This window comes from Pseudonaja textilis, chromosome 1 (genome assembly GCF_049901715.1).
Source record: "Pseudonaja textilis isolate UNSWEBS1 chromosome 1, rPseTex1.2, whole genome shotgun sequence".
Classification (NCBI taxonomy): domain Eukaryota; kingdom Metazoa; phylum Chordata; class Lepidosauria; order Squamata; family Elapidae; genus Pseudonaja; species Pseudonaja textilis.
In genome coordinates this window covers 113,026,748-113,098,836 of record NC_141990.1, presented here as the reverse complement: position 1 = coordinate 113,098,836, position 72,089 = coordinate 113,026,748, and the positions used below count along the sequence as shown (strand labels likewise).

Below are 72,089 nucleotides of genomic sequence, written 5' to 3'. Positions count from 1 at the left end.
TCAGAAACTGCCTTAAAACTCAAGTTTTAACTCAACATTATTTTATCTGGCCAACCCAGTTTATTCCTCATCACATAATGCATTTTCTGAATTCATGGGCCAGTACTTCAGGATTCCTCTCCAGACAAGGAGAGGACTTGAGACCATGCACAAGTGCTCCAGATGAGGAGACCATAAGACAGTGGTCTCTAGTAGGTTTAGTGCAAATTCCAATAAATGGTTAAAAGGTTAAAGGTTAAACAAATAACAAACCAAATTTCTTCTATTGGATTTATAAAGCAGACTTGTTCAAATTTTAAATAATTTTCATATATGATGAACAGGGAAATCATTTCTTAATATATTTCTTTTATTTTTCTCTGTAGATTCTTATTTTTCCTTTTTTATTTTTCTATTTTTTCATGTCCTTCACTCTATTTTTTCTTTTCATTATTTTGTTTTTCTTTGTATTTTTTGCCTTTTTAATTTAATGTTTACTAACATTACTATGAAAAAGATGGCAAACGTTCTAAGGCATTACAGAAATCAGAATAAATCTTTGTCATTTATTTTTATAAAATGGGGTAGGAACTCTCAGCTAAATCATTAAAACATATTGCCTAATTCAGTGTCATCTGGAAGTGTTGAACAGTACTGCCCCTATTCTTAGTATTGTGGGAGTAGTAGTCAAAAGAGCACCTGCCTAGGGTAAACTGAATTAATTGGATATCCTAATTAATGGGGCTTCTGAATGTCAAGTTAGACTAGGATTAGTTAAATAGGAAAACAAACCAAAAAAGAATACCTTGAGGAATTATATTGTAGAAAAGCGAATAAGCTATTACCAAAAATTCCAGCTGTTGAGCATTAAATATGAGTTCTGTTTATAATAATGTTCACATTCTTGACTCTTTCTTGATAGAGATCCAAATCCAGTGTCAGCATCTCATGATTTATTCAATACAAGGGGAAAGAAAGGTGTAGATAGAAAGCTCAAGATTGACTCTGTCTCGTTCCCTCTGCCCCTCCTTTTGTCTAAGACAGTTGCTCAAACATTTTGATCTTAGGACCCCTTCACATTTAAAAAAAATGTTGAAAACCTCAGAGAGCTTTGGTTTGGGGGATTATATCTATCAATATTTACTGTATTAGAAATTAAAACTTTTCTTTAAATTTAAGTTTATTGAAATTTAAATTTATTTCTCAAATAACCATTTATTGCAATTTGCAGGCCCTCTGAGAATCCCTGGAGTCTCCAGACAACGCTAAGAGATGGTTAAACTGTGGACACTTCCTTCTGGCTTTCTTTCCAGATGTGCATGTTCAGAACACACTCTCCTCCAAGTAGGATATATCCAACTAGGGGCTACCTTTTCTTATTCCTAGAATGTAATTCCTGCAGATTATTATCCTATACATACAGGTGAAACTCAAAAAATTAGAATATCGTGCAAAAGTTCATTTATTTCAGTAATGCAACTTAAAAGGTGAAACTAATATAAGAGATAGACTCATTACATGCAAAGCAAGATAGTTCAAGCCGTGATTTGTCTTAATTGTGATGATTATGGCTTACAGCTCATGAAAACCCCAAATCCACAATCTCAGAAAATTAGAATATTACATGCAATCAATAAAACAAGGATTGTACATAGAACAATATCAGACCTCTGAAAAGTATAAGCATACATATGTACTCAGTACTTGGTTTGGGCCCCTTTTGCAGCAATTATTGCCTCAATGCAGCGTGGCATGGAAGCTATCGGTCTGTGGCACAGCCGAGGTGTTATGGAAGACCAGGATGCTTCAATAGCGGACTTCAGCTCTTCTGCATTGTTCAGTCTCATGTCTCTCATCTTTCTCTTGGCAATGCCCCATAGATTCTCTATGGGGTTCAGGTCAGGCGAGTTTGCTGGCCAATCAAGCACAGTAATCCCACGGTCATTGAACCAGGTTTTGGTGCTTTTGGTAGTGTGGGCAGGTGCCAAGTCCTGCTGGAAAATGAAGTCAGCATCCCCATAAAGCTCATCTGCAGAAGAAGCATAAAGTGCTCCAAAATCTCCTGGTAGACGGCTGTGTTGACCATGGACTTAATGAATCAGTGGACCAACGCCAGCAGATGACATGGCTCCCGAAAACAACACAGACTGTGGAAACTTCACACTGGACTTCAAGCATCTTTCAGTATTTGCCTCTCCATTCTTCCTCCAGACTCTGGGTCCTTGGTTTCCAAATGAGATGCAAAAGTTGCTCTCATCAGAAAAGAGGACTGTGGACCACTGAGCAACAGACCAGGTCTTTTTTTTTAGCCCAGGTAAGATGCTTCTGACATTGTTTGTTGTTCAGGAGCAGTTTGACAAGAGGAATATGACATTTGAAGCCCATGTCCAGGATCCGTCTGTGTGTGGTGGCTCTTGATGCACTGACTCCAGCCTCACTCCACTCCTTGTGGAAGTCCCCAACACTTTTGAATGGCCTTTTCCTGACAATCCTCTCCAGGCTGCTGTCATCTGTTCTGCTTGTGCACCTTTTTCTTCCACACTTTTCCCTTCCATATAACTTTCCATTAATGTGCTTTGATACAGCACTTTGGGAACATCTAACTTCCTTGGCAATTGTCTTTTGAGCCTTTCCCTCCTTATGGAGGGTGCCTGTGATGGTTTTCTGCACAACTGTCAGGTCAGCAGTCTTTCCCATGATTGTGATTCCTACTGAACCTGACTGTGAGACCATTTAAAGGCTCAGGAACCCCTTGCAGGTGTTATGCCTTAATTAGCTGATTAGAGTGGGAAACTTTGAGCCTAGAATATTGAACCTTTTCACAATATTCTAATTTTCTGAGATTGTCGATTTGGGGTTTTCATGAGCTTATGGTTGTAAGCCATAACCATCTCAATTATGACAAATCACGGCTTGAACTATCTTGCTTTGCATGTAATGAGTCTATCTCATGTATTAGTTTCACCTTTTAAATTGCATTACTGAAATAAATGAACTTTTGCACGATATTCTAATTTTTTGAGTTTCACCTGTATAATTAATGAACAAGGACTCCTTCAACTGAAAATCAGTAAATAAAATTATATTTCTTTAGAAATCATTACTTTAGAAATAATGAGGAGGGAATAAACGAAAAACTTACTAGATTTTATTTCATTGCTAACTTTCATAACTTTGGGGGAGGGGGGGGTTACATCCCCTGCGTATATCCAGTTGAAAATGAGGCATTTCCATGTGCATAATTTAAGGCTGCCTTAATGGCTGCACCAGTACAGCAAATCTGAATAAAAGCAGTAACCAAAAATACATTTCAGAAAAAACTAAGAAAAATAAATGAATTTTCTCAGACCTTCTATGACCTACATTGTAGGATTGCGATGAAAGCTCAGTCCAGGGAAATAAGGTTATTATTGAAAATATTCTCTCCCTTATAATCTCCCAACTCATAGACTGTGGTGATGAGTAAATAAAAAGAGCCTCTATGCAAGCAGGCTGGTGCAAACAAAGGCAGTCTGTCATGTAACTTGGGTTCAAACTGTTTACCGTTTAGGATTAAATCCAGCAATTTAAACTGAATTGAAGAACCTACTGGCAACAAGCTTGCTCACGATACAATATTGAGATCGCACTTACCAACTGTGCCTAATTTTAAATGATTTAGTGGGGCCAAAAAAAGAGAGATATCTATAGGATTGTATTTTGAGGATTTGGGAGAATAGTGTCATATCTGGAATTTTATTTACAGTCAAGCAAGCTGTAAGTTTATTCAGCCAAATTCGGATTCAGGATTTTTCAAAGAAAGATGGGTCTCAATAGCGTAGCGTAGCATAGCATAGCATAGCATAGCATAGCATAGCATAGCATAGCATAGCATAGCATAGCATAGCATAGCATAGAATAGAATAGAATAGAATAGAATAGAATAGAATAGAATAGAATAGAATTCTTTAGTGGCCAAGTGTGATTGGATACACAAGGAATTTATCTTTGGTGTGTACGCTCTCAGTGTACATAAAAGAAAAGATACATTCATCAAGAGTCAAGAATCAATAGGTACAACACTTAATAATAGTCATAGGATAAAATAAGCAATCAAATCATACTAGGAAGCAGTCAATAAAATTCATTAGGATACAAGCAACAAGGTTACAGTCATATAGTCATAAGTGGGAGGAGATGGGTGAAAGGAAGGATGGGAGGATTAATAGTAATAGTAATAGTGATAGTAATACAGACTTAATAAATAATCTGACAGTGTTGGGGAAATTATTTGTTAAGCAGAGTGATGTCGTTTGGGAAAAAACTATTCTTGTGTCTGGTTGTTCTGCTGTGTAATGCTCTATAGCATCGTTTTGAGGGTAGGAATTGAAACAGTTTATGTCCGGAATGTGAGGGGTCTGTAAATATTTTCACAGCCCTTTTTTTGACACATGCAGTATACAGGTCCTCAATTGAAGGCAGGTTGGTAGTAATTGTTTTTCAGCAGTCCTAATTATTCTCTGAAGTCTGTGTCTATCTTGTTGGGTTGCAGAACCAAACCAGACAGTTATAGAGGGGTTGATGACAGACTCAGTAATTCCTCTGTAGAACTGGATCAGCAGCTCCTTGGGCATTATTCATGCAGTGTGACACTGGGTTTGTCAACCGAAAGGTTGTCAGTTCGAGTCCCAAATATTATGTGATGGGATAAGCTCCCATTCCTTGGCCCAGCTCCTGCCCACCTAGCAGTTCAAAAGCATGAACATGCAAATAGATAAATAGGTATCACTTTGATGGGAAATAACAAAGTTCCATACACGTCGGTGTATAGTCATGATGCCCACATGATCATGGAAGCATCTTCAGACAGTGATGGCTTCCTCAGCTAGGAAATGGAGATGAGCACCACCCCCTAAAGTGAGACACAACTAGACAGGGGAAATCTTTTATTTTACCTTTTACCTCAATTCATTGCATAGAAACAGCATTCATGCCTACCAAGAAGTTTTCAGAGTGGGATCATGTACAACAAAGAAGGTGAGATTGTGGCCATTTATCCAATGTTTTTGGAATCTGAGCTGATGGAATCAATGAGCCTCTGGAACTGGGAATGCCTAAACTGAACCTCCACAAAGATTGAATGCCCTTCCCTACTCTGTTTCAAGTGCTCTTCTTGCTTCTGGTGTGTGTGTGGTTGTAGGTGAATGGGTGTTAATAAACTGGATTTTGTACAATGCATCTGCTCAAAGCAACTCCCTCCCTTATTCACTGAGCCTGTGGGCTTAATCAAAGAACCAATATCTCATTACAAGGATGATCCCGCCAAGTATTCAATCTTAGATCAAACCTTTTGCTTGGGGCAATTTTCAAACTCTCAGCAAAGATCTGAGATTTTAAGGTTTCTAAGATTTTTTTTTAATGATAACCCCTTAGATGTAACCCAGATTTCTTGTTAGTTTACTTCTCCTCCTAGGAGTAAGGAATACGGGGTTATTCGCCATGGAACAATTGTGTCCACATTCATATTGCTTTACAATAAACATCCAGTCTATAACTGGCATTACCTGCAAATAATTATTTCCAAGATTTTGTTTCTTCAAATGCAAAGCTAGAAAGCTACAAAGGCTTTTGGCTTCATTTGCTTTCTCAGTTCTCAGTTGGCTAAATGTGTTGACAAGCTCAGCTTTGTTTTTGCTTTCTGAATCCTTTTGCCTGGGACAAAAGTTTGAACTTCTTCATGGTGAATACATGGGTTCCAGCAAACACTTACCAGCAAGGTTCAAACATGTATTATTTTTAATAAGAGGCAGAAAATCTTTAAATGCCATTTTCTCTGTGCCAACCTCTGCCAGACAGCCCATCACAAGCCTATAGTTATATCTGCTTTGCTCAAAGTTTTAACTGGCATTTTACTTTACCACTAAACTATTTCTGCCTTTTCTGCCTGGCTATTTGCTAATTTTATCACTAGACATGGATTCTCAGATGGTTGACTAGCACAGTCTCTATGCTAAGCTACCTCTGCCAGCAACATCACTTACCTTCTCACTATCCAAAGCCCATTTTCACTCCCACCAGATTCCATTTCTCATTTCTGATTTATCTCTTTGCCAGCACTTTGCCAGGAATTCTATCACTTATATGTGATATTGGAATGGAACAGAATAGAGTGGAGTAGAGTAGAACAGAGCAGAGCAGAATTGAATTGAATTGAATTGAATTGAATTGAGTTCTTTATTGCCCAAGTATGATTGGACATACAAGGAATTTCTCTCTGGTGCATAAGCTTACAGTATACATATAAACAATAAGTAATAGGCCATAGATCATAAATCGTAGTTACAATCATTAATCATATGATAAGAACAACCAATGATAAATAATAAGAAACCAATAGGAGAATAGAGTAGGAAAGATGATAAAAAATGAGAAAAGATGAGAAATGAGGGAGTGCTGTGGGAATTAAGTATTCAGCAGAGAGATAGCATGGGGTGGGGGTGGGGGTGGGGGGCGAGGAACTATCTTTGTATCTAGTTGTTTTGGCATGCAATGCTCTCTAGCAGCATCCCAAGGGGAGAAGTTGAAATAGATTATGCCCAAGGATGTGAAGGATCTGCAGATATTTTCTCAGCTCTCTTTCTGGATTGTGCAGTATACAGGTCCTCAGTGGAAGGCAGGCTGGTTGTGACAGAGCAAAGTCCTATCTAATCCCTTCAACCTCTGTAATTTGGCATTCAGTAATCATGATGGGGGGGGGATGTCCTTCCCAGGAAAGGAGGAGTTTGCCATTCAGCTATGTTAAAATGTATTACTCCTACACTGCAATTATCTATCCAGGTTTCACAGTATCTTAAATGTAAAGGCTATCTCTCCTAGAACAACTTGAGTAGTTTACACCTAGTACCTTATTTTGTAAAATGTGTTGCCGTTAAACTAACACTGAACTAATAATGATCTTTTGCATTATTCATTCCATTCAGTTTCCAAGATGGTTTCATCAAAATATGTTTCTATAAAGCATTTTTCTACAGTCTTCCCTTTTCTTCTCTGGGTCATGAAGCTGCAGTTTCTAACACTGCCAAGTAAGAGAGCTCATTCATACATGGGCAGAGTGAAGTCATCACTGCCTCCTATGCAAATTCTAATTATTTACTACATTGAACTTAAAAGCCGTCAGAACAATCAGTATCTAAAGACAGCTTAAGGTTTGTATCTAGAGATGGTTTGATATTTATTCTTCCCAAACCGAAGCAAGACTGAAAATATGTTTGAGGCAAATAGGTTTAGGATTCTATCTATTTTCCCCTTGTTTATCAGCACAGTAACTTTCTAAAAAGAGAACTTGACCAAATTAGATGTTGCAGGAGAAGCCCACAATGGAAAGATTAGAGTCAGAAGTGGTCTGGATTCAGCTGGGAGCTGCAGAGGGGGGGAGATCTAGAAAAAATCTTTCAATTCATTCCTCTGGGACTGCTGGTTGTTGGGTAGTGGCTCAGAATCTTTCCATCCAAGTCAGATAATTTTAACAAACCTTGACAAAAATAATCATGCTGACTACAGTGAGATGACATTCTCTAGACAAATCACACACCACGTATTTGCAGCCAACTTCAGGTATGTTTGTTGCTAAACTATAAGTTAGGCTATCTATGTCATTTCATTGCACCATTGTTACCTTTGTAGCATCCCTCCAATCAGTGGTTAATCGAATTAAAATAAAAATGAGGACCTTGACTAGATTCAGCAGGGGAAAGAAAAGTGTTTTCCATACCGGAATACCATCTTGCTGTACAATAACAAAATTGCAGAAGGCTGTCGCAAGTTGGCTTTCCTTAGGGATAAATCAATTTGTCTATTTTGTCCGCCCCCAGATCTAATTAAAGGGAGCGGGGGAGGAGGATTTTTCTATTCCATTCAAAGAAGAAAGCTAGACATTTAATTATTTCTTATTTTTAAATTGGAAACAATTAACAATTTTCTCACAATGCAACATCTGTTGCAACATCTGCCACAGAGTTCTTAACCATTGTAATTTGGCTGGGGGGGGAGGCAAAGGGGGTGGAGAAGAGGGGCACCCTAAACTTAGTTCCATAGAGATCGTAAAATACAGGGCATAGAGATGAATAGATGGATCTCCCAGCTGTATTATTTTATATCCTTTTCATCCTCTTATAAGGTGAAAAGAAAGTTTCTATCACTGTAAATTAGTGTAAATTCACATGTGACTTGGAGTGACTAAACCATGAGATTCATCCGCAACATAGGATGAGATATTAACCAGAGGACAAAAAGTACTGAAAGAAAATAAGGCATTAATGGTATGTCCTAAAAGGAAGATTTTGTAGACATAATTTATATTTATATTCTTGAATTGTCTTCTAATTGATATGCATATGTTGATGCAATAAACATTAATTTCTCAGGATTTGATCACAATAGAATAATACTTCCTTCTTAACAAAGGTCAAAGATTAAATGTCTAAAATATGTAATGAAGTTGATGTTTTCTGTGATAGTAAATATATTTATCTAAAAAGGAGATTTTTAAGAGCCTGTAATTTTTGGATAAAGTTCAGCTGACTTTTCCACAGACTTGAAAAATTTCTTTTAACTGTTTGTTTTTACTTTGCTTTCATGCATATGTTAAATGCTTTTAAAACTATTTCAATTTTCCCTTTTAAGTTCCTTGAAAAGAAAGATTGCTTCTCATAGTGACCCTGGAACAGAGGTCAGAAATTATTACATGCATTTGTTGTTCTATGCATAAACTTGAAAGAACCATTGAAAGTAACACACAATTACTCTGGCATCAGTTGCATAAATACGCAGAGCTTGAAATCTAAACTGGAATTTATTACTATTGTGAAAACAGTATATTATTTTCCCATTGATATTGGGTATGTATCTCATTGGCCCCACTAGAATTGGCCTTTTTAGCCACACTAGATGCTGTTTTAGGACCTATTTTCAAAGCATGATACCATAGTCTTTTGAGACTGAAGGATGCGAAACGTCTCATTGGCCCCAGTTGTAGCATTTAATTTTCAAAATTGTTGATGCAATTGTTGATGCAAAACTATATATAAAAATGCTCTTCCATACTGTATTTTAAAAAATGGAGATACAGATAGTCCTCAAATTACAACCATTCATTTAGTAATAATTTGAAATTACCATGGCACTGAAAAAAGTAACTTGTCACTGTTTTTCACACTTACCATCCTTGATCATGAGCAAAATGCTTGGCAACTGGTTCATATTTACTATGGTTGCAGTGTTCTGGGATCATGGAATCACATTTTGTGACCTTCTGATAAGCAAAGTGAATGGAGAAATTGTTAAAATTGTGAAGATTCACTAAAAATCCATATTATTAATTTAACAATTGCAGTGACAACTGTGGCAAGAAAGGTCTTAAAATGGGGCAAAACTCAATTAACATCTATCTCACTTGGCAACAGAAATTTTGGGCTAAATTGTGGTCATCGTAAGTCAAGGATTACTTGTAAAAGAACCAACAGGTTCTAGCCATTTTCTACAATTACATCCTCGCTGCTTTCTGTGACATTTAAATCAGTCTAAATATAATTGTAGTTATGGTTGTATCAATATTGTCAGAGGAATGGTTGATAGTTTCTGCTTTGAAGGATGTTGTAAAGATCCTGAAGAAGTCATATCTCATTGTCCAAACTCCAACCTTCCCTTCTTAAGAAGATGTTGCTCATTGAGGTATGTTACAGATTGTCCAGGATGAAACAGATTATCTGGATAGCCCTGGACAGGATCAAACTATTGTAGTTTGCTCTAGTGGATAATCTTGATGGAGGGGTTCAGACCTTCTGAACCTACTGGACTTCTCAACAGTTTTTGATATCATTGACCGTGGGATGTTTCTTGATTTCTTTAGGGAGAAGGATATTATTTTACAAGAGTTGCATTCCTTCCTGACTGGAAAATTAAAATTAGTAACATAGGGATATCAGCAACTGAGTCTTAGAGGACCACAGATCTGGCTGTCTACCCCATGCTATTTAACTTCTGTATGAAACTGATGGTAATCAATATGATGATAGACAGATAGATAGACAGATAGATGATGGATGGATGGATGGATGGATGGATGGATAGATAGATAGATAGATAGATAGATAGATAGATAGATAGATGATAGATAGATAGATAGATAGATAGATAGATAGATAGATAGATAGATGACTTCAAATCAGGACTGACATCCATGTCAGTCCTGATTTTCCTAGGACTGAAAGAGAGTGAGTGGGCCAAGGTCACTCAACTGGGTTCATGCCTAAAGCAGGACTACAACTCACCCTCTGTGTCTCATATATTGAGTTATTCATACACATATTCTCTCTCTCTCTCTCTCTCTCTCTCTCTCTCTCTCTCTCTCTCTCACACACACACACACACACACACACACACATGCACGTCACACACATACATACACACACAAACTATATGTGTGTATGGGTGTTCATGTCAACATGTTGCAATATTTTATGTATAAATCCACATAATAATCTTTTGAAGTCTTAATATATAAACTTCTGCGAGTTACTAGAATGCAGAAAGAAATAGAAGATAAAATAAAAATCCAGGGAACAGAATAATTACATAACTGAATTGAACTCATCTCAGTCAAAACCTAAGATCAAAAGCCTTGATCTTAGTCCTCTGAAAGGAGAACTAACAAGATAAATCAATGTTGTCTGCTCAGTGGGATAACCTAACATTAATACCAACTGCTGGAGATAAGATTCTCTACAGCAGATCTTACATAACACTTGTTTACTCTGCTAGGTAAGGCATTCAATTGTTTAGCCATTTCCTACCTCCCACAAAGCATGGACATGCTTTGATCCAAGTTTTCTTTTAACTTCCCAGATGGATTTTAGTTGTATTTATGAAATCAGCTGCTTTACTACAATACATTTACTACTAATGCATATTTTAATCAAGCACTAAGGCCCCTACTGGGTTGCATTCATTTTGCAATTTTTGCAGAGGGCATGTTTAATCGGACAATTTTCATTATAACTAAAATGTTGTTTCTTCTTATTTAACATAGCCCTGCAGGTTAGAGACAGATTATTATGCGTAAGTAAATAATGTAGTTGGGTTGACAATATATAAACTACAAATATATGTACATATACATATACATATACATATACATATACACATACACACACACACACACACACACACACACACACACACACACACACACACACACACACACATATATATATATATATATATATATATATATATATATATATATATATATATATATATATATATATTTGTTTTCTGAGGTTCTTGCAGGTATTTGTATGTGGATCTTTGGTTATTCAGGTTTTCTCCCGCGTAAGATTGGAAGTATATAGGCAACGTTTCGATGAAGTCTCATTCATCATCTTCAGGCTTGTGTCTTCGGCTCTGTGCTTCTCAGAGTAATGTGAGCTTGCAGCTGCTTCTTCCTTTTAACTGCTAGTGGGGGTGTTACTTGATTGGATGGGGGCTTGGCTGTGTTCTGATTGGGTGGGGGTAACGTTGCCTAGATACCTCCAAACTTACTCAGGAGAAAACCCGAATAATAAATATATATATATATTTGTAGCTTTAAGGAAAAATATTGTAATGTATTATGCTGTGTTCTGGTTGGTTGATTATGCTACAAGTTGCCATAAGAGGGAGTTATAGATCATGGTTTAATTCTCTTTCTTTTTCTCTTTTTCACTGATGATCTCTCTTGATACTGATACTGACTGACTGCGGACCGATACTGACTAACCCTGTTTATTTTGATATTCTGTTGATATTGAAGATTATTTGTTGTATTATGGTTTGATATTGGTCTGCTGTAAAAGACATGGAACTGATAAGAAGACTTTATAACTAGATGTAAGAAGACTTTATAACTGGATATTTCTGGACTGTTAAAAATGTGTATGACATGGACTGTTTATTGGACTATACTATTTCTTCAAGTAAACATTAATACAACTTGTTCAACTCTGTGTGGCTGCATATTTCTTTATAACTGTTCTCATAAACCGTTTTCTGTGTGCATATCCTTTTTATACTAGGGTTACTCTGCACATATCCTAACACAGATAAGACATGTTTTATCCAAATATGCTAGAAAGCTTTGGTCTTCAGTGCAAAGCATCACAAACCTACTGCAAATAGACAGAACATAAAACTCCTCACCCCACCCCACCTGTGTGTCTTAAAGATGCCAAATTCAGAATGCTTCATGGTGTGTGCCATAATTATAAACCAGGCAACATGAAAGCAAAATAGTGGCTGGCGAACTTGTGTGTTGTTTATAATCTTAAAACTGTTGAAACTTTCAGTGCTGACTACAGATAGCTATATTTCAACCGCAATCGTGATACAGCAAATATCCAAGGTTTAGTTATTTTTCTCAGCTGGAGACAATATTGCCTGGTCATGGCTAAAATTATGCACTAAAGCCAATGCTTTGGGGGCACATGTCTGCACTCATTTAAATTAAACTCTGTTCAGTTCAAGTAAGCTGATGCTGTGAAAATGGATTCCATTTTTGTCAATGTGTATAATGTCAAAAAAACAGTGGTGGATATCATTTATCATGCTGAATTATCCTGTGTGGCATTGTCTATGGTGAGTTGTCATGCGGCAATTTGACCATGGCAAACTCTCCCATGGTGAGTTGGACACAGTGAGATGGCTGTGATGGGTTGGCTGTGGCAAAAAGGCCATAGTAAGTTGCCCGTGGTGAGATGGCCATGATGAGCCGCAACAAGTTGTCCCATTCCAACCAATTTGGCCTTGTATTCCTCTTTTCTCAGAAAGAAAAGATATCTTAAAAGAACCTACATACTGAAACTTAATGCAAACAGTGATATAGTAATTATACTCTGCATACTATGCTGACTCTGTAAAACCACTTAGAGAGGGCTGTAAAGCACTGTAAAGCGGTATATAAGTCTAAGTGCTATTGCCATTGCCATATGTTTAAAATGTTATCAAAAGAATTAAAGCACAACAATTTACCTGTTTTGAAAAAAAAATAATTAAGTTACTTTAGAAGATGTATACAAAGTCTCAACATATTAGGAACAACTGAAACTATATTTGATGGTTTTATGTATTTTTATTTATTTACTCATCAGATTTATATACCCATTCATCTCACAGGAAGTTACTCTGTGCAGAATACAAAAATCAAATAAAAACAATTGTATAAATGCAAACATTATAAAATATATAAAAAACAATCATTATTAAATGAATCATTATTAAAATTAAAATATATCAAAAGTTATTTATTTTATTTGCTTACCCATGATCTTGGAGATATGGAAGGTCTATACAACTAAAAGGTAATGCAAGCCACCAGGCAAAATGTCTATGGAGATTCTCAATCCTCCAGGTCATGGTCGCCCCAAAGATGCTTTTTCTAAAAAGCAACTGGCGTTTCTTGACATTTTTGTTTGAAAATGTCTCTTCAGTTCTGAAAAAGCTTCTTGGATAAGAAACAAAATGTTTTCAAAGAAAAAAAATCAAGAAAGTCCAGTTCCCTTTTGGAAAAAGCAGCTTTGGGAAAAAAATTCATAGGCACTGAGTCCAAATTAGAAGAATGTCTTAACAAAGAAAGTCTCCAACTAGTTTATAGGGACTATGAGCAAGGCAGGAAGGGAACTGCCTTGCTCTTCATAATGGCAGAGAAAGTGGATGAACTATTGCTTTTACGAGACAAGACAATACTCATATATTGGCATCCATGTTTAATGGCAGAGTTGAATGATTAACAGCAAGAATGACAAAAGAGATTGACGCTAAGACCATTTCACTTGAGTGCAATGGTTTTAAAAATCCATGGATACTGCCCTACTCTGTGAGATGTGGGGGCACAGTGGTTAAAGTGCAGTTGTCAGGATTCTGGCAGTTACTCCAATTAAATCATGAGCCTCGAGCCACACTCCCAAAACTAAAAAAGGATTTATTTGAAGTTAACATTCTACGTCCGGCATTTACCTGGGCGTAGCCAACTCTGAGATACTTATAATTGCAGGCTAATTCTGCCCACAGCCTGGTGTGACTCAAGGTTAACTCAACCTTCCATCCTTCCAAGGTTAGTAAAATGAGGGTCTATTCTAGATTGTTGGGGCAATATAGAGAGGGCTGTAAAGCACTGTGGGGCAGTATATAAGTGCTATTGCTATTCCTATTGCTAATTTTCTCAGTGGATCAATAGATAAGTATCATATTGTTGACCCTTTGGTTTAGTTGGGTTCCCTTTATTGAGTCTTTAGAACATATGGGAAACAAATGCTTTAGTTCATATTTATTTATAAATTTTGAAAATTCAGGTTTCACAAACTTTTAAACATCCCTGTGTAACTTACTTACTTATTTTATGTATTTATTTATTTAGTACTCTATAAACTTCTCCTTCAGAATTGTATATTTTTCTCTCTGCATCCTACTTGACTATAATAAATTACAAAGTTACCTTAAAGTGTTTTAAAACACGCACAAAATCTACAGAAAAAAAATAATAAGAAGGGAGCATGGAAATAGGAATCCCATAAATAAATTAGCAAAACTCATACCTGTGAGGAAATCCCATTTTTCCAGACACCTTTGCAGAATGTTAGAAACAGCTGGTAACTGATTTATAGAGATCTAATAGATTGTTCCATCACTGAATTTCTGGAGATGAATTTAAAAATTTGCTCCCAGCAAAACATATGTGAAGCAAATTATATTCACAAAACGCAGAAACATTTTTGAGAAGAAAGGCCCTAGGTGCCTGCTTTAGATGTACCATTCTTGAATGAGAAATTGTACCTCAAATAACTTTATACCAGTATATTACTTTAGGCTTTTTTTTCCATTAAAGGAATGTTGTCAACTTACTATAAGTGTATTCCAGATCAGCCCATCATAAATCACACTAGGAAGCTAGAGGAAAATTCTGTTTTATACATAAGGACAACTTAGCTTAAATACCTGAGATCAACTTTGATTACTAAGATTATTAGATCTTTTTCATTGGAAAACTGGTATTTTAGTTGGCTCTTGCCAACTGCAAATCAGTCTACTGGAAAAAAATATCAAACCATAAAATAAGAAAGGATGCCTTTTACTGTAATTAGAAAGTAAATATGAAAAGGACGTTAGATAGTGACACAAATTGAACTGAAGCCTGATATCTTTACCATGGGATTAATCTGAAAAAGAAAAAGAAAGAAAATACTGCCATTATGGATTAAAAAAGTATTTATAAGAGTAGATTTTACTAAAGGTGTTTAGAATGTACATCTTTAACTGTCTAACTTAATAACAGTACAGAGGTGTAAAATGTATGTGATTTGATTGCTTATTGTACCCTAGGACTATCATTAAGTGTTGTACCTTATGATTCTTGATGAATGTATCTCTTTTTATGTACACTGAGAGCATTTGCACCAAGACAAATTCCTTGTGTGTCCAATCACACTTGGCCAATAAAGAATTCTATTCTATTCTATTCTATTCTATTCTATTCTATTCTATTCTATTCTATTTTTAGTATTTTTTTTAGTATTTATTTGATTTGTCAATCGCTTACAAGATACAGGTATAAAAAAAATATAGTTTTGAATACATGAGACAGATACTTATAAGAAAAATAAAAAACAATAGGACAGGGATGGTAGGCATGATTGGTGCGCTTATGCGCACCCCCTACAGGCCTCTTAGGAAGGGGGTAAGGTCAATAGTAGACAGTCTAAGGTTAAAGTCTAATCTATTAAGATTAAAATCTAATCTATTGTTGAAAGATGATAAAGGCAGTGATGGGATTCAGCCAGTTCACTGGGATTCAGGCAAACCGGTTGTTAAATTACTCTCCAACCCCGCTATCAAAGTGGATCCTGGGCACTGAACTATGCTGCAATGGAGAAATGGATACAGAGGGAACGGCACAAAGGAAGGAGGAGGCCGCTTTCCCTCTTTCTCCCTGCTCCCCCTCCTTCCCTCGTGCTGTTTCCTGTTTCTCCATTGCAGCCCAGCGCACAGGATCTATTTTGAAAGAGGGGTGGTGGTGGTAATTTAAGAACTGGTTCGCCCAGGGTTCAAGGAACAAAGCATGAGCTTCTAGGATAGTTCACTGTTTTAAGGGCCATCACTGGATCAATGACAATATTATGTTTTGTCTTTTGATTCTTTCTCTTTCTCTCTTTTTTTTTTTTTGAAGCAACTGCTAACCAGTGGAAAAGATAGCTGTCTAGGGCATTCACTGAAGGGGATGGGGAATACAGGCATCACAATCGAACCAACCTGACACTAGCATTAAACTGCAATAAGCCAATATACTAGAGATTATGTGGGTGTGGGTGGGTTCCTTCATTCAGATCAAGCGTTGATCCATTGTTGTGACAGGAATTGACTGAACAGTTACTTATTCAAACCTGACATCATGGACTGACAAAGAACAAATGGCTTTCATGCCTTAGGGAAGGTTTATAACTGGTTTCTAGCCTTAATCACAAGACCAACCTGTCTCTCGACTTATAGTATTACATGTGTTACACATTGGTAGGAATCAAAAAAAATTACTGCTGGTTCTGTGGGCGTGGCTTGGTGGATGTGGCTTGGTGGCAGTGCTTTTTCAAAGCTTTTCAGTATTTGAAAGGAACACTTCAGTACTAGCTTGCTTTCTAAAATTTCTCATTTTCCTGTTAGACAACTAATTAAATCAGGAATAAAATACCAGGGTTGAAAACGGGACTTTCATATGTATTTGCCATAGGAGTTGATTTGCAAAACATGGACCCTAATCAACAGAACAGAATAGCACTTGTACTTAGCAATAGCACTTAAACTTACATACCACTTCATGGTGCTTTCCAGAACTCTCTGGACAGTTTACAATGTCAGCATATTGCCCCAAACAAGTTGGGTCCTCATTTTATTAACATCATGAAGGCTGAGTCAACCTTGAGCCCATCAGGATCAAACTCCAGACTGTGGGCAGAGTTAGCCTGCAATACTGCATTCTAAGGATTGCATCACCACATGAATTCATTTCTAATATTTCCCTAGAAAATACAGCTTGACTGCATCTATCATCCTTTAAATGGTTTTCAATCAACCACTTAAGCCAGAAACATTATTAGCCAGGAGTGATTTAAAAAATATATTCAACAGCATTGGAAAACTGCATCAGGCCAATCCTGATACAGCAGAACCAATCTCTTCCCATTAATGGTTTCAAACGTAATAAAACTGTTTAAATCATGATAAAGTTATCTCACAGAGGTACAGCTAAACATTTCAAATTTTCTGAAATTCTAGACATTAATCCCAGAAATGCATATTTTGTGTGCATTTTTAGTTATTAAACTCTGTGTCTATCTGTATTACAATCTTCATTAACTCACTTATTTTGTTTAAACTCTGATTTTTAACTCATTCTTTTCTCTTTTGCTCCAGCAAAAGCCAGTCTGTGGCTATTCACAAATATATGACCTCTGAATAGAAGTCAGATTTATTGATATAGGTCATTGGAATAAGTCAGAGAGTATCAATGAAAGATTGCCCAGGATTTACAAAATTCATCAAATGTAAAGTGAACTAGATACTGTAATTATGTATAGTACTCTTATCAACCCTTTGGTTTTCTTTTCCTTCAACTTCTTCCTACAGAAAAGGATTAAGGATCTGCAATCCCCTCTTTAACAACATGATTTACAATGGAGCAGGTTATTTTAACCTTCTGGGTTCAGAATAAATCCTTCTTACAGTATTGAAAGAGCCAGCAGCATTATGCAAATCAGATGGAAGTACGTTAATTCACCGAGGAAGTACATATTTTATAGCATTTGAACAAATTCCTCATACAGGACAATTTGAAGGAAACATTACTAACCTTTATGTTTGGTTACCTGGAAAGAGATGAACAGTGTTATGTTAAGATGGTTGCTTTTGCAGGTTTGGATTTTGTAGCTCCCCCTGGGTAAATCATAGCAGATGGTTCCCAAGTGAATTTGGAGGGAAGTGTTTGCTTTCTAATTTTCAGCTGAGGAAGGGTTCTGTATTCTTTTAAAGCTTCAATTCATCATTCCCTCTCTTGCTCCTGACAAATATGGCTCTTTTTTTTCTCCCCTGCCCTTTTGGAGAACCGTTATTTTGAAACTGTGATATCTCTCTCTCATGAAGTGAGGAAATAATTCAGGCTTGAATCACTGCAGACATAGTCAGAGAAAGAAAGACTGCTTTTTTCCCCCTTAAAAAAATGAGTCATTTGTGTGCCAAATTAAGCCCCATTCATACCAATCTCTTTGAATGAGGAGTATTTATCCATCATTTCAGGTAGAGTTTGCTGATGACAGAATTGCCAGGAACCCACATTTAAGAAATATGACTAACTCCAAGTATAAAGTAGCTTTGGGTAAACCTAAATGGGTTCCCTCTCTGGATGGAGATCTTGGTCACATTATCAGACTGAAATACCCTTCCTCCAAATAGCTGTGACTAGCACTCTTTAAACTTTCTCCGATTGAGTTTGATAATACTAGATTGAAGGCATCATGATGGCTGAGATCAGCTATCAGGTGCTGCTTTTAGAAAGAAAAGCTGGGGAGAAAAAGGTGATGGGTAAGCCATTTCCTGAGATGCCACTAGTTCAGGGGTGTCAAACGTGGCCCACGAACTGGATGCATCATGCGCTGGTCACACCCACTCCCGGTTTAGTGAAGGGGGGGAAAGTTGTAATACATCACATGATGACAACGTGTCATCATGAGTTCGACACCCCATGACTAGTTAATTAAGGTTGTGCTATCTTGATGATGACCTAATCAATCAATTGGAGGGGGGAAGAAATGAATGAAAAACTTCTGAGAACTTTGCATGATTAACTATGGCCACTGCAATGAAGGCCCAACAGCGCCTGCACTTTCTGAGGTTGCTGAAAAAGGGTGAGAAGGGTGAGAAGTTGCTGGTTACTTTTTACCGATCTACCATTGAGAGCATTTTGGCATACTGTGTAATGGTGTGGTATGCTGGATGCTCTGCAGTGGATAAGAAGATGCTCCAGAGAGTTATAAACACAGCACAAAAAATCATTGGTTGCTCTTTCCTCTTTGGAAGAGATTGCAAAGACCAGACTCCTCTCTGGAGCGCTAAAAATCTCCACAGATCGTTCTCATCCTGGACATTCATATTTCGATCTGTACCATCAGGGAGGCATTATAGGTGCCTTAAAATGAGGACTAATATATTGAGAAACAGTTTCTTTTCCAAGGCAGTAATTGTCTTGAATCAAACAGTGCATTTGTGATTTATTATAATTATTTTAATTTTTAAACTCTGTAGTGTGATTGTGATGTGGTGTTTGGGACACGGTGCTGGAGTAGCTTTCAAATTTCATTGTATTTGTGGAATGCAATGACAATAAAGGTATTCTAGTCTATCTAGTCTAGTCTAGTCTAGTCTAGTCTCCAAACTATTCCAAAAGAATCAATAATGACCTGCTAGCTGTCTCTAAAATGCCTGAAATACTTCTCTGCCCTTAGTTTTTAGCAAGGATAAAGGAGAGGAAATCTGTTTCAATAGGAAATTAAGCAAATCTGGGCAATATATCTATATATGAAGCCCTTCACTAAAAACTGTTGAATAAATCTTAAAGTATGTTTATTTTATTTCATGTGACGTTACGGTAATTATGTTTTGAATTGATTTTAGAGGGGCAAAGGTAGATATGACTGAATAATTTTACGTGCAATTATATTTTTTTGTCAGGAAATCTGTACACTGTTAGAGTTGTCCATATGCCTTTAAGCAACATTTTGACATTTGTATGGAAATGGAAGCAAATTACAAAAAGAAATATTCCATCACAAATAGTTGTTTATATATCCAACAGACTCTACTAGTTACATTACTCTACTAGTAATAAAGATAATTCCAGAAATCCAAGTGGTTCTTTCCTGAATTTGCCAGCCTCAAAAGCCTTGTCAATATCTAAAAACAAAGAAATATGTATAGATTTTATTTAACTACAATTAAAGAATATTATGTAATTTCATGACTGCCAGTTAAGTGCCACTTCTCATTCAGTTATGGATAGATTATTTTTAATGCAAATGCATTAAATCCTCACAGATGGTATAGGAGGGTTGGCAAGAATTTTTCCAGAGTACAAGCTGTGTTTTTAATCTCCATATGTAGCATGCATTATCATTCGTCATTGCGTGCTTTCTTGCTTAGTGACCAAATACTTTACAATTATCTTAAGAATCTGTTGGATTTTTTTTTCATACAACATCCCTTTTCATAAATATGACAAGTTCATTTTCTTCTCCTGCTTCTTTCTTAGTAGCTCCTAATGGCCCAGTTATCTTCCAGGGGATATCACTTAACTCTAGTATGAGAGATAAATAGTGTTCTGTACAGAAATCTGCATACTCGAAATCCGGCAACCCGGATTGGCTAAAACGCACAGCCACCGGATTGGCTGAGTGCGCGGCACTGATTGGTCGCTCGGAATCGACGCGATTGGCTGAGCGATCGCGGGCGATTCAAAAACGACCCGATTAGCGCAGCACTCAGCAGAAAGCTCCCCAAGCCGCGCTTCTTCCCCACTTGCCCCACTTGTGTTTTGACCCCAATAAGCGAGGCTGAACCAAGTCACTGACTCGCGTCATTTGTTCGTATGAGATATACGACACTGGCGACGAAGGTGGGATCCTAGCAAATCCCACACCGCACGTGGCCCACGGAACCGCAACCGGCAACATGGCCAGCGGCAGCGTGCCACCCGCTCCTTTCAACGCTGCTACTGAAGAATGGGAATCTTACATCGACCGATTCCTCATGTTCTTAGAGAGCAACAATCTCAAGGGCGTGAACGGACAGAGGAAGCGGGCCGTCTTTCTCACACACTGCGGCCCCTTGATTTTCAAAATGGCAAAAGCCCTTGCCAAGCCGCTCGATGTGAAGATCATGGACTGGGACGATCTCGAACCCCTGCTGAGGAGCCACTACGCACCCGCTGTGCCCACCCTCATTCGTCGGCACGAATTCTATCGCCGCGACCAGAAGCAGGGTGAGGCGTCAGTAAGTTTGTGGCAGAGCTCAGGGACCTCGGAGGGCTATGCGGGTTTACCGATCTAGACGAGGCCCTGAGGGACCGCGTGCGTCCTCGGCCTCCGGGATCCCGTCCTGCAAAGCCGGATCATGGCAAAGGCGACATCTCCTCGCTGATGCCCTCGCAGGCGCCCACGGCGGCGGAGCGACCCGGAGATCCGCAGCCCAACTGAAGCAAGCCGGCACCGCAGAACGGACCACCGCAGCCGCGACCGGTGACAACTACCGAACAGCCACCTCCACGCACCACGGCGACCTCGAGTCCTCCTCAGGCTCGGAGGCGGCGAGGAAGATGTCCATCGCATGCAGACGGGCGCGAGCCGGCGCGACCCACGGAACCGAAGATCAAAGTTCCAGTGTGCCGGCTGCGGGGAGAGCATCAAGGTCAGAATGCCGTTTTTAGGCGCGATCTGCCGCCATTGCGACAAACGGGGACACATCGCAAAGGTCTGCCGCCTAAAGAGGAACCACAGCCCCGCCACCGAGACACAACCCCCGAAGGCAGCGACACCACCAGGCGCAACAACACTCCACCAAGAAACCGCGATCGGGACAGCGAGAGCCGCTGGAGCCGGGAAGCGAGGAACCGCCGTTTACGAAGGCCGCCAGCGTGAGGAAACCCACCAAGCGGTCATCATCGGCCATTCCTCCAACTGGGACAGCCGGAAGGTCCACGTGGAGGTCGAGATCGAGACCGCCCTGCAAAATGGAAGTCGACTCCGGGTCGTACCTGTCCATGGTCGCGTGGCGGGAAATTAAGCGACTAGTACCTTCCATGAAGCGGCACGAGCTGGAGAGCCAAACGCTCGTCCTTAAAGATTACCAGGGGAATCGCATCCCGTGGTGGGGACCGGGCACTTCAAGGTCACCTTTAAAGGCGCACCGAGATACTCCCGCTAACAGTCGTCGAGCGAGACCGCCCCAGCCTATTGGGACTACAATGGTTCGCGCCGCTGGGACTAGAAGTGACCGGCACCAACCACGTCGCCGAGGCGGACTGGGAGGAACAGCTCGTCGCGACTTCCAGGAGGTCTTCGACGGGAATCTAGAAAGTACCGGGGCCCCCAATATCGTTCAGCCTAGACCCCACCATTGCACCCATCCGCCTCAAACCCAGGCGAGTACCTTTCGCCCTCCGACCCAAAATTGATGAGCAATTAAACAAGCTCATCGAACAGGGAGTCCTCGAGGCCACAGACCATGCCCGATGGGGAGACCCCCATAGTCACCCGATAAAGCCAGACGGGTCGGTGAGAATCTGCGGGGACTATAAGGCCACCTAAACCTGGCGCTACAACAAAGCGCCTACCCCGTCCCAGTAGTACAACACCTCTTGCACTCACTGGGAGGGGCAGGAGTCTTCGCCAAACTCGACCTGGCACAAGCCTATCAGCAATTGCCGGTAGACAAGGAAACGCGGAAGCACAGACAATAGTCACACACCGGGGGCCTTCCGCTGCAAGAGGCTGCAATTGGTCAGCGTAGCCCGGCGTATTTCAAAGCCTAATGGAAAGACTCCTCCGGGGCATAAAGGGTGGTGCCGTACTTTGCGATGTGTTGGTAGCGGGGCTGATCAGAAACAATTAGAGGACCGCCTACGGGAAGTACTGAGGAGATTCCAAAAGCGGGGCTCAAGGTTAAGAGAGAGAAGTGCCAACTGCACACAACACGGGTCGAGTTCCTAGGGTATTTACTAGATCAGCATGGAATCCACCCCACCGAGGGCAAAATAAAAGCCATTAAAGAAGCCCGAAGCCCCGAAACAAAGCGGAATTACAAGCGTTCCTGGGGTTAATAAATTTCTACAATGTTTTCCTGCCCCAAAAGGCGACCGCGGCGGAGCCATTGCATAAGCTGCTCGACAAGGCAGCCACCTGGACGTGGGGAGAGGCGAGAAGAGGGACGCCTTCAACAGAACCAAGGACCTTCTCACATCAGACGCTGTCCTCATCCAGTACAGCGAGACACTCCCCATCACGGTAGCGTGCGGCGCATCCCCTTCGGAGTAGGAGCCATCCTCAGCCACACCCTCGCCGACGGAAAAGAGCGCCCATCGCTTTTTCTGAGGACCCTCTCAAAACCCGAGCGAAACTACAGCCAATTGGATAAGGAGGCTCTGGCCATCGTCGCGGCCGTAAAGAAATTCCACGAATACCTTTACGGCGGGACCTTCACCATAATCACGGACCACAAACCACTGCTGGGAATACTGGCAGGAGACCGGGCCACACCAATCATCCTCTCCCCAAGAATGACAAGGTGGTCCGAATTTCTTGCCGCCTATAATTACCGGCTAATCCACCGCCCGGCAAAACAATTCCGCACGCAGACGCCCTCAGCCGCACACCGTTGCCAACCCTGGACGACGACCCAGCACCAACCACGTCTACCCTGAGCATCGAGACCTTACCCAACCTACCCTGACCGCGTCAGACATTGCCCTAGCAACCAATAAAGACAGACGTCTGGCGCAGGTCCTGAGATGGGTGGGGAAAGGCTGGCAGGAAAAAGAGGAAGACAGCGAGTTCAAAAGCTTACCGGGCCGACAAACAGAGCTGTCAACACAAAAAGGTTGTTTATTGTGGGGGACAGGGTCGTAATCCCGGAAAAATTACAAAAAAAGTCCTAAGCATGCTGCGAAGGGCACCCGGCATCGTTAGGACAAAAGCCCTGGCCAGAAGCCACGCCTGGTGGCCAGGGATGGACAAGGAGATCGAAGCCTGGGTAGCCTCCTGCAAGCAGTGCCAGGAATCAAGACCAAACCCCCCGCCGCCCCAAGCCGAGAATGGGAAACCCCCAGGGGGCCATGGTCCCGAATCCACGTGAGATTTCGCGGGACCAACCAGAGGACACACCTTCCTGGTAACCGTGAGACGCTTACTCAAACTGGCTGAGGTAAGCAACATGAAGGCGACCACCACAGACTCCGTCATCAGAGAACTCAGCAAACTCTTCGCAACCCACGGCCTCCCAGATGTCATCGTATCGGACAACGGCCCCCAGTTCACCGCACTACCGTTCGAGAAATTCCTAGCAGAGCGAGGAATCCGACACGCATTAACAGCACCGGCGCACCCTGCGGCGAATGGTAGAAGCGGAGAAAATGGTCAATTTACAAAAAGACCATCCAAAAGATCAAAACCGGCGACATACAGGACAAGATAAATCGAATGCTCCTAATTCAACACATAACCCGAGTACCACAACGAACAAGAGCCCAGCGGAGCTACTAATGGGAAGAAAACTGCGATCCCGCTCGACCGCCTGCACCCACATACAACCCGGAAAGACCCCCTGATTCTACCAGCAAACACAGAACATTCTCACCGGAGACAAGGTCTACGCAAAAAACCTCACCGGAGACCCCCTCTGGGTGCCGGCAGCGATCACCAAGCAACAGGGCCACTCTCGTACCGCCTCCAAACAGCTGACGGACGAGCGTGGAAGCGCCACATCGACCAACTGAGATCAAGAACCACCGCGGGAAACACAACCGACACGCAGACACCAGGTACAGTAGGGAACCGGCAAGACACCAACCAAGAGGGGAGGGAAGCCCACAAAGAACAAACCCACCGAAAAGGAACCAGCAGTACTCACCATCTGAAGAACCGGAGAGCGACCCACTCGAAGCCTCACCTGGAAGGAGCAGCCGAGCCAGCTCAACCGACCCGGAAGCCCGAGCGGGAGCAGCCAAGCCAGCTCAACCAGCCCGGAAAAGCCGGCGGGAGCAAGCGAAGCCAGCAGCTCGACCGACCTGGGAAGACCAGGAGGGAGCCGCGGCGAGAGGCCTGACTCACCCTTCCAGGCGGTTCCATCAACGAGGCGGAGAGCGACAGGAGTCCCACCGAACCGGCCGACAACCAGAAGACAACTGACCAACGCAAGTCAAGTCGGGAAAATACGGAGCCCGCCTACTTACGGGACTACGTCACGTAGGACCAAACCAAGAGGAGGGTGTTCTGTACAGAAATCTGCATACTCGAAATCCGGCAACCGGATTGGCTAAAACGCACAGCCACCGGATTGGCTGAGTGCGCGGCACTGATTGGTCGCTCGGAATCGACGCGATTGGCTGAGCGATCGCGGGCGATTCAAAACGACCGATTAGCGCAGCACTCAGCAGAAAGCTTTTAAGCCGCGCTTCTTCCCCTTGCCCCACTTGTGTTTTGACCCCAATAAGCGAGCTGAACCAAGTCACTGACTCGCGTCATTTGTTCGTATGAGATATACGACAAATAGGGCACTCACACTTTGTGTTACATTTTTGGTAACTGAAAAATAACAATGCTAACATTCAAATAATTTAGATAGTGTTATCTCCTAGCATTGTACAATACAGAGGCAGGGACGAGAAGTTTCCGCATTTTCTTTCTCCCTTTGGGATGCTTTCAGAGGCACATCACTGAAATCAAATTTCACTGTTTCAAAAAGACAATGTGTAAAACGAACAAATTCTTTAAAAATAAATGAAATACAAGCATTCAATGTGGAAGGAGATAATTACAAAACTGCTCAGATAACAGTAATAGGATAACTTGTACATGTCCAGGAAGAAAATGCAGTGCTCTTAACTGACCACTAATAAGGAACCCAGAGAACATTAAGACTATAAAGATTAGATCTTCATAGTTCATAGGTTGAAATATGAATAAAGGCTGAAAATAAACACCCAGCTCCTTACTTGTATGGAAAGAGAAAGAAAATGAGACCAAAAAACAAAAGTCAAAAACACTCCAATTATTTCCAATGGGATGCATACTAAAGAATATCAAAAAGGAGTCAGTGTGTATTTCATTGATTATTTTAAAAAAGCATTTGATTGTGTTGATAACATCACTTTGTAGAATGTACTTATACAAATGGAAATACAAAAAATACTCATAATTATCATGCAAAACCTATATACAGGTCATGAAGCCATAGTCCACATGGAACACGAGACGAAAGAATTTAACTCCAGGTTGGCAAATGAGATAGACAAGGCTGTATACTCTTCCCTTATTTATTCATCTATATGTTGAATTATAGGTACAAATTGGTTTAAAACTGGAGAAAGAGATATCACTAACCTATGCTATGCTGATGGCACTAATAACAGTTGATCTGCAAGCCTCTAGTAATGAAAGTCAAAAAACATGGTGGAAAAAAATAAAATTATGGTAAATATAAAGAAGACCACATTAGTCACAAGAGATGCAACAACCAGCTTTAGAACTGACAGTGAAAATTTTGAAGCAGTGGAATACCTTCTACCTTTTAGAAATGATAAGCTATTATTTAAAAAAAAAAACAGCAATCAAGAGATAAGCCAAATATCACACTTGGAATAGTAGCAAAACCTTGTAACAGGTATACATACTCTGAGGTGTGTCTATACCTATAAAGATCAGAAGTATACAGGTAATGGTTTTCCCTTGTGACAATCTATGGAAGTGAAAGTGGGATTTTGGAAAGCAGGATATAAGGAGTATTTATACTTTTAATGTTGGAGAAAAGTCCTGAGAATGTCATAAATAATGAAGTAAACAAAGAAATGGATCATTGAATGACTCAATCCCAGAGTTCTCATGTGAGGCACAAATGACCAGGCTCAATTTTTCATATCTTGGACACCTTATGCAAAAAAAAAAATGTAGTTCCCTTGAGCAGTCTACCCAGGTAATCCTCAATTTATGATACCAAATGGGCCTAGAATTTCTGGCACTAACTGATACAACTGTTATATGAGCTATGCCTGGTTTTATGACCTTTTTGCCATGGTCATTAAGTGAATCATGTGGCCATTAAACAAATCCAGCTTTCCCCACAAAACTTTGCTTATCGGAAGCCCCCTGTCCCAAATGATGATCATGTGACCCAGGGGTGTTACAACCCATCATAAATCTAGGCTGGTTGTGCCTGAATTTTGATCATATGACTGTAAGGATACTATGAAGACAGGTCACAAATCACTTTTTTCCGTGCCCTTGTAACTTCAAACTTCAAGTTGTTAAACAAACAGTTGAAGTTGAAGACTACTTTTAATGAATGAAGGTGAATATATGTGTCCCAGGATAATGTTTCAGGGCCCGATCTGGGTTGGTCACTGGGCTCAGAGATTTAGTCTTCTGAGCTTTTGTACTCATGCTGGAGCCCATCCTCGGGGACTTTCTTCCAGTCTGCTAGAAAGAAGTTCTGTGAAATCCAAAAGCTCAGAAGACTATACCTCTTGTCCCAGTGGCAGACCCAGATTGGACCCTGCAATACTGGGAAAAGTGGAAGGAAAGAAAAAGAGAGAATGATCAGCAGTCAAATGAATGAGCTCAGTTATAGAAACAATGAGTGCATCCTTGGAAAAGATGAATGACCAGTTGGTTTAGATTATCCTGGAGGAAAAATAAAATGCATCTGTATGGTTGCTAAGAGATTACATTATTTTGATGGCATACAATGAATCAATCAAATAGTATACTACTCACCAGTTAGATTATTTGATCAACTTTAAAAGGTTTTGGGGGTTTTTTTTGGAATTGTGGAAGAATTCAACTCAGAATGTAGAGGAAGCTGAGCAAAGAGGTTATTGGCTATCGCCCATCATGTATCCATCACATCTGGAATGGATACTGAAATAGACTGATGATTGCTCAGGGAAATACTTTTATAGCTTCGAGATATGTTTTTCTTAAACTCGGTGACCACTTTTGCAGACAAATTAATTACTACTCTTTGCAAGTTCTTAAATTTCTCATTTTACTGCAGTTTTTGTGAGAGAGCAAGGATCCAATTTCTATAAGTGCAAAGACTCTGTGTCCTTAAATGGTGTCATTAAGTTTCATAAAAAGATTTCACCTTTTTTAAACAGAAGATTTCACACACAGTACTGCAGCACAATGTTTTCCACAACCCATTAGCCCAAAGAGCACAGAGAGAGAGAACGCAGTTCCACAGCGTTGACTATGTTGTCTTTTGTGAATGTAAACCACAGACAAATAATAAAGTAATGGAAATCTTAGACCAAATAATAATATCATAAAGAATTTTGTTTATGATGGAAACAGAAACCCACAAGAGCAATGCAAAACAGCTCTTGTGGGTGCCCAACTTTATAAAGTTTTTGATGAGTTTTACATTATTCTGTTCAATTACCAATAAGGGTATTATTAGAACACCACTGAGCCTGATGCTTGCAGTAAGTAACTCTGAACTATATTTTGTGATGTTTCCCTACAAAGAGCTTGACTAGTAGAAACACTCTGCAATTGAATCTATGGTAATAGATCAGACCAATGGCATCAATCTATGTCTGAGCATAATAGTTTCCCATTCCCACTGTAATGCTGAGAGATGGAATTTGCAACACTGGCTTCAGTTTTTTGCTTTTGTTTTGTTTTGTTTTGCATTGCTTTGCTTTGTTTAAACTAAAATGCTACTTGTGGGCACAATGGTCTTCCATTTCTCATTACCATAATTAGTAATTTCTACAACCAGATCAGATTTCTTCTAGGTGATTGCATATTTGAAGAAATGGACCACCTCTTCTTTAAATAAGATAAAGTAGATACATTGAAATCAGTCTAAATTAACATATGGCCAGGAATTCTAGATAGGCAGTTCTCAGGGGAAATGGGACAACTTGCCACAGCCAACTCACTGTGGCCAATTCACCATGGCCAACTCGCCGCAAGACAACTCACTGCGAATAATTCAACAACTCAATTTATTTATTAATTCAATTATTTTAATTTTTTGTCATTCACCTTTCATTTTGTCCCTTCTTTGGCAGCCTTTAATAATTCTGTTGCACTATTTCTTTGATATTACTGTAATTCTTGTCACGTGGCAAATTATCTCACGGTAAGTTGGCCATGGCAAATGGGCTGCAGTGAGTTGTCCTGGACATGTTTTTGGGAAGGGAGAATTCTAATTTAGTGACCATTTCAAGCCAACTAACATTAAGGTGGTATAAGGTGTTCGGACTGCCCCTTAGGGGTCTCTCTTTGTGTGTGTTGGCCCCCTGGAGTTAAAGAGGCAGAAGTGATGCTTGGAATGACAGTGGAGGAAGATGAAAAGTAAAATTGTTCATATAAGGCTTGTAGTCCCTGATAAACATCTTATTGAGTGGGTGGGCTATCAGCTGACATCCTTATTTACATGGCTAATTTCCCTTTGGAGGGAAGGAATCTGTATCAGGATCTCCTACCAATTTCCACAGCATTTTGCTGGGGAAGCTTATAAAATCTCCGAAAGGAATGGCTGGTGTAACACTTGGCCATGCTTTCTGGAAATGCTTGTGATGTGCCAAGCCAAGAATGCTCTCTGTCACCTATGGGTTTGATCCATGTCCTTCTTGGCAGTTTAGGGCTGATGTGCTCACCTGAATCCAGAAGATTGTCACACTCTCATTGATTTGAAGGAAGGAAGCCTCACTGTGCTTAGCTTTATAAGGTTCTCCCTGGATTTGACTGTTTCACAATCCTTTATGGAAGGTGGGTGAGCCGGTGGGTGAAGTGGGAGGTCAACTATGGAACCACCTGTGATTATCTGGGCCTCGTTCTATCTCAATTCACCAATAGGTACAGGATAAAGATGCCTCATCTTCTGTTCTGGTACAGAATAACCGAATAACAGAGCTGGAAGGGACCTTGGAGGTCTTCTAGTCCACCCCCCCTGCTCAGGCAGGAAACCCTATATCCTTTCAAGTAAATGTTTGTCCAATCTCGTCTTAAAAACTTCCAGTGTTGGAGCATTCCCAACTTCTGAAGACAAGTTGTTCCACTGATTAATTGTTCTGTCAGGAAATTTCTCCTTAGTTCTAAATTGTTTTTCTCCTTGATTAGTTTCCACCCATTGCTTCTTGTCCTGCCCTCAGGTGCTTTGGAGAATAGCCTGACTGCCTCTTCTTTGTGGCAGCCCCTGAAATATTAGAACACTCTTTGTCAATGTATGCTGCAGACAGTTTGCAAATAGTTTTTCATAGCAGGAAATGATATTGCTGCAAGAGAGGTAAATTAATTTTTTTTAAATGGGAGTGAGCAATGCAGTTCAGTTTAAGCCAACTTGGAAGTTTAAAAAAATATTTTTTTGGGGGTAGTTGCAGCCAAGAATATAAAATATTGCATACAGTACATGTCAGATTTTGAACAATTATCAGAGAGATATTTCACTGAACTAAGCCTGGTTTGTGATTTGCAAACATTTCGGTACCTCTTCCAAAACTTCTCAGGAACTCCCTATTTAAGCTTAAGTTACTTAAACTATGGGCGGCGGGGAGCATCATAGGCTATGCTATGAATTTTATAAAACCATTAAGGTCAGATAGTAATTTTAGTCATGAATTATTGAGAACATTTCTGAGCGTTTGCCACGTATTGGCAGATCAGCAAACCGTGAGCAGCACACGATCAAACGTGGCTCTGCTACTATACAGGCTTCAGAAAAGAATTTGACAATTGTCAGAAATGGATTGGATTTTACTAGAAGAAAAAGACTGCACTTTTGGCAGTTTTACAATGCCATCAATGGATCCACCAGAAAGTTTTGGCACTCAGGAGAGGTACTAGAAGAAAAAGACTGCACTTTTGGCAGTTTTACAATGCCATCAATGGATCCACCAGAAAGTTTTGGCACTCAGGAGAGGTACTTGGTGTACTGGAAAATCAATATATAGTTTGCATAGGAGATTCTGGAGGGAACATTCCATTACTTGGGGTTTTGACATGGCTTCTCTGAAAACTTATAAAATCCTTGTATCATACAGGCTGCACGTCACTTCACAGTTCTGGCTCAGCAAAGAGGCTCCAAAAAAAGCTGCAGGGAAATCTTTAAGAAGCCATCTTGGTGCAGTAAAGGGGACTCATCGGAATATCTGTCTCTCTTCCATCTCATGAGGAACATATTGTGGTACTGTTGTTTGCATTATGATATTTGCATAAACGTTTTTGCAGGGATAAGGGGCTCCGTGAAAACAAAATGGGGTGACCCACAGAGAGAAGCAACTGAATTCCCACTCAGCAGGAAATCCTGAGAGTTCTGTGTTTCCACAGAAAAATGGGAATTAGAACTTTGCAACTGCTGTACTTGGTCACCTCTGCCATTTTGCTCATCCAGCCAGGATAATATGTTATGAGTGTTTGGAGAGCGATCGCCATAAGAGGGGCAGAGTGCATCTTGATGGCCCACAGTAAGAGGTTAAAGACTACAGATTCTTCTCTCTCTCTCTGCATGGCAACTATTTAACTATTTATTTAACTATTTATCATCAGAGCCCAGTTCAGAGGAGAAAGAGGAGACATTTGAACCAATTCAACAGGGATGCCACGTCTCCCTTGGCATGTTTGGAGAAGTCATGGGCTGAGGGCGATGCTGTCCCAGGGATCTTGGGCATTGCGGGAGGTGGTTGACCAGACAGATAGTTGCCTACCTTCACAGACACAGGATCGGCTGCTGACAGGCAGTGGTGCTGACAGGCAGCAGATCCCCTCTGATGAGGAACAGTTGCCTCCTCCACTCAATCCAAGGGCACAGAGAGCAGACCATGGGCACTTCCAGAGAAGGGCTGCGAGGCTACATGGGAGAAAATTGCCCCACAAGGAACGTCTGGAGTGGAGTGACTTACAGAGAAGCCGTGGGGAATTAGTCTTTGCCTTGTCTTACATTGTTTGTCTTGGCTTACACTCCCCCAGCTTTGACTCATGCCTTTTGCCTTACCTTGCTTTGAAGACTACTGTTCGCCTTTTGCTTTGCCTAGCCTTGAAGTCTGTTTTCTGCCTTTTGTCTTGGACCTTGCCCTTGTCTTGTGGACTGCCATTGGTCCTTCGTCTGCTTTGCCTTTAGGACTGCCTCTTGCCTTGTAGCTTGTCTTTGCCCTGAGGACTGCCATTTGTCTCGTGCCAAGACTCTCCCTTGTGGATTTAGTCAGGTGGGCTGGACTTGCCCTGTGAGCATGCTCCTACTGTGTGGACTTTATAGGGGCTTTTGTTTGGGAGATGGAGGGTGGATTGCTTTCACGGTAGCATGGGGGTAGACCCTGACTGGACATTTGGAGGACCATTTTCGAGAACATTTATTGAAAGAAATAAAAGACTCTCTAGAGGCCTGCCTTGCCTTGACCCCCTGGGTCATAACAATCCAGTGTGACTTCCTTGTAACAGTACTGGGAGATAATTTTCATCCCACAGCCTCCAGATACATTGGAGAACAGGGAAATAGATTCTATATTGGATTATAGGATTATGCATAATTGTTATTGATAAATATTTATAACATATCTACCGGATTCAAGGATGGGAAAGTTTGTCATTGGAATATAGTAATGCAGTAGGGGCTGCAATTCAGTGCTTAGCCTGAAAAAAATATGTTTTTATTCTTTGGCCTGTAATCTAGAAAAAGCCAATAGTCTGCCATTAGCAGATTTTACTTTAGCACAGAGTGCAACCATGGATGTTACCTTTTGCTGGTTGATATTCTCAAATGTAAACTCAAATTTTTTTGATTAAAAAACCCCCTTTTTTAAGAATTTCACAGAAGAAGTTATGCACTAGAGTAAAGACATAAATTTTGTTTACTTGTTTGTATCCCATCTTTATTATTTCTACAAATAACTCAAGGCAGCAAATATATATCTAATACATTTTCCTCCTTGTATTTTCTCTGTAATGACACCCCTGTGAGTTCAGCACAGTAAATAAATTGGAAGATGATTAGGTACACAATCCATAAAAATACAACTAAAAAAAATTGGATGATGTTAATAAACTGAGAAAGTAGATAGAATTAGTAGTAAGCTGTTTGGAATGTATCGAAGGTTTCGCTATTCAGAACCTGTCATCCCAGTCTAATTCCCAACAAACCCAAATATATGGATATTTAAATATGCCAGCCAAGGTATAATTGATCCCTACATTATTATCTCTTCCCCAAACCAACACATTTTTGCATCTAGAGACTGAAGTTGTTGTGATGTGATTTTTTTGTTTACTTGTTTTAGGGTAGGTTGTACTAAGTATGTTCATAAAATTCCATGGGAAATCATATTCCTAATTTCCCTCAATATGCCAGTAAATTTCAGTAGCATGACTCCAAAAACAATTTTGATCCACAAAAAAGGGAGATTTGAGAGCACACACACAAGCTGTGAGCTCTGAGTCATGCCTCCCGCTTGCTTCACCACTACACTTCCAACGTTTGATTATTAATTATTTTGATGGATGAATTCAATTTGTGCTAAAAGTATGTAGCTTTAATTCTCTTGTATTATTTTTTTATGCTTAACTTTTATTACGCATTGGCATGCATCCATTATTTTGTGGATGCTGGTGGGGAGAAACAACTGAAAAAGTATAAAAATTGTTGATTTCTTCCCTCCCTAAAAAGAAAACCAGTTTCATCAAATGGCTCATCATCTATAGTGCACTAATTATATAGAAACAGGATTGGCTCAGAGGTATATATTATCAAAAGTGCTGCTTCCTATTAGCTAGAATAAAGGATTCAGGTTCAAATCCTCACTCATCACAAAATTTGCTAGCTTTTATGACCCAGGTCACCTAGGTAGAGGCAGGCATTGATGGAGTCCTTTATTGATTTGATTAAATGCCACCAAAACTGGTTCTACAATGGCTAGTTAGGCTCCACCCTATACTACCCAGAAGGCAGCCACCCTCAGTCCCTCAAACCAAACCCAGTAAACAAAAAAGAAAGTCCAAAGAAAGGTGTAAGCTCATGTGACAAGGTTCAGGGTCCAGGTACAAAGGAAAAGGCAAGTCCACAAGACAAAACACAAGTCCATGAGGCAAAAGGCAGTCTTCAAGGCAAAGGGCAAGGCACAGCAAAGAGCTCAAGTCAAAGAGAGGGGATTATAAGTCAAAATAAATAATTGTTCCTGACAAAGACAAACTCGCCTCCCCCCACATGATTACCCTTAAATCAATCCATACCAGGTGTTCCTTGTGAGGAGGGGTAAGGCGGCCTTCTCCGGAGTAGCCTTGCAGACCTTTTTTGAATTTGCCTCCACTCTACTCTCCGCACACTTGGATCAAGTGTGGGAAGCAGCTGTTCCTCATCAGAGGGGACCTGCTAGCTGTCAGCATCACTTAGTGTCTGCAGCCAATCCTCCCCTGTATCTGTGAGGGCAGGCAGCTCTCTGTCTGGTCAACCACTTCCCCCAGTGCCTGAGCGGCCTGGGACAGCATCGTCCTCAGCCCCTGGCCCCTTCAAGCATTCTAAGGGAGACATCCCATTCCCATCGGAGAAACCTGGTTCCAACTTTTCTTCCTCCAAACTGGGCTCTGGTGGGACCATGACACTAGCTGATTTGGCTAATTGCTATTTTGTATATCAGTATTTTGGGGGGAAAGGGGAAGAGTATGCCTATTGCCTTAGACTCTGAAGGGGAGCCATTATAGAAGTATCGTACATAACCATTTAAATGCGTAATAAAAAAGAGAGGCCTAACTTACTAAATTTATGTTTTTCAATATGATAAAACTAGTTAGAAGCAGAGCAGGTTATAATTCACCATGGAGCAAATAGGAAATAAGCTTTAAAAATCCTTCGACAGTGAACAAAAACAACTATGCGTATTATCTGGAGTGGGCTTATCAAAGAAATAGGATCATAACAGAGAAGTCTCTATTGCTGGCACCTGCATTTCATGCTGGGGTATTTCATAATGGTGAACCAGAAAATGATGCCATGGATATAGATATTAAAGTTTGCCAGATTCATGTAAATGGAGATGGGCTTCCCAAAAATGCAGATATGCACCAAGGGTGTCTTTTAAAACTTCCTTGAAAATAAATAGGCAGCTGGTGTAGCACGCATAGAATAGATGTAGCACAATCTGGATTCTCAATTCCTGCAAGTTCTCTACCAGTTGTAGCTCACAGTCCATGGAATGGTCCAGCCTGGGACTATCAATATATGTTTCTCTGATTCCACCATTTCAGCATCTGCAAAATCATCGACATGTTTTGGCTCAGATAGACGGATTCAGTCTGCCAGGCCACATTACGTACCATAGGATCCTCCTATGACATTTACTAGTAGAAGCTTCATGCATGTTTTCTGAATTCAAACTCATGTGGAATAGTTTTTCTCAGCATGCAACATACCAGCTGGGTACAGTGGAGACTTAATGGATTGTTGGGATGAGCTTCCAAAATCTCAGTTTAATGTAAAAGTAACATCAATATAGGACTTAGACTTATATACTGCTTCACAGTGCTTTACAGCCTTCTCTAAGTGGTTTACAGAGTCAACATATTGCCCCCAACAGTCTTGAGTCCTCATTTTACCGACCTCAGAAGGATGGAAGGCTGAGTCAACCCTCAGTCAGGATATAAAAGATTTCGTCTGAGAGCTTTCTCTCCACTTTCTTTTAAATGTGAAAACAATCTTCATATTCAGACAAATATTTAAGAAATATTTCTGTATTGTGAACTGTTGCAGTTTTTATTTATTAATGGCGTGTAGATATTATTCGAGAAAAGCCATATTCATTTATCCATTGGGGATGCAGTAGACATTGTGGCCACACTGCCAATTTTATAAACTCATCTTTTCTGTTTTCTATCCAACCCTTTTATAGGTGTAAATCAGTGTTCCTGACTTTATTAATACTCAAGGAATTCACTCTGCAAGTTTTTAAACCAAAAAAAAAATCTTAGCATTAATAATTCATAGCATTAAGCTTTGGAAGCTTTTCAGAGGACAATTCATATTCATCTAGCTCCTAGCATTTGTATGTTAACCACCCAAAATAAAATATTTTTTAAACAATGGTGGACAATGGTCAGTCTAGAATGTTTACATGAATCTGTTTCTCATAAATCTACAAAGACTGATGAGGTTATTGGCTATTCCTAATGGCAGAAGCTATCCAAAATTTCAGAGTAAGATTTTTTTTCTCCTCTGGAATTAATGTTAAAAGCTCAAGCTAGCAGAAAGAGAACGAGGTCTCCCAAGTCCTGGGTGAGGGACTGGAAAGCAAAATGAAATGGCAAACAGACCCATTGGGTTCATCACCCATCTCCAAATATGCCCTGATCCTTCATTTTGGCCTCATACCTTCAGTTTAACAATCCAGATCCTGGGAAGCAAAAGCATGAGGAAGGAACTTTCCAACAGGGGGAAAAAATTACTTGAAAATTCCGGATGAATTTTCCCCCCCAATTTTTAAAATGTATTTTACATAAGCACGTACAGTATCCATGAGTTATTCCAAAGCACATTTGTAAGGAAGATACTTAGCACTACTGCTATTATGGAAAAACATAGTTTCCAAAGTCATTCCTTTTCTGAGGAGAATGCTGGGTGTAGCTTGGGATGAGGCTCTCAGCAGCCTGACTACAATTCCCAGGATTCTCTGGACACAGTCACGGCATAAATCTGATGCATCTTTGTGGTGCCAGGGGGCCTGAATGGATTTTCAGTGCATAAACAAAAAATAATCTTAGTATGCTGGCTATGTGAACAGAACAAATGCTTTGTACACTAGAAAAATGTGTGCATGTGCGAAGTTTTAAGCATCTATCTGTGTGCTCTCAAATGCTAAGATTTTCCCTTTCTTTCCCTGAAAACTTATTTCCTATTTCTACTTCATAAAAGAGGCTTTGCACTTCCATGTTTCTCATGGACCTGAATCAGCCACTTTCTTATTTTTTTTTATTTTTACGATCTACTAATTTAGTAATAAATTCAATCTTGCCACTGTGCTTTCATCACGTAGAGGCATTACAGCTGGGAGAATAATTAGTGCTTGTATTTATGACAGAGTTTAAATAAAAATTGCACGTTTCTACACTTTTCCCAAATAGAGTTAATTTTTATTTTTTAGTAAAAATATTTGTTCAAGTATGTTCTTGAAATTCAGACTTTTATGCATTTTTATTTGCTTGTTAGAAACTTAAAATGGACAAAGCTTAAAATCAGTGCATCTGTCAATACATGAATGTGTTCCAGTTCCTGTAGTTTTGGGGAAAGAAAATTGTTTAACTTATTTTCCTTTACAATGTTCTTTTTAAAATTAGACTTAACATTGAAGTGGCTACTTGCATGCAACTGTTCCGTGAAGTTTTTGTCAAGATGCTTCTCACTGAAATTTCTTTTTCTTTTTAAATGTGCACCTCTGGTTTAGTTTTTGAGTGGAAGAGGCATTTTGGTTAAGAAGGCACACCTTGATTTTGATAATCCCTTTTACTCCAGGATCAAGGGACAGGCAAATGAATAGGTTTTGCTCTCGTCATGATTTAAGATTGGATGTTGAATGAAAAGGCACGTCTTCCATCCAGTTTTCCACCTTGATACCCTCAGGATGGGTTGATACCCCATCATTCATTCCCAACTACTATGGATATCGCAAGTCAAACACACTTGTGGGCCACTTGGAGAAGGCTGGCATTACCAAGACAGTTTTCATGAAGAATTCAGTTCAACAAGTGCTTGCAAAAGTCATGCTGGAAAAAAGCCAGTGCTTTTTCCCATGCTGCATAGCATCTTTAATGGCATTTTCCAATAAGCCAAAGAACTCTTAAGGCCAATGAAATAAAGTAAAAAAACCCTTTTTGGACAATTCAACAACAGAACCCAATGGACAAAGGATTTCAGAAGAGTTTTAGAAAGATCAGACACAGATAAATAGAAAAAATAACATTTTTATTTACAAATATTCCAAATATTGGATGCTGTAAACAAAATTCACAATCTGTTTCCTCTAGCCCAGAAGCAAATGCTTTTCTTACTTAAATGGGTCTGTTTTCCAGCCTTTACTTGGTTCAACCTCCAACCGAACCCAGAGTCAACAAATTCCCATAGCAGGAGCAGTTGAAGGAACAGCTGGATGCAACAGGATGCTTTGTTGAAGACTACAAGTTCAGAATTCTGTAGAATTTGGGAGAATGAAATTGACAATACTTCCTATAGACTTCAAGGGCTTGCAGTGCCATATATAGCGCATTGTAGAATGCATAGGCTTTCCAAAGTTTAAGTAGTTGTAATCATAGCAAAAAGCAAAACATACACATTGACTTTGGATTTTTGTCCATTGCAATGGAAACGGGAAAGACATCCAAAAACAAATTAAACAAAAGAAAAAAAGAAAAAAAGTGCTGAATATGTCATTAGATATATTTCCTTCTCTGTCTCTTTTCTTTTACACAATTTTAAACTCCACAAACTATTTAAAGCTTTCTTTGAATGAATAAGAGCCTTCAATAATATAACTTGCATATAAAGCATTTTACAATAGGCATTTATAAGGTGTGCATGAAACTTTGTGCAATACCTAGCAGCAAGTAAGTTTTAAAGCCTTTAAATAAAATGAGTTATGAAAACAATAATCCTGCTGGCATTTTTTTTATTGTCTCTTCATTTTTGCTTGTTTCCTTTCAAATAATTTGTTTCACGTGTGCATGTTGCAGATTATATACAGTACAATTTCACTGAACAACTTGGGACTGAAAATAACACTTCCAATCTTTTGAGATCCACATAACAGATATGGGCAAACAAGATTTTCAAAATATTCACTATTAAAATTATTCTTTTAAAATTGAATAGAATACAAAACCTTACATTCTTTTCTCTTTCCAGCCACTGTCAAACTATAACAAATTCAGATCTTCCATGATTCAGAGATAATTCACTGGAACCCCAATCAATTTAGCTATAAATGAGATGTCTTATATTAAAAACATTGCAACAACTTTTAAAATCTACTGAAGAAATAGTACAGGATCCTAAACGGTAAGCATTTTCTCCTCAAACTATTAATCCATCAACATTGAAAAAGGAAGGGGGATATTGCCAAACCCTAGAAAGAACTAAGTATGCACCCAGAAAAACTAAACGATTTTGAAAATACAGGTTCTAAGTTGTTTGACCAGCAGTCAATAGCATCAGACACTTTCTACTACAAAAGCCCACCAATTATAAGCCCCACCCCCCCCAAAAAAAAGTATAATTGGGTGGACGTGTCTGTAGGCTAATGAAAACTACTGAGCCTTTGAAGTAGAGGAAAATAATAATAATTGCCAGGATTTTACCACATCCATTTGCTGCAATGAGCAACTAAACTCTAAACTATGGAATGTGGTACAGAGGGTGGGCTGGGGGACCTATAATGCCTGAACTAATAGGATTTCTTTTTTAAAAATGGAAAAACTACCTGGAAAGAAAATATGCAATATACCATCAGCATTTTATAGCTGTGGTCCTGCCAGTGATCCCCAACCTCTTGCTAGAGTCGATGTGACTCATTTCTTTGCAGCAAAGTATCTGCAGTAAGGAAAAGATAAAACCACATTACCAGCTGATCCCATTTCCCCAGCCTTCAGCTCAGCTTCCACCAAGAACAGAAGGTTTCCCTGACCTGTCTCCCCCACCCCTCCTATCCTGGGTTGGACTCATTCATTATTCTGTTCTGGAGGGTGACAGGAATAAAGGCAGATAAATAAGTGAAAGTCTGGGCTTTTTTTTTTTAACCAAATGCAAATTTTTACCTTTCTCTTCATTCACCTCAGATGAGACTGGGTTAACAAATGCAAGCGTTGGTCTATAACTAAGCACTGATCAAAATAACCTTTTAAAAAGGTCACACCTCTCAGGCATCCGAAGGAGGAAAGGCAAGCAGGAACAGTTCTTTCAAGACAGAACAAAAGATGGCTTCCCCACAGGATTCACTGAGGGAGCAAACTCTGAGTACTGTAAACACACGGGGAATCCTATTCAACTAACTAAATTAATGTAGAACTAATCATTCATAATTTAAAAACTAGTAGAGAAAATAAGATTGTGAGTAGCTTTACAAGGGGGGGGGGCAAGGACAGCTTGTCTGATTAGCAACTTACTAACCCTTACATTAGAAGTATTTCATCTTGTTTTATCACTGAGAGGGATGCTTTAAGTAACATTTGATTCTACAAGTGTTGGCCTTCCTCCATCAGTACTAGAAATGTCAGATCATTAAAAATGGGGGAAAGCAGACAAGCTAGGCTCCAACACAATTCATAAAGCATTCTAGCCCTAAATCCACATGTAAGTTCTTTAATTGATTATTTTAAAGATCTCTTAACTCTGGATTGGAACACTATGGTTAGATTTCATTCCCTTTTAAAAACCAGTGGCTGGAGGAGTAAGAAAAAAAAAAGTCAGGACTCTTCTGTATAATAATCAATGCAAAGGGAACGGGAAGAACATGCAGTAAGTTGATTCTTTGAGAAAGCAAAAATGATTCCTTTTAAATAAGACACAATATTAAGCTGCAACATAGAGTGTGGCAATCAAATTGAAGGTGTTTGATAGTGTATGTATGTGTGGACAGACACATACATGCACATAAAGGTGCAACACGAAGGGTTCATTTCACATTTGCTAAGTTATAGTGGTCATGGAATGCATGGTGCATTCTGCTTGCTTTTCAAAAGAAACATTAATCATAAGTATTTAAATTACCAAGTAAAATAATATTTGAGGATGAGGGGAGCCACCTGTTTGAGCCACACTCCAGTTGGTGTCTTATTCCACCACAGAAATATGTAGGAATTTCTAAGCTGAACATTAAAAACACATTATATTAAGGTACAATAATTCAGAGTTAAGTAGTTTTGTCCAATTATGAAACCCGTGGCTTACAAATAGGCCAATTAATTACTTTTATCATTGGATTCCTATTTTATATAGGATTAATTTGTGTATCTAGATTTTTCAGGTATGGGATTCTCTGCAAAGTACCTCACAATGATTATATCCTGTTGCAGACTGGAACACACATACTAAAGCTCATTTAAAACATTCCTTAACATTTGCTACATTTCCCTAACATGTTTAAAACATATGAATATATACATATATCATGTTATACACACTCACACTCACGAAACAATAAACATACACATACATTGTGTACCAAAGATTGCAGAACACCAACAATATAACCTTTATATAGGTATTTGCAAGGAAAACAAATAGGAATATCCTCCACCATTTATTCACAAGCTTATTTTTTTTTAAAGTTTCTTGTGTCCCTGATAAAAAAAACAAAATGCAAGATTAAACCACAAAACTATATTTTTTTCTCACTTCAAATTCTCTGAAGGCATCAGGCACTTTTGTTTAAAATTTGTGTATACAAATATATATATTTATATTTCATAATCTACCATATCCCGTCTTTACTAGGATAATTTATCTTTGGTCCTAAAGCATATGAAGCTTGCCACAGCTGGTTTTCTTGCTTTCCACATTTTTTTAAAAAAATGTGAAGCATGCACACAGCTGGAAATAATGAAATTTGCCCTAATCCTTCCCACCCCTACCCTTCTTCCAGCCTCCATCTCTTTCTTTTCTTTTTTTTTTTGAGCAAGCCATTTCTCTTAAAAGCATTCTATTCAAGCAAGCTATACATTCTGTGGCAACCCTTGCTGGGCAGCATAATTAATACATGCTCCAAAGAGAGAATTCCAAAATACACCTTATTCCAATGTATCTGGATATTTTTGCGTCTAACTTTTAATTCCTGAAAGGATATTTAGCTTTTTCCTTTTTGTTTTTCTTCTTAGGTTCCTTTTTATTTCAACGTTCAGATTCCATTTTTTTTTAAAAATCATCATCATCAAGGCAGCCTTCCCAACCTTTGCTCTGCCATAGCTATGGGAGCAAGCATTGCCAACCCATATTGTCATCAACCATTTCTCCTAGGTTTATTTCAAGGCGATCTAGTTGCTCTTCAAGACAGGTTGTTGCATACTTTGGGGTGGAATCCAATAGCTTTTGGTTCTTTTCTAATATCGTGCTGTTAACGCAAGAGAGAAGAACCAGAACAACTTTCCTCCAGCAAAAAATAAAAATAAAAAAAGGTACAACAAACCACGTGGCACTTCCCACTTTTTAAAAGAGGAGAACTACCTTCCCCGTTTATTTGCTTCCCCATGTCTCTTAAAACCGGTTAGTTCCCCAAGTCTATCAAAGACGGGTTAGTTGCAGGGCAACCAAGTAGAATAAGTGTGCTGCTGACAGGGGAACATGGGCTGAACCTGAGCAATATAGTAATTGCTGAAGTTAGCATCAGCTACATAAGGGGCTGGCTGGTAGTAGCAAGTGACATTGGCCACATTGGGAATGATATTTTGCTCAGCCAGCACCCGGATGGCCAGCATGGTGATAAGATTTAACGTCTGTCGCCTCTCGTGTCCCATCAGGCACACTGTGCTCTCATTCACCACCCCATGAAGGGTCATGAGATAGTCATACTTGCGGTCCTCGAGTCCCACAAAGTGGTTCTGCAAGTAGGACTCCAGCTTGCGCTGCTGTTCTCCAATGTCTGAGAAATCAATAAAAAACCTGGAGCACATGTACCTCTGGAGGGACTTAATCTCAGATTCGGAGGCAGCCCTGAAGCCTCTCACTAGGAGGTTGCAGTATTTAAGGAGACCGCCTCCCCTGATCTCTTCCGGGTTTCTAGTGGCGATTGTCTTGTTACAAAGGTGGTCAAAGGCTTCTTGGAAATCCCCATAGACGCTCTCCCCAATTATAGTCGGGTGAAAAGTTTCGGTCATTGGATTTTCAGAACATTCGTAAAAAAGAAGGAGGGAGTCCAGCTTGATCTGAAAAGAATCTACGCTGAACTCAAACTGCCTCCTCAAAGAGTCCATAAATTTCAGCTCCACGTTTTTGCCACTGTTGTTGGATAATGAGATGAGGCTCCATCGGTCAGAATCATTGCAGACTTTCACCATTTTCTGTACGTAGGCTTCCTGCAATTTGAAACAAATAACCCCCACCACCAAAAAAAGAGAGAGAGAGAGAGAGAGAGAGAAGAGAGAAGAAAAGGTCAGGAAACCCCAGTAGCAGCACTTGCTTGAGTTTTCATATGTATCTGATCCCAACTTTACCGTCATCCCCAGAGCTCAGGCACAAGGAAGAGACAATGTGGGCAGACTTAGTAGGTGCTCTGCAGACAGGCAGTGATTAGGGACTCAGGCCATGATAGATGCACAAAAGGGATGATCTGTGTTAGTCTCTTCCTCCAAAGATATAATAAAAATGCATACAAAGTAACAGAAGTAGAATTGCTTTAGAAAATTGCAATTTAATTATGGCAAAAATGAAGGGGATAATACACTAGTTCTCATTTTTTTACATCTTTAAAATATAAAAAAAATGTTTTACCTTTTGGGGAAACTGGAAAATTTCTAAATAAAATTTACACTTATACGCTGCCCTCCAAACCAAGATAATTTGTGCAGAGTATTAACTTAAAGGATTTGGATCATTCCCAACTTCTGTTAAAAGGCCATTTGGCTTCAGTAAACTTCTTGAGTGTCACAAAAAAATAATTAAGCTTAATGTAGTGCCAGTGAATGAGTACTTCTTCCAAAAATAAGAATAGAATAGAAAATAGAATAGAAAACAGAAGAATAGAAGAGTAGAGTAGAGTAGAATAGAAAAGAAAATAGAATAGAAAATAGAATAGAAAACAGAATAGAAAATAGAATAGAAAATAAAAGAAGAGTAGAGTAGAGTAGAGTAGAGTAGAGTAGAATAGAATAGAATAGAATAGAATAGAATAGAATAGAATAGAATAGAATAGAATAGAATAGAATAGAATAGAATAGAATTCTTTACTGGCCAAGGGTGATTGGACACACAAGGAATTTGTTTCCTGTATATAAGCTCAGAATGTACATACAAGCAACAAGTGATAAATCATGGTCATAAGAAACTAAGCTCTCAAAATCCTTAACTAAGTCCAAGCCTAGTGTTTCTAGCACCCTGGGGCAGAATGGCTCAGCCTCTCTATTCCAAATGGAGGGCAGGGAAACGGAGGAGCACGGTTTCCCTCTAGCGGGGCCCATCCACAACTCAAGGAAGAAAAGAAATAACTATAATTAAAACAACTTAGCCCACAGAAAAACTAGGGGCCTCTAAGCAAGCTTCAATACTTCGGTTTAATTCAGCGATTGATCGAGGCTATAATTAAAGCACATGGATCTCCCTGCTCTTCCAAAAGCAAAGGTGAATTAATAGTTGGAGGAAGCCAATTAAAAGATGGTGCTGGCAATAAGCAATAGAGGGAGAGACAGAGCAAACTGATGTGTCTAATCCTCACATTTTCCAATGTGCCTCTCTTTTATTCTAGGCTGGCCCTTGTCTGTATAAAGCAGTCACCTGCTGGGACGGGGGAGCGCATCCCATTTAATTTACCTTCAGAGTGAGCGGCGTGATCTTCTCCTTGTTAACCCCGTCCGGCAAGAAATCCAAGAGGCAATCCAGGACCACGTCTTTGACTGTCTGGAACTCCGCCTCGCCTTTCAAATCGGCGCAGAAGATGAGGTCCAAGTCCTTGTAGCCCAGGCCGCTATCCTGGTGCAAGACGTGGCTGGCCGCCGAGCCGTTGAGCCGCACATCGCGCACACTGATGCCTTGCTCCTCCAGGCGGCTCCTTACCACCTTCACGATCTGTCGCGGCTGCATTTCCAGAGTGGGGAAGTTCCCCCGGCCGTGAATCGGGATGGTTTCGCTCAGGATACGATCCAGGCGCTGCACTTGCTCCCAAGTCAACACGTTGCAACGGCTGTTCTCGCAAGTGTCCGTGCAGGGCTCCGGAGGGGCCTCGTTCGAGGAGGAGGAGCAGCTGCAGCTGCTGCTGCCGCCGCCGCCGCCGCCTTTAAGACCGTTTTCGTCGTCTGCCATGGTCCAGCTTAATTTACAGGATGGCGTGGAGACGATTGTGCGCGCGTGGAGGGGAGTTCAAACGGCACAGGCAGAACTAATGAACAAGGCACTCTTTTCCTTTCCAAGGCGTCTTCTTCCTTCGCTCCTAGCGGGTGGGGAGAGGGGGGGTGAAAGAAATGCAAAAGCAAACCGAATTACAGCCGCGATCCTCAAGCCTGGAGGATCGCAGTCGCTTTTCTCCTCCCCCTCCTTATTCATCGAGCTCCCTCAACTGCGTTGAGACACCAAGCGAACCCCCCACTCCATTGCCGCCACCCCCCGGGTACGGGGGGAGGGGGCACAAATATTTTAACCACCACCCCCTTCCTCCTCCAACGGTATACGCACACGGGCTTTCTCTCGACCACCTGCCAACATTGCATGTATGTATGTATGTATGTATGTATGTGTAACGTGACCGAGCCGCCTCGCTAAGGGGCCGCGGGGAAGAAGCACTGAAGGGATTGGCAAGAAAGAGGGGGGGGAGAGACAGACAGACAGACGAATGTCCACCTACGCGTAGTTTTTTGGAGGAGCAGCCCGGTTTGGAGTTATTTATGGAGTCATGTCCCGTGGCCCGCGGAGCCTCCGCCAACGAGCCCGATTCGCTCTTCTCCGAGAGAGCTGCTCCCGATCGTCCTTCCGCCTCTAGGCTATTTGCTGGTTCTGGTCGGAAAAACGTTCCCAAGTACTTTTTTATAATGGCTTTTTTTTTTTACTACCCCTGGCTCTTCCGGGGCCCGAATCAACGCTCCGCTCCCCACGCCCCTCTCATCTGCATAGGGACGCTTCTTCCCTCGCTTTCCGACACGCCCCTTTCTTCTGCTTAAACAGCTGCTTTTGGCGGAGCTTTTCCTAAAGTTCCTTCCTCCGCCCCCCCTCTCCCCCCTCCCTATTAAATCCCCCCCCTCCCCGATTAAAAGGAGAGGAAAGGTGGAAGTCTGAATACGGGGGATGGTTCTGCTGGAACTTCCTGGAAGCAGCTGGTCGGAAAATCTGCCAGAGATGGGGGTCGGCGGGGGGCGGGCGATGGGAACTGTTACGGAGGGCCCGATCTTTAATCGTCAACCAGGGATCCTCGAATAAGGGTGGTCCTCAGAGCCAGCTGCTAAAGCCAGCGGACATTCTTGGGCTCTCCCTGCGGAGAAGCGAGCGTTGCAAATAGCCCGGAGCTGTACGACAAAACAGCCAGTCTCGCGGGGGTGGAGGAATGATACTTGTCCCTTCCGAAAGCCTTTCTGAACCTGAATTATGCGGTAATTGCTAATGTTAGCATTCTGCATCAGCTTGGCCGGTCCGAGCAGCAAGGGAACCTTGGCTCAGAGATTGGATACGGGGGACGGTTGTCTCTTCTCTCCCCCTATTTAATGACTTATTTGTCCAATTTATTCGCCACCCGCGTCGCGGTGTAATGCCTTGACTCCGGGCGGCTTACAATGCACAAGGGAAAAAAAAGAACCGGAGGCTGAACGAGGCATTTTTCTCAGGTAGAAACCAAGCGTAAAATTTCTCAGGGAAGTTCGTAGGAAAAAAAAGGAAGGGGGAAAAACACCGAGTTCTCGGTCGTTGCGCACTTGCTACTTTGCGCCGTACTGTCGCGAACGTTTGAGAAAAACCCCGATCTACCGACATCAGCTAAACAAATAGATAATACAAGAATGGGGAAGGGGGCACGCCTCTAGGCACATATCCCTCCCTCCCCCTCCCCTGTGTGTGTGCGTGTGTGTGTTCTCTACACAACTGAAGTAGGGGACATCTTGGGCCAGAGCACTCAAGGAATGTATGAGGTCTCCGATTTATGATAGATGCGGATATTCCCGGTCATCCAACTCCAAATCATATTCCGGCAGACTCCCTTGATGGCTAACTGGCAAGAAAGGGATGGGGGTGGGGTGGTATGCAAAAGCGTCTTAGGACAGGCCTCTAGCGACGCAGGGAATAATTAGATCGTAATCCTGACGACAGAAATGCCTGATACGGAGCTAAACATAAAAACAATTGCAGGGAAGTTGGCTGAAATGTTTCGATTGCTTATTTCCTTTAAAAAAAGAGTTGCTTTGCTGCAGGCGCTAGAAAGAGCAATGTAATAATATAAATAATTGGGGTACTGGACCGACCTTTCAGTCGGTCGGTCAAATCTGCGAGTCAAACAGCTGGCGCATCTTCTCACAGAGAAAGGATAACTCAATTTCAAAACAGTCGCTTCGGCCACTTTCTCGCCCTCCGCATTTATTCTTCGAAAGGTTACATTCCCACCCAACCCGATTTAACAAGTTAGTAGACGGTGGGGAGCGTCAAACAGCAAACGAGGCGAAGAAGTAAGGGACCCCACTGTATTCCAAGTAGGTCACGCAGTTTAAAAAGCGTTTGCACAATGCAAATAAACGGCGCAGAATATATATAACGTTAGGCAAAAGTTGTCTGCTTTTAATAGCAACGGTTATCATTTATTAGAGGATTTATTTTTTACAAAAGCTATAATTAATCTAATTTATTAAGCATTAAGTTTACTTTTTTAAAAAAGTTTCCAACTGTTAATGCATGCACGGGGGGAGGGGTCTGGGGACAAAATAAAATACAGGTAACTCACTTTTTTTCCCGCTATGTCAAATCTCCAGTACGCAATCATGCAACGGCCCGAGTATTAAAAGAGTTAAAGCGCGGTAATCGAAGGATTTCTACCTGCGCAAATCCAAATCCTCTTTCAACGTTGCTACTACGCAGGACTTGAAAGGCATGGCAAGAGAGCTAGGTACGGGGCCGAGGCGCCCTGCACAGATGAAAAGGTGTCCGTCACGCTTCCAAAGAAAAGATGAAGGAGACCACGGCCGATAAAAAGAGGCGCGGGGGGAGGTCAACCACTGGAAGAGCAGTAATAGGAGGGAGGGTGCAACGTCACGGGTCCTGACGTTCCAGCAACAGCTGTAGGGCGATTCCAAAGACCTGTGATGTGCTAAGAGCTTCGCCAATCACCGACCGTCTTGGCCGCGATCCTTTTATTTTCCTGCCTTCAGGCTCCCGGAGCGTCGAGCCAATTGGAAAGCTGCTCGGGCGAACGTAAGGCTGCCAGATCTGTGTGAATGAGCTGTGCGCGCGGAGGGGGGATGGGAAAGAGAGAGAGAGAGAGAGAGAGCCCGCCCACGCGCCCACAAACGAGGGTTGCTGCTTTAGCGATTCTAAAAGCTTCCGCTGTTGAGGTCTTCCGAGGCGGGGGATTAAGGAACGATAGGAAGGCCTTTTTCGGGTGCTTCCTTTTCCCGAGAATCCCGAATTTTAGGATTGGGGAGGGAGGATCGCGGTCAGCCAGGCAGGGGGTGTGACTGTTTTTCGCTATAGGGCGCAATGGCGCGCCGCCGGTTAAGGGGCGCTGCCTGAGGCGTCTCCCTAGGTTCAGGAGTCGGTGGGCCAAGTGTTCTCGGCAGCTTATGAACTGCAGGAATTGTGCAATAAATAATATAAATAATACAGATTGAACTTTGACGGGGATTCAAAACCTGCCTTGCACACACACACACACACACACCCGCGCAGCCGTAAAAAAGAGGACAGGGGTGGATGTTGGCGGCAGTATTATTGCTCAATGGGCAAAGATTTACAGGCTCCTTATCGCCCTTCCAGTGGGCTTTCACACACGTTCCTGAACTCCGCGTCGGCACCGAAATAATTTCGGTTTGGATCCAAGGCATATTATATGCCATACACAGAGAAAAGGAAAGCGGCGGTTAAGCCAAGCGGCCGCGTCTGTTGCCCACACCGGGCGGTTGCTTAAATCGCATAGCATTCAGGCGATAAACAATGGAGTAAGCTGTCCAGATATGAGTTTAGTGAAGAAGAAAAAAACACCATTTACACGAATGGCGTTTTCAGTAGTTTTTACTACTTTGGACCGGGGCACGCAGTACCAGATTTAACATCCTTCGGGCGTCTCAGCCACACGGATTGCTCTTTTTTTTGCTGACACCAGTAGGCTTGCCAGCCCAGCTCAGAAGGGGAGTTTGCCCCCCTCCCTCTCCATCTTCCAGCGTTACATAAAAGCGAAGGCTTATGCGCTCCGCATCCTCTCGCCTTAGTTTTCACTAGCAATCTTGTAAAAAAAAATTATAGATAGATGGATGATAGATAGATAGATAGATAGATAGATAGATAGATAGATAGATAGATAGATAGATAGATAGATAGATAGATAGACAGACAGACAGACGTTATCCAGAAGTTCTGGTACACTGACATGGAATGAAAAACAGAACCGCCAATGTCCCGCTGCGCGTGTTCAACTCTGCGCTTTCCAAGGTTAAAAAAAAAGGCCGTTTCCTCCTTCAATCACCGCCTTGAGAGCGTCGTAGAAAATGATAAAGGCAATCGGGCATCTTCGGCACACTCTGGGCTCCCTCCCTCGCCCCAACGGGGATTAGAAACTCCGGCTTGGCGGGGGAGGGGAAGTGTCCTTTTCCGGCAGTTCCCGCTTCCTTCCTTCCCCCTCCCGCCATTGGAAATGATTTACTTCTTGCAGGAGCCAGACTCGGGGTAGCGCCTTTAATGTAGGAGAGAGAGGACTGCCTCAGGCAGGGTCAGTGCTTTCTAACAGTCCCATTCCAAGATTAAGGGAATTTCTCCCACAGAAATCGAGCTAGCCTGCTGCAGTACAACTGAGGAGGATCTGCCAACCCTCAAAGACGAGTTGAAATTGCCGGGTCTCTCAACTCAGATTGCCTCGGGTGGCCGAAAGGAAAGGGGGCTCGTGCGCTCGGCAAAGCCGCGCGCGGGAGTCGCGCCGGAGAGTGGCACGCGCTGCCCTTGTTCCGCCCCATTGATTGGCTCCTGCCCGTTTGCGCCGCTTCGGTATAGGCTATGTGGCAATGCTGCTCCCTGCCGGCGAAGAGGCCAAGTACAATTGCCGGGGGCTGTTGGGAGCTTCCCTCAGCTTGGCCTCCTTAGGTTTCAAGGTTGATTTTTTTTTTTTACCGCTCAAAAATCACCTGCGGGATACCGAATCCTTCAGAAACAATTACGCTCCTCAATGATGTTATCCTTTATTTTTCAATTCATTTAAATGAAGGAAAACTTCTTTAGAAAAAGCAACTTAAGGGGAACCCAAAGGTGCTTTTTCATGAGGCAACTGGACTTTCTGGTTTTTCTTTGAAGAAAAACTTCAAAGAAAGTTGAAAAACTTCAAACTTTTGCTTCTCATCCAAGAAAAGGAAGCTGAGAAGCAAAATGTCTTCAAAGAACAACCAGAAAGTCCAGTTGCCTCTTGTAAAAGCACCATTGGGACAACCATGACCTGGATGACGGAGAATCTCCATAAACGTGGGGTGGGAGGGCGGGGGACACAGAGCACTCCATGGTGGGGTGGGAGTGAAGGACATTTCATTACAGTGCTCTAAATCTTGTCACAGCAAGACCATTTCATGAACCAAAAATGGAATTGTGGCCTAAAAATTACAGTTTACCTGAGAATAACCAATCTTACAGGTAAATTGGGTAGCTGACAAAATGATAAAAATCTACAAAAGGCCTTAGTTTTTCTTTGAAGACCCTTCAAAACCACTGCCAATCCATAGATCAGTCTGTTATCTACAGAACTGTGGAAATCACATATTAATTTCTTCATGTCACTGAGGTGCAAAACCAGAGATCAGTTGGCTTTTGGTCACCACATTATCATCACACTGTGCTTCAAAGGAGTGTATTTTCATGGAATACAGATGGAACTTTCTCAAATCCACTTTTATGTTGCCTCTCACTTCTGTATTGTAAAGATAAGAAATGATCCTGTCACACATTTGAAGTATCATCACAATCTAGAAATAATAATGTTTATATTATCCTAGAGTTTGTTTTGTTACCAAAATATTTATCTAAGACTGTGGGGAAATTGTGGTCTTTGATTGCTGAACTACAGTTCCATGCAGTCACACTCTTGAAATGCTAAAAGCTGTAGTTCAGCAACATCTGCACAACCACAGGTTCCCCTTCTTTTGCGAAGGCACAGCTCCTCATTCATCCTCCTCAGATGATTCTCCTTTCTTACAGAGAAACTTTCAATTCCCCCATTAAGTAACAAATTATAATAATATTCAAATATATTGACAACTAAAATCATGAGTCTGCATTGTTGTTGTCTAAAAACATGGAACTGAGGCTCCTATAAATACTGCAAAGCTGCTACTTAAATCCAAGGCCAAAGATTACATTAAAATAAAAATTATAGCCTATTGCACACTTCTATAGAAACATGGATTCATGTCACAGCTCCATAGTCATTTTTTAAGGGTTTGGTTAGCTGCAACTTAGCCTTCATGAATCCTAACAACTTTAAGCACTCTTCCTCTCCAGCAAATGAAAGAGAGGTCCATCATATTAATAAGAATGTGTAAACTTTTGTAATAGTTTGGTTCAGTTTGAAACAAATTAAAATTGACCATTTAGAAAAGAACATGGCAAGCTTGAATTCTGAAAGATTAGATAGTTAGCTTTTTTATCAGATGTGCAAGAGATTACATCAGATCTGAGCTGATATATTGTGGAACGTATTCTTTAATTCTGTCAGAATTAAGAGATTTAGACTTCGTGCCTCCAGCAAAATATCTGCTGTGTGGCCTGACATATTTAAGTTAAATATGGGTTATGGAATTAAACCTAGCTCTTAGGTTTGTATGACATACTAAAACATAAACTAATCACAGGGAATGGGTTTTAGATAAAACACTAGACAAAAGTATCTTGTACAAATATAGCTATTGTTAAAACATTTTTAGGGTTTATAGAGAACCTAGGCAAGAAATTGGTTATCAGAAATAGGGCATAGAATGTATGTTAAATTATAACTAAATATTGATGAATCTTTGTTCAGGGCTCCCCTAATCTCTTCGGGGTGATACTTGGACTAAAAGACCAATGAAATGTAGTGATAAATTAGCATACAGTAATAATGTATATGAGATTGCAAAAGTTGCTTGTTACCTACATAGTCTTTATTTTTATGTTTTGCTGCATGACAAAAAGTTCTATGGTTCTTTATTTTCCCTCAGAGTCAAATGACAGGTGCCATTAAATAATGGGTTTAATACTGTGTGTACACTATAAAACCTAATTGTAATTGCTTTTGTTCATGTCTATATGTATTCTTCATGTTCACAACATTAGAATTGCAGTGATAAAAATGTTTATATGTTTTTCTATCAGATGGAAAAGTAACTCTTGGGAAGACTTATGACACTTTTTCTTTAGAACTAGGAAGTAAAGTCATTTGAAATTATGGAAGAAACTAATCACAAAGAACAAATATTTGAATAATACTTTATCCATCTATACAATGAAGACTATATTGTAGGTATTAAATGAGACAATTGTACTGAGTGCTTTAAAGGAAGAATAGAAACCTAACTATCCATTATTACATTATGATAATGCAAAATCCAGTCAGAAGCAATTTAAAAAGAGACATTTTAATTACTGGTTGTGATCCTTTTCATAATTACAGGTTAATAGTGATGGATAATAGCTTTCCTAAATGTGAGTATATTCTCTTAATTCCAATTTTGGCACATATTGCTACTTTCAGAATACCGATAACATAAATTTGCAAAGCAAAATATGTCTCATAATTTTTATACCCGTAGGAAGTTCTTTTGCTTAGAAAAAGGGTAACAGAAATAAAAGAAGCACCCTTACAAAAAGGGTAACAGAAATAAAATAGAAACAAAAATAAAAGGAAGAATTTAAAAAAACCTCTGCAGTTCCCAAACAATGACAATTAAATTTGAAAATAAATACATCTTTTAAGAAGAATATTTCTTAAAATATGCAGGACCAAACCTAAAAATACAATGAAATACAAAACACTTCATCATTTTTGCAACTCTCTATTCAGGCTGCAAAATATAAGATGGTTTAGCAATTTCTTTTCAGAAAGGATTCTGAAAAATGAGAGGTGGGTTGGGTCAGGTTCCAGATCTGACAAGTTGACTTATGCTACCAGGCAGAATAATAGGCAAAAGAAACTCATACCTTATCTTCAGGATATTTTGTGAGGCATTTGTTAAAGTCTTCATTGTAAAAGAGAGAGATGGAGATGAAAACTAATGCATTAAAGAGTTGTTTTAAAAATTATAAAATCTTGATAGGGAAAAATAACATATTATTCTTGTAAGCCCTGTAATGTTAAATTGGAAACATACAAGAAAATTTGTGTCAGTTTAGTACTTTGTTCCTCTTAGTCTTTGCTACAGGGACTCCTTGTTTTTTCACTGCAGTTACCTAGTTCAAACAGCACAGTTATGAGCACAAGATGTGTAAGAGGTTCTATTTGTTAGGTGGCCTGGGTACAGAGCTTACAGAAAGTGACTGGCCCAAAGTCACCCAGCAGGCTTCAGTGCCTAAGAGAAAACTAGTATCTGGATCTCTGCTCTTAGCCCAGCATTTTGACTGCATTACCATGCTGACTTTTTAATAATAGTTTAACGCTTTAAGAATTAAGATTGGAATCAAACCAGAAATTGTTGAAAGCAGCTGATAAGAATTGTCAGTCAAATCAATAAGAAAAAAAATGATAAGAATTTTTAATATGAAGTAGGACCTGAAACTGAAGTATTCATTGACAGGTAGGACATTGCAATGTATGAATTTATATATATATGATTTTATATACTATACTTAGATCAGACCAAAGGCGGCATAGTTCTAGGTTTTCTAGGTCTAGAATTTTGAGTCTGGTGGCATAAGGTATTCTGCAACGAGTAGAGGAGTGGAGAACTGTTCTTGTGAAATATTTCTGGACTTTCTCAACTGTGTTAATATCAGATACGTAATGTGGGTTCCAGACTGATGAGCTGTATTCGAGTATTGGTCTAGCAAATGTTTTGTATGCTCTAGTTATTAGTGTAATATTACAAGAGAAAAAGGTACATAAGATTAGGTTAACAACTCTTAATGCCTTTTTAGCTATGTAGTTACAGTGGGCTCTAGCACTTAGGTCATTTGAGAAGAGTACTCCAAGATCCTTGACAGAGTTTGGATCATCAACAAGGTCTTGACTATTCAGCCTGTATTTTATTTTCTGATATATTTTTTTTGCCAATATGTAAGACAGAGCATTTATTTGTTGAGATTTAAAGTTGCCATTTGTTTGACCATTCTGATACATAGTCAAGGTGTTTTAAAGGGTAGCAGTATTGTCTGTGGTGTTGAATAGTTTTACATCATCAGCGAAGAGAACACAGTTGCTCTTGATATGATCACAGAGATCATTTATGTAGAGTATGAAAAGAGTTGGTCTTAGAACACTGCCTTGGGGGACACCACTGCTGACAGGTACAAAATTTGATAGGATGCTCCCAATTTTGACCATTTGTTGTCTGTTTGACAGGAATACACCACCAGACAGCAACCACCAGACGTCCACTAAGACGCTCTACATGGGCATATGCCTTCGCAACACCCTTTCCAACAGCTTCCCAATGCCCTTTGACACCGTGGAAGCAAGCGTACCATTCCAACCCTAAAAGGCCACCAGAGGTGATCACCAGACTTTCACATTTGCCACCAAGAGCACCTGTACACCCTAAAAGGCCACCAGAGGTGACCAGCAGACTTGCACCAAGAGACCGAACTTGAAGATTGAACCTCAAGCTTTGCATGCTTTGCTTTGTTTGATGCTTTATTAATGTTTACTGTTTTCTCTTAGTTCTATAGCCAACTGTTTATCTTAGTTATATAGTTATATACTTTTCAGTTAGTATTACTGTTTACTGCTTATCTTAGTTTATAGTTAATTTTTTTTCTCTTCTTTTAATAGTGGAATTTACAATTCCAGGCGGGGAGTGTGCTATCCCAGCCAGTCTATGGGAGTTTGATAGTTACTTAGGAATTGTGAGCTGTCCCCTTAAGGGAATGCATCATGGTAAATGTAGTTAAAGGTATCCTGGGAAATGTAGTCCATGTCACGTGGTTACATCTGTAATCCTGATTGGTCACTAAATTGACCCTCGAGGAGTTGAGGGAGGTTTCCCTCCATTCTTGCCTGCACTCATGGACTGATAACAGCTTTCTTTCTATCGCTACATGATGGGTTAGGAAAATAACCATTTTTTTACCTGCAATGCTGATATACAAAGGATTGGTCATTATTGAAGAACTTCATCACAAATGTGAGTTATGAAGATACCCGATGTACCAATAAACGTACTTTGTTATGGATGTTTCGTGGAATTATCTATCTGCATCTGCACAGCCACAAATCCACCTCTGTGCATGAGACAGGACTGAAAAGTTAATTTTCTAAACCAACTTTTCTGTTATTGGATATGTATTGAATATGTATTGCCAAACTGAAGAGGTAAGAAAATAGTTTTGCTAATATTCAAACATGACACAAACTGTTGCAGAAGATCAGCAGCTTCTTACTAAAATTTGATAACTTTCCCATCTGTGTATTCAGAGAGAGCGGGAAAAAAAGTATGCTAACTCTGAATTTCACATGCTGTGTTCAGGACTTGTTTGGAAACAGGTTTCAATTCAAACAAACTAGCATCACAAACTAGTATGAAGGAGTCCACTGACGCCTCTCCAGTAATATTGAAAATACGTCATAAGAGAAAGTGAGAGATGATCAAAATTTATTTTGGATGGGGGGAGGGCGGGGCTGGCATCGCGACGATATGGATGCGTTCTTGGAGGTCTGAGATCGCTGCCGATATCTTTGCTCCTGGACAGTCCAAACGGATCTAAACTGTCCCGAAGAGATGGTGAATGTAAAGAGTGCATCCTGTCGATCCCAGGGATACTGCAAAGTCCCTGGTAGATCCAGGAGAAGCTCTTTTTGCCAGCAGCAAACAGGCAGCCATTAAAGCTGCTGAATTTCGGACAGCTCCGAAACGAAAAAGAACGGAAAGAGAAAGTGTGCCGGTTTGGTGAGAATTTTTTCTTTCCTTTAAGATTTGAAAGGACACCCTAAGGAAAGGAAAGAATCTGTAAAATTTTAGACAGAAGTGATTAAGTGGCGATTTGAAACAGGAAGTCAAAGTAATTTTTTTTCTCTTTGCTGGATTTTTTATATATGATTTTATATTTTGAAACTGGACTGGCTTTTTTTCTACCTATTATTTCTCTACTTTTTGACTTTATAATATTTTAGGCTAGAGACTCCCTTCTAGTCATCTTTTTAAATATCTTTTTCCCTTTTCAATTAATTTTTATTATATCTTGTTTGGAAAAGGAGGGGGAAAGTGAAAGCAGAAGAAACTTTGTAACACTGCCAACTAGAGGCTTGGAAATATTCTATCTCTTTTTTTTTTCTCTTGACCAGTCAAAGCTGAGAAAGAACTGAGACTTCTTTTCAAGGACTTTGCCTGGTTGATAAGATAGAGGGAAGAGCATGGGAGAGTATTATTGCAGGTGCTCTTCTGGGTTTCTATCAATATCTGGAGTCTGGTGTTGAAGTTTACAGAAAAAAAAGATGATAAGACTCTGGAGAAGAGAGTTATAAATTTTAACAAAAGCATTGGAGAACTAAATAAGGTGCAGTGTGCTCCTTTTACTTTTTTTAAGCTGAACTATTTCTTATTTTAACAAACCCTCTCCTTACTAGCTTACTTTTTGGAATAGCTATTTGGATTTTTGGCCTTTTGGAATTTGTTTTTGTCTTTCTTTTTGTTTTTGAAGTCTAATTTTTACATTTGCATTTTATTTTAAAGGAAAAGCTTTAGTATTAATGATTTCTTTCCTTTTTCTTTTCTTTTTTTAAAGGAGTAGTCTCTTTTCTTTTTTCTCTCTCCCTCCCTTGTATTGTTTTTTCTATTTACCTTCCATATTGGGGGGGGAGGGGGTTGTGGCTTTCTTTCTTTCTTTTTTTGTACATCCTTTTATACCTGAGACTTTTCAATTGGATTAAGGTGTTGAAGAACCTTTCTTCTTTAGTTTTTTATTTTCTATTTTTCCACCTTTTCCAGGATTTAACCATTTTTCCCTTTTTTTGGTTTATGGTCTTTTCTTCCATTTTTGAGTTTTTACTGCTATCTAACCAATCGATTGGATTAAGAACAAGAACCTGAAGAAATTTGTTTTTATTATTATTGTTATTATTTGGCTTCTTCTTTCCCACTATTTCTACTTGGAATTACAATTGGTTATTTCATAAGTGGATTAAGGTCTAGAAGAACCTGAAGATTTTGAATTGTCTGAAATAAGTAGGAAACTAACAGCGGATGGTCCTTCAACTTCTACTTCTTCACCATCTGGAGGACAACACTCAATACAGATGATGTTACAGCAAGAAAAAGAACAGGAAAAAGTGACACTGCAGATGATTATGCAAGGAATTCAAAATATACAAATAAGAACAGAGTATATTGAAAAGAGAACAGAGAACATTGAACACAGAACAGGAAAAACAGATGAAAAGGTGGAGAACATTCAACAAATGATGATGAAGTATGATGAGAGATTCCAAAAAATTAAAGAAGAAGATAAACAGAGTGCTAAGAAGATTGGAGATATTGATAGCAGATTAACTCTGGTTGAACAAGATAAAAGTGGGATGCTGAGATGGGAGATGGACAGATCAAAATTTTATCTCAGATTCCAAAACATAGAGGAAGAAAAGGGACAAAACCTAGCTGAGGTAGTGATAGAAATCTTGGCTCAGGAAATAACCAAAGAGAAGATAATGGATGGAATAGACGAGGTTTTTTGAGTCTTCACAAGATATGCAATGAGAAATAGCTTACCAAGAGAAGTTCACATCAGATTTACAAAGAAAGCCATTAAAATGCAAATATTGCAAGTGGCAAGAGAGAAAACATTGAAATATAAAGACAAGGAGATTGTGGTCCTGAAACAAGTACCCAGAAGAGTGAGAGAGATGAGAAGAGAATACCGATTTCTGACTAAAATTCTACTTAAAAAAGAGGTGAATTATAGATGGCTGATTCCAGAAGGTTTAATGTTCACATGGCAAGAACAGAGACATAGAATTGATTCAATTGAGAAAGCTGAATTATTTTATACAGAATATTTTGGAGGGAAAGATGAGGAGACAGAAAAAGAAATGTCACTAATTGAATTCCAAGAGGACTGCTAAATAGCGACTGAAAAAGAAGAAGGTGCAGTAGGCGGAAAGGTGGAAGTTAAAGAACAATGTAAACCAAGATCTACAAGAGCTGCCAAACATACCTATAAAGTAGAATCATGGAAGAGAAAAAACTGATTACAATTAACATAAACAGACTTAACTCAGCTGTAAAAAGATGGAAAACTTTCCATAAATTAGAGAAATTAAAATTTGATATAATCTGCCTACAAGAAGTACATATTAAAAAGCAACATGAACAACTGTTGATATAGCCAAAATTAGGGAAAATGTTTACTTCTTTGACACAATGCAAGAAAAGAGGAGTGGTGTTATACATTAAAGATATTATCCCAGCGAAATTGATCTATATCGATGACGATGGAAGATTACTAATGGTGGAAGTAATGTACAATAATATGAAAACACTCCTGATTGCAATCTATGCCCCAAATGACAATCAAGAAGAACTTTATAGAAAATTACATATGACAATAATCGAACTGGACTATGCTAATATAGTTACAATGGGAGACTTTAATGGAATTGTAGACAATAAATTGGACTATACAGCACAGAAAAAACAAAGCAAAACAAAAAGACTCTCCCTAAATCCTTTTTTAAAATGATAGATGAAATAAATTTAAAAGATACATGGAGAGAAAGAAATGCTAAGACTAAACAATACACCTTCTATTCAAATAGACTTCAAATAGATTTATCATGGTCCAGAATAGATATGATATGGATGTCAACAGAATTGTTAGCTAATATCCAAGAAATAAATATTGAAACAAGTACTTGGGCAGATCACAATCCAATGACAATTAAATGAAAAGGACAAAGAAGAAGATCTAGATGGATGTTAAATAATACTATATTAAAGGAAAAAAGACTTCATACAGAGGATGGAGAAAGAACTGGCTTTTTTCTTTAGAGAAAATAAAAAAAGAAGACACATCAATGCAGAACGTATGGGATACAATGAAGGCATATGCCAGAGGCTTGATAATAGACTATACAAGGAAAAGAAATACCACGAAAAGATTAGCCTCTAAGACATTAGAGGATGAGTATAAAGGACTTGAAAAAGAGCTACAGAAAATGCCACAGAAAAAGGACATTGTTAAAAAGGACATTAAGTTTTTAACTATAATTAAACACAAAATGGGACTAATGGAAAAAGAAGAACTAGCACAGAAAATCAGAGGTGTGAAACAGAACTATTTTAAAGATGCAAATAAACCAGGTAGATGGTTAGCATATAAATTGAGAAAGGAGAAAGAATCAAGGAAAATATTGCAATTAATAGATGATCAAGGCCAAGTTTGCTATGGAAGTAAAGAGAAGAAGGAAATTATACGAGACTATTATGGGAAACTATACACACAAGAGAATATTGACGAGGAAAGAATTAAACAGTACTTACAGAATGCTATTCTACCCCAGATACCTAAAGAGATTGAAACAATGTTAGAAAGCAATATAACGATGATGGAGTTAACTAAAGCACTTAAGAAGAAAAACAATGAAAAGGCACCAGGCCCAGATGGACTTCCGGCAGAATTTTATAAAACACTACAAGAATCATTGAACCTTCCATTGCTACAAGCTATCAATGAAGTTATGTTAAAGAAGAAGATACCCAAATCATGGTCAGAAGCTTATATTACACTTGTCCCAAAAGAAGAGGCCGATCCATTACAAATCAAGAACCATAGACGTATTTCCTTACTAAACGCAGATTATAAAATATTTGCTTCAATATTGGCAGAAAGACTTAAAAAATACCTGAACAATTTTATCTACCCTGATCAAAATGGATTTCTGCCAAAGAGACAAATTAAAGACAATATGAGAGTAATCTTGGACACTTTGGAATACTACGAGGCACACCCTGAAAAACAAATGGTTTTGATATTTTTAGATGCACAGAAGGCATTTGATAATGTGAATTGGCGATTCATGTTATTACAGCTGGAACAGAGGGGCTTTGGCAAAAAAATGTATCCAAGCAATAGAAGCTATATATCATAAACAAACAGCAAAGGTAATAATAGAGGGAGAACTGACAGACTCTATTGATATAAGAAAAGGAACAAGACAAGGGTGCCCACTGTCACCTTTGTTGTTTGTGTTAACCTTGGAAGTGTTAAACAGAAATATTAGAGAAGAAAAGGATATAAAAGGTATGAAAATTAAAGAGGAAGAATTTAAGTTGCAAGTATTCACAGATGATCTGGTTTTCATTTTAGAAGACCCAATAGAAACAGCATCAAAATTGATAGAAAAGATAGCAGTATATGGAAAGGTGGCTGGTTTGAAAATAAAGACAAAACAAAGATTTTGCCAAAGAACATGCTATCAAGACAAAAAGAAGAACTGGCAGATGTATTGAAAATCCAGGTCACGAATAAGATCAAGTGCTTGGGGATACATTTGACAGCAAGATGTAGTACATTAAAAGAGAATAACTATTAAACTTAAGAACTGTATTAAACTTAAGCAGCAGATAGCACTAGATTTGACGAAATGGGAAAATTTACAACTGTCATTAATAGGGAGAATATCAACAATCAAGATGAATATATTACCCAGAATTTTATATTTGTTCCAAACAATTCCAGTTAGTCTTGGAAAAGATTATTTTGAAGATTTAAATAAAATTGTGTTGAAATATATATGGCAAGGTAAGAAAGCGAGAATAAAGTTAAAACATTTGCAAGATACCAGAATAAGAGGAGGATTTGGTTTGCCTAATTGGGGGTTGTATTACCAAGCTACAGATTTGATGTGGGTTAAGGAATGGATAACATTAAGAAATACTAGATTGTTGATGTTAGAAGGACATGATCTGTTGTTGGGGTGGCATGCTTTTTTATGGTATAAAAGAACACAGGGGTATTTTAGAAGACATTATATATGGGAGTCTGTGTGGTTAGACTGGGAGAAGACTAAAAGGAAATGTTAGTTGAAAATTCCAGTCTGGCTATCAACTATTAAAGCATTTTCTTATCCTATAATATATAAAAAGGAACAAACAGTTAGATATGGTGAAATATTGAATGAATACCACAGACAATACTGCTACCCTTCAAAAAGATCTTGACTGTGTATCAGAATGGTCAAACAAATGGCAACTTCAAATCTCAACAAATAAATGCTCTGTCTTACATATTGGCAAAAAAAATCCGAAAATAAAATACAAGCTGAATAGTCAAGATCTTGTTGATGATCCAAGCTCTGTAAAGGACCTTGGAATACTCACCTCTAATGATCTAAGTGCTAGTGCCCACTGCAACTACATAGCCAAAAAGGCATTAAGAGTTGTTAACCTAATCTTACGTAGCTTTTTCTCTGGTAATATCACACTACTAACTAGAGCATACAAAACATTTGCTAGACCAATACTCGAATACAGCTCATCAGTCTGGAACCCACATTACGTATCTGATATTAGCACAATTGAGAAAGTCCAGAAATATTTCACAAGAGGAGTTCTCCACTCCTCTACTCGTTGTAGAATACCTTATGCCACCAGACTTGAAATTCTAGAACTAGAAAACCTTGAATTACGCTGTCTTCGGTCTGATTTAAGCATGATATATAAAATCATACATTGCAATGTCCTACCTGTCAATGAATACTTCAGCTTCAACCATAACAACACAAGAGCACACAACAGATACAAACTCAAGGTTAACCGCACCAAGCTTGATTGCAGGAAATACGACTTTAGCAACAGAGTGGTCAATGTCTGGAATACTCTACCCGACTCTGTAGTTTCTTCCCCAAACCCCAAAAACTTTAACCTTAGACTGTCTACTATTGACCTCACCCCTTTCCTAAGAGGTCTGTAGGGGGCGGGCATAAGCGCACCAACGTGCCTACTGTCCTATTGTCCTATTGTTTCTTTTATTTTTCTTATATGTACTCATTTCATGTATTCATAATTATGTATACACTTTTACTTATCTCGTAAACAATTGACAAATAAATAAAATAAATAAATACAATAAATAAAAAGGGTAACTTAAATTTATACAAAAATTAGAGGAACAAGGTATAAAGATGAATTGGTTTTCATATGTGCAAATACATTCAAGGTATGACAAAGATTCTAAAACAGAAGGTTTCTATGATAAACTGATTTAGATAAGATTTTGACAGGTACTGATGAAAAGGTGATTAAAAAATTGTATGGATATTTATTAGAAATTAAACTAGAAGAAGAACAAGTTAAAGAAACTATGATTGCTTGGGGGAAGAATTTTGGATATGGGATTGATCTGGAGAAATGGCAAACATTGTGGTCTCAAAATTATAAAATGACAATGTCAACAGCATATAAAGAAAATTTGGATAAGATGTTTTACAGGTGGCATTTTCCCCCAACAAGAATAGCAAGAATGTTCAAGAACAAATCTGAAAAATGTTGGAAATGTCATCAGATACCTGGCTCATATTACCATATGTGGTGGACTTGTGCGGATGCCAAAAAATATTGGACTAAAATCCACATGTGGTTGGAAAAAATGACAAGAAAGCATATAGACTTGAAACCAGAGATATTTTTATTGGGAATTTTACCTGAAATATATAGTAAAGAATTGAAATATCTGATTGTAAATGTATTAACAGTGGCTAGGATTGTATTTGCTAAAAACTGGAAAAATGAGAAAATACCATCACAGGAAGAAATTATTAAGAAAATATTGGAATGTGCTGAAATGAGTAGATTGACATTTGAAATCAGAGAACAAGATGATAAACAATTTTATAAAATTTGGGATCTATTCTATCAATGGTTAGACAATAAAACATGGTAATGAAATATGTAGATCTTTAGAAAGTAATAAATATATAAAGATGTTTTTTTTTCTTATTTTATCTACAAAATGATTGTAGGATAGATTTGAGATGATAATATGAACTGTCATAAAACAAATTAAGTAAAATATGGATTATTTCATAAAACATGAATGAATAATAGTATAGTCAAATGATTGATTAACAATGATATTAATGTATTTAATATTAGATTGAAAATATGAGAATATATACAATGTAATTGTAATTGAAGACTACAAAATGGAAGCACAAAACAATTTGTAAACCAACCGACACACGGTATGTATATATATATGGAAGATGGCTTGATGTTTTTATATTTTGTTTGTCTATGTTTGTCTTAAAAAACAATAAAAAAATTAAAAATTATTTTGGATAAGCTACTTCCTCAAACGTTAAGCCTAATGAATGAAATGGTATCAAACAAAAGAGCTTAATTAATATTCAAAATGAATATTAACATTTTAAAAAGAAAGCGGTTAGAATACAAACAGAAATCTGTAAGATATTCTTTAGCCATGGAGGCTAAAGGATCATTCAAATTTTCCCTTATATCTCCAGTTTGTTCATTTAAATAATAATAATAATGAAAGCTTATTACTGAACCTGGAATCATCCTGTGTTAAGCAAGAGTCCATAAAAATAGAATCTTCTCAATATAGCAACCAATTAAAGAAATGGACTCTGATTCAATTTGGAAAATTGGCAAACTATCACTTAATAGGCCAAAATACTTGAGCTGTCACCCAGTATATTACTGTACAGTAGAGTTTGTATCCCAGAGCCTTTTCATTGAGATAATAAAGGTTTGTTTCCTTTTTTAGGTAGTGTTTTTTTTAATATATTCCAGCTGATGGATATATTTTAATTGCTTTTAATTGTTATTACAAGTTATAACTGGTTCTGAATAATTCATGTACAGCAAATGTTACATTTTATATTCTAACGCTTGTATTGTCCTTGTTAAATAGAAGTAAAATAAGTCAGTCCCTTGTATGGGATACATTATCTCAGTTAATTGCAGCATATGAATTTTCATGACATACTGTTTTCAACAGATTGTCTCGAATACTGTGTAAAAGGACAGCATTGTTGAGAGGATTGTCTGCTAAAATCATTTGGGTTACAAATGTGTCCCAGAGTTACTTTTAAGAGTGAGAAAAGTGGCATATAAATTTAATAAAAAAATAAAATAGAAATGCTCTCTGAAGTGGTAAATTTTTCTCAAGGCTTCATATTTGGACTATCAATCAATACTGAAAGGAAAAGGAAAACAATAGGATGGAGGTTCTTCAAGTCTTAATAAAAATTATCAATGAAATAATTGGCTTTACAAAGCCCCGATTTTCCCTTGACTTCAGCATTAGGCTACTTCTTCCCCAAAAACTTTTAACCCTATTGTCTCACTTGATTCACTAAGAAATTATGTGTAATTGGTAAATAAAGAACAATTTAAAGAAGATTTTAAACCAGAGGGATGTGAACATCTGAAATCTTATATCTGTATTGATATGCTGAATCAATGATCCTGGTAAAAAAAAAAATACTAGAGGAAACTCTTCCTACCTTGTAAGTAGGAAAATTCACCTCTGAACTTAGTTGATTTACAAATAAATATAGCTACAACTAGAAGGGATTAAAAAAATCAAAAAATTGGAACAACCTGTATAGGTCAAATGAAGGCTATATGGAAGAGTAATAAGAACAAACAATGAAAATGTCAGATATAAAATAAATACAATTTTTTTTCAATCTGCTTAAAATTTGGCAGGCTTGATGTCTTGAACTAAAATGCCTGCAAATATTAACTGTTTGGTTGGTTGGAAAATATTTAAGATGAAAGCAGCTGGCTATCTCATTGAAGTCATTTGGAAACTTATGGAATGTGTTGTTTTAAATTGCCACAAAAGATATTTTTCAGGCTGTATATTTGGCTGATCTGAAGGAATGATAGAACACTAAAAATATTATGCTATTCGGATAAAAAATAAACCACCAGTGACCTACAAAAAAACAAACAGATGACACTCCTATTGAAAAAACAATAGCTTTATGATAAAGCAGGGTTTTGTAGTTATATTATCAACCTTTAATATGTCCACAAAAAGGATGAGGTTACGAAGTTCCAGTTTGCAGGGCTTTGGCGGCAGGCAGGAATCCCCGATCATGCGCGGTTTCTGCCTGGGCTCACCTTTGGAGCGTCCCGAGCCAGTTGGCTTCGGGGCTAAGCCACCCTGTAGAGGTGGTGAAGACAGGGGAGACCCAGCAAGGTTTGAGGGGAGCCGCACCTCTCCTCCTCAGCTGGCTAAACTCCCTTTCTTGAAGGCAGTAAGAGCGGCGGTCAGAAATGGCCACCTCAAAGAAGCACTCAGCTGGAAAAGAAAGTGCAGGAGGAAGTTAAGAAGTGAAAGTTTTTGGCTGACTGGGACAAAAAGTAACAACCAAGGTACCCTGGAATTTAATTTTTGCAAAAGATACATCGCTCCAAAAGAAGAGTCGGAAGCAGCAAACGAAAGTGAAAAGGGAAAGGTTTTTTTTCTTCACTCTCCTTCCTCATGCTGATAATGAGAAGATTTGAATAAAGAAATCAGAAAAATCTACTTTGGCACCAACAGGTAATTAAACTGGAAATATAATTAAATGCCAAAGGGACATAAAGATTTCTGAACACTAAAAAATCCTTTTTTTTGCTATAAGTGGGAAGGGAGAGGAAAAGAATAAGGGCAGGACTTGAAAGGAGGAGACTGCTTGGAATTCAAAAGAATTTAAAGTTAAATCTTAACAAGACTTCTAAAGGATACATTCTAACTGGAACTTTGCAACTAAATAGTAACCCCAAGAAGAGAAAGTAAAAAAAGAAGAAAGTGTTAAAAGAAATAGCTTGTGTGTATTTGGATTGTTTGGTGATTTGGGGACTTTTGAAAATCATATTTGAATGACTAAAAATAATTGGGCGGTTGTTTAAAAAAATCTACAATGGCATCACCTCTGGATGAACTGAATGAACTGGATGAACTGAAAATCAAATTTAAAAAATATAAAGAAGAGGAACAAGAAGGGAAGGGCTCCTTTGGCTCTATTTTTCAATTCTTAGAAATGGCGATTGGTGTCTACAAGAAACAACAAGAAAAGTCTGCGCAACAAGAAGATTGGGACAAAGAAGAAGCCATTTTTAATGAACAAGCAATTCTATCTGGGGAAGAAAAGGGAAGGGGGGGAAAGAGAATGGAGAATTTAAGACCTAAAAAAACAGCCAAAAAGGGGAAAAATAATGTGAAAAGGAGATATAATGTTGGAAAGCAACAGAAAAGGGGAATACAGAAGAGGGAAATGGAGGTGGAGAGACAGGGGGGTAAAAAGGGGAGAGAGAAGAAAAGGAAAAAGGAAGGGAAGAGAAGTTACAAAGGTTTGAGCAAGATGTAAAGAAACAGGATTTATTCAGAGATAATGGGTGAAAATTTAACTGAAAAAGGGATTCTGTAAAGATACATAAGATTGTATTGTTATATTTGTAATAGAAATAATTTTAGAAAATTGGAAACAACATATGATTAAAAAGTGGAATAAAATAGTCAGTGTAATTTAGTGAAACTTTTGTGAACAAAATAAACGAAATGAAATAAATGAGAGATTTGAACTAGGAAGGAATGGGAACATTTTAACTACTCAACGTTTTATAAAATATAACTGAAGTGAGAGGGAAGTAATTATGGAAAGTTTATAAGTGTTTCCATAGAAATATGATACCGTGTTTCTCATATAATAAGGCCCGGTCTTATTTTTTTTTTGAGCCCCGAAAAAATGGCTAGGCCGTCTTTTCGGGGGGGGGGGTGACTTAATTCCCCCCCTTGCGTCTTTGGGTGGATGGATGGTGATGGCTTGGATGTTGACCTCGGCGTTGGTGGGGCACTTCGTATTGGGGTCAACGCAGGCAGCACCATATCTGGGTGTGCAACAAAAGTACTTCCTAACGGCAAGCCCCCCACCATTCCACCCATTTCGCATGCTTTAATATAGGCCTTAATTTGGGGGGAGAGGCTTAATTTCATTTCATGCCTATAAAACATGCTGGGACTTCCTATTGGGGGAGGCCGTATTGTTGGAGAAACAGATTGAAAAGTAATGTGTAAAATGTTCAAGATTTAAATGAATATTAACATTAATGATAGAATCGAATTGGTATGGATTGTTGTTTTAATTATGTTATATATTTATAATTTTTTTCTTTTTAAAATACATTGTGTAGTTTTAGAATGTACCAAGCAGAATCCAAACGGAAGTTATGTATTATATTAAGTGTTATAATTTTAGGGGAAGGCGCCATACTCCAATCAGTGATTACAGGAGAAATTTTGCTTAATGAGAAAAGATAATAGACAGCTGAAACAGGACAGACAAAGAATATGTATGATGATCTGAATTGAGATGAAATAAATAAAATAAAATTAAGAAAGTTGAAAGAGGGGAGAAGTTATATAGAAAATGTAGAATGGTAATAAGATATGGAATGGAATATAAAAATGAGCATGAATTTGAATTTGTGTTTGCACGAAGAGATGTAACCCGGGATCAGGCTGCTTTCAAAAAAGATGTTTTATGTTTTTTTGTTCTATGTTTTGTTTGTTTATGTTTGTTTTTAAAAATCAAAAAAATTTTCAAAAAAAAAAAAAAGGATGAGGTTACAAAAAGATGAGAAGAATCTCTATGCCATTGCTAGTCAGCATATAAAAACAGCCTAGAAAAAATATTTGATCTGAAATAAAGCATGCTACTATATAATGTACTCATTTATTTGTTCGTTTATAAAACTGAAAGTACTCTGGCCAATTTGACTGAAATATAGCTAGGTTGATGCTTGAACTATCTGTAAGCTTGATCCCTAAACACAACTTGCTGACGATTGTGGAGTAAAAATGGGTTGCCTTGTTTCCAATTAGAATTTGCAAAAAGTAAATACGAAAGAAAGCAAAACTGACCAAATTGTTTATTTATTCATTCTAGAGAAGATCTTCCTCCCTTCCTTCTTTCCTTCCCTCCCTCCCCTCTTTCCTTCCTTCAAAGTATAAACCAAAATTGACAATTCTGCTGAGTCAGGTGCATTCTCATTGGTAGGAGATAACCTAAACAGCAACTTATCTATTTCTTTGGAGTTCACGTTCATGTTCATCACTGTTGTACTTCATACTGATACTGTGTCATATATTTCTGACCCAAAGGTACTTTTCAAAAGGTAACTGGACTTCCTTGTGGTTTTTTTGAAAATGTTTCACTTCTCATTCAAGAAGCTTCTTCAGTTCAAGAAAGTCCAGTTGCCTTTTGAAAAGCACCTTTGCGATAACCTTTGCGATAACCATGACCTGGATGACCGAGAGTCTCCATAGATATATATATGTTTATACTCTATTATACATTTTCCAAAATGAGAATGCCCTGTGGATTTAAAAAAAATGCTGCATAGCTGCCTAATTTAAAGTACAAACTAGTTTCTTGGCTTGAAACTTTGAGGAACTATGTTATAATCTCAAATTCATTGTGTTTCCAAATATAGTTGAGTGTGAAAGTGAAATAGTTTCTTTGTAGGCACCAACTAAAATGTCAATTTAAGAACACTGGGGATGAGTTGTAACTGTGATATTATTTGGCTATTGGTATGCTAAATGATGGACAAGTTAATTAAGAAAAATAGTCAAATGATATCCAGATGACTCATATCTAACTAGTGTTCTGTCCATTTAAAGGAGAGTGGAGAGTTATCCTTTGCTCTAATAAACTGAAGCCAAGTCAATATAAAACACCTCAGTAATATAGAGATAAGCCAATAATTGTTTAGCTAAATAGGATTAATTTTCAGGAAGGTGACTGATTAGTTAGCTGCTGACCTGTAAAAATGAGTAAAAACAAGGTTCTTGGAAAATAATAGAACTATTTATCTTTCAAGTCAAATTCATGTAATAATGTTATAGAAAGATCAACTGATATCATAATGATAAAGGGTAAGAAGAGGGTTTTTCTAATTGTATACAAAAGATGTCAGTCTTCAAAACAATACTTTTCCTAGAATCATTTGTGCACTCCAAACTAAACAAATAAAGCATCCAAATGATCAAATATCAGTGGACACAGTGTTTTCCCATTCATTGCAGCCAAGTTATTTGTTCCATTCTTCTAACTTTGTTATATAAATTCACCTGGTCTGACCTTGAATGCTGCGACAATACCAATAAGCTTTTCATTTTCTTGTAAATAAGAGTGCCAGTCTAATGTAGTGATGTAGACACCAGGCTAGAAACCAGTGTACCTTGAGCTCAAGTCTAATTAGGCATAAACCAATTGAGTGACCTTTGCTGGCTGAGGAATTCTGGGAGTTGAAGTTCACAGGTGTTAAAGTTGCCATGGTTGGAGACCACTGATATAGAGAGCCTTGGATACATCTGATACTTTATAGATATCAGATACAAAAAGTTTTGAAAGCAGGAAAAATAGAGGTAATTATGATAATGTCTTAATTTAAAAAAAAAAGAGTTCAGAAGAAGAAGAAATCTTTTCAAGTAACTAGCATATTGGATGATCATTTTATAACAGCAGTGATAGGAAACAAATAAATTGAAGTTATTCAAAACCTTATATCATTTAGCAACACAGACTTACATATGATTTCAGTGATTTTTAATGTTTAAAAAGTAGTTTTTTTAAAATATTGAAAATCAAAATTCAGTGGTGTCACAGAGATGGTGATAATTGTTGCTGTTTATTGATCTCAATATAATTAATAATGTCACACATTTTACCTTTCAGGTTTATAAATCATCTGATGAAGTCATGTAGTCCTTGCAAGTTTATGCCATGATGAATTCATTAGTGTTCTTTCCAAAGTACTTTAAGGTTATCAGATTTTACTATATCGAGCTAACAAACAGAAGAAAGCACCATACATACAAAGAAGAAATAGAAGTATACATACTAAACTAATAATTATAACCAAATAATTGTGTAATTATAAACATTAATAGTGTTTATGGACATTTTTCATTATATATAGAATAATTTCAAATCAAAGGAACTGTATTACTTTGGCCCTTGATTGAAAAAAGTCCTATTCAAGTATTGAGAAATAAGATATTTATTGCAAACTGGAACTTATTTCAGCAGCAATTCTGGAGTGAACTTTACACTAAATTCTAATTTATATTAATATAAACAAACTTGTGTGTTCCAGATTCTTTTACAAAAATGAAATTTGGATTATTAATCAAGTTATTACCTGAAACTGGTGAGACTGGTGGTATATTGGCAATCAACTAAAAGCGGTCAACAATTTATGGGGACTATAGAACAAGGAGTATTTAAAGCTAACATACAAAGCATTCAAAGGATAATAATCTATAAGAATTCAACACATTGTCAGTTCAATGAGAAAACTACAAGAAGTTCCAATATTGTTACATTAATTTAATAGGAGAGAGGCATCTGCTTTGGGGAACAGCACACTGAAGAGAGATAAGGACATGGAGTTTGAAAGAGCAGAAGGAGAAGGAGCCGAATACTAGTGTAGAGTGACTCACTTTCAGGAGACAGCAGAAAGGGGTATGTGAAGGTCCTTGATGAAACAAAGAAAGGCAGAATTGTGGAGGCTTCATGTAACAGCAAAGTGTTGCTACAAGATGTAGCATTCACATAGACACATGTGATGAAAAAACACCTTTTGTACAGGAACTACTTTACTTGAAAATGAAGAATAAAAATAGACACTTGTTTTTGGATCTAACTCAAAGGAAGAATCCACTTTTCTTTGAAGATCGTTCTGGTCCTCAAAGCATTAGAATAATCTTCAAACAGCTGGAAGGGATTTGACAGAGGCTCCCTATTATTTTATATATGCTCTATGACTTTCTGAAACCATGGTTCGGCTGGATTTAGACCCGTTCTACAAAAGGGACTTGGTATTCTATTCCTTTGTCTGACTCTAGATCCAGCTGATCAGGAAAAGCCAGTTTTTTATTCCAAACTGTGAAACCCAATTCGGCCACATTGCATCAATGACCTAGGAAGACGGTGCTTTCAAAGTCTAAGAAGACCATCTGTCAGAGGGGCAGGGGGTATGGTTCAGCTCTTATAACACATAAGCTACTATACCTCCTTGGGACTATACTACAACTAGTAAGGATCCTGACAGATCTCTCTCTCTCTCTCTGACTGAGGATCACTTTGGCTGGGCTTGTCCAATCCAGTGGCAAGGTTAGCTTCAAAGAGCTCAACATGTTTCTCCAGAATAATCAAAAAGCTGTCAGGGCTGGTCTCCCTCTTCATCCCCCTCCCCAATTACTTCAGCTGTAAATAGAGAAGAAAAGAAGAGGCCAGATTTTATCAGAGCAGAGCAAGCTATAGAAGTTGCATTTTCCTTCTCATTTTATAGGAGGCTTATGCCCTGAAGCAGAATTATTATTAGTCCTGGTAAAAATCCTTTGTGTCTGGAGCAAGGAGAGAGACAGAGGAGATGATCAAGTCTAATAAATTACTGTCAGTCCTATAGGGTAGACCAGACTAAGAAACCAATGTTATATAGTCTAATGTTACTTTAATTGAAACAAAATCTTGCAATTTGAAAGTGTTTCCCCCTCCCTCACTTCTTTGTGTGAATTAGGGAGGGTCTATCTGAGGTGATTTCTCAACTTGGAAAAGACTTAAGTTGATCTTATCTGATTATTACTTTGATAACAGATCTTCCTATTGTCCTTCAAGGACATTCTTTATGCCCTTTACACTAGCAACAATTTAAAACAAAAACAAGCTACCCCTTTCCCAACATAAAACAAATAGACAATCAGAAACCAAGATAAAACCATCACCAACAATGAAAAGACAACCACAATGCAAATACAATACAAACATCTCAATTCAAACTAATTCACAAAACCAGGAACACAGCCATGTCTTCAGAATTCATCAAAATATGCCTGGCAGTCTTCTTAGTACACAGAGCCAGTCTGGTCTAGTGGTTAAGGCACCAGCCTAGAAACAGAAGACTATGAGTTCTAGTCATGCATGAATGGACCAGAAAAGTGACTTTGCGCTAGTCACTCTCTGTCAGCCCAACTAATCTCATAGGGTTATTATGGTGAAACTAGGAATAGGTAGAGGTATTAGTGTAATGCCCAAAATCAAGGATGCTATGTAGTGATTCTTCCAAGCTGAGTTTATTGTTTCACACTTAAAGACAAATTGTTGCCAGACTAAGCACTGTACTATCCACAATATACTCTGTGAACTATTAGGAAGGGGTTGTCCTCACCCTCTTTCACTCACACATGGTATCTGGGTTGAGTTGCCTCTTATGCCTCTGGAATGTATTCCTCCTAGGAATCCACTTCCTTACTAC

General features: G+C 39.0%; 1 protein-coding gene and 1 long non-coding RNA gene across 5 annotated transcripts; one reads left to right on the top strand and one right to left on the bottom strand.

Annotated features, from left to right (window-relative positions):
- Positions 1-37,721: 37,721 nt before the first annotated feature.
- On the bottom strand, positions 37,722-47,691 carry TENT5A (terminal nucleotidyltransferase 5A). 4 transcript variants are annotated; one of them, XM_087914904.1, is made up of 4 exons: positions 47,387-47,691; positions 45,314-45,462; positions 44,287-44,902; positions 37,722-42,836 (listed from the first exon to the last, which is right to left on the bottom strand). In XM_087914904.1, the coding sequence occupies exons 3-4, from the start codon at positions 44,773-44,775 to the stop codon at positions 42,057-42,059; spliced, it is 1,269 nt and encodes a 422-aa protein (XP_087771030.1). In that variant the 5' UTR covers positions 44,776-44,902; positions 45,314-45,462; positions 47,387-47,691; the 3' UTR covers positions 37,722-42,056. The 4 variants fall into 4 exon arrangements, with proteins under 4 accessions (XP_087771030.1, XP_087771040.1, XP_026550898.2 ...); XM_087914914.1 differs by having other exon boundaries at positions 47,479-47,691; XM_026695113.2 differs by lacking the exon at positions 45,314-45,462.
- A 24-nt stretch (positions 47,692-47,715) lies between these two features.
- On the top strand, positions 47,716-54,993 carry LOC148127774 (uncharacterized). Its single transcript, XR_015739832.1, has 2 exons — positions 47,716-47,853; positions 54,164-54,993. It is a non-coding gene; the product is annotated as an uncharacterized LOC148127774 (long non-coding RNA).
- Positions 54,994-72,089: the final 17,096 nt, after the last annotated feature.

Coding starts and splice junctions, on each gene's coding strand:
- TENT5A (XM_087914904.1), bottom strand. CDS start 44,775: ATGGCAGACGACGAAAACGGTCTTAAAGGCGGCGGCGGCGGCGGCAGC. Junction 42,837..44,286: donor TCACGCCGCTCACTCTGAAG/GTAAATTAAATG, acceptor TTCAAATTGCAG/GAAGCCTACGTACAGAAAAT.